The 60,948-nt window shown below is 37.9% G+C and overlaps 4 protein-coding genes and 1 long non-coding RNA gene across 5 annotated transcripts in view; 3 read left to right on the top strand and 2 right to left on the bottom strand.

The window, feature by feature from the left end:
• Positions 1 to 4,938, bottom strand: part of LOC125239128 (gastrula zinc finger protein XlCGF57.1-like) — a 6,500-nt gene extending 1,562 nt beyond the window's left edge. The window contains exons 1-2 of the mRNA XM_048146631.1: positions 4,654 to 4,938; positions 1 to 392 (exon numbers count right to left, since the gene is read on the bottom strand). The exon at positions 1 to 392 is cut by the window's left edge and continues 1,562 nt beyond it. Of these exons, the coding sequence (XP_048002588.1) occupies positions 1 to 392; positions 4,654 to 4,732 (471 nt within the window). The 5' untranslated portion in view covers positions 4,733 to 4,938. The remainder of the gene's footprint in view (positions 393 to 4,653) is intronic.
• Positions 4,939 to 6,398: 1,460 nt separating this feature from the next.
• Positions 6,399 to 27,752, top strand: LOC125239123 (zinc finger protein 431-like). Its single transcript, XM_048146623.1, has 2 exons — positions 6,399 to 6,819; positions 25,988 to 27,752. Exons 1-2 carry the CDS (start codon positions 6,489 to 6,491, stop codon positions 27,613 to 27,615), a joined length of 1,959 nt encoding a protein of 652 aa, XP_048002580.1. The 5' UTR covers positions 6,399 to 6,488; the 3' UTR covers positions 27,616 to 27,752.
• Positions 27,753 to 40,729: 12,977 nt separating this feature from the next.
• On the bottom strand, positions 40,730 to 52,780 carry LOC125239542 (gastrula zinc finger protein XlCGF46.1-like). Its single transcript, XM_048147157.1, has 2 exons — positions 52,538 to 52,780; positions 40,730 to 41,934 (listed from the first exon to the last, which is right to left on the bottom strand). Exons 1-2 carry the CDS (start codon positions 52,614 to 52,616, stop codon positions 40,730 to 40,732), a joined length of 1,284 nt encoding a protein of 427 aa, XP_048003114.1. The 5' UTR covers positions 52,617 to 52,780.
• LOC125239147 lies at positions 43,332 to 49,908 on the top strand. The gene is made up of 3 exons (XR_007178498.1): positions 43,332 to 43,923; positions 49,167 to 49,310; positions 49,394 to 49,908. It is a non-coding gene; the product is annotated as an uncharacterized LOC125239147 (long non-coding RNA).
• Positions 52,781 to 54,551: 1,771 nt separating the features above from the next.
• LOC125239143 lies at positions 54,552 to 59,625 on the top strand. Its single transcript, XM_048146646.1, has 3 exons — positions 54,552 to 55,066; positions 55,286 to 55,431; positions 59,398 to 59,625. The coding sequence occupies exons 1-3, from the start codon at positions 54,739 to 54,741 to the stop codon at positions 59,485 to 59,487; spliced, it is 564 nt and encodes a 187-aa protein (XP_048002603.1). The 5' UTR covers positions 54,552 to 54,738; the 3' UTR covers positions 59,488 to 59,625.
• The last annotated feature ends 1,323 nt before the right edge of the window (positions 59,626 to 60,948 follow it).

Genomic DNA, 60,948 nt, shown 5'->3' on the forward strand with positions numbered 1-60,948 from the left:
TTCGTCAGAGTGAGTAATCAGGTGAGACTTTAAATTGGCTTGTCGTTTACATTTGTAGTCACAGTGGCTACACCTGAAAGGCTTTTCGTCTTTGTGTGTCAACAGGTGCTTCTGTAAATTTGATTTGCTTTTACACTTGTAGTCACATTGACAACACCAGAAAGGTTTATGTTCAGCGGACGCTGCGACACGGTAAGATAGGGCGGCCGGGGCGGCTACGGGGCGGTGCGGGCGCTCCGGCCCCAGCACGAGCTCGTCCTTCACCTCGTGCTCGATGTACAAGTCGGCCAGCATGGCTGCCTCGCTCACGCCGCGCCCGGCCGTGCTGTCCGACCACTCCTCCTTCACGCGCTCCTCTTCATCCAGGAATACAGCTTCTTCTTTAACAATGACTGAAACAATAAATGGGTGTAATCGCAATAGGATCAAGTCGTAGTCAAATACATATATTGCAGTATCAAAGGCGGTAAACAAGTTCATTTATGAATGTGCTAAGAACTTGTTTATACCACTGCGACTGCGCTTACATTTGTTCTGAAATATTTCCCTAAGAATGAAAGTTTACTAAAGTAGGTAGTGGCAACATTGTTGACCGAATATGACATATGATACTGAAGTGAATGTTTTTTAGCTTTGTGTCATGTCATTCTACCTAAATTGCTTGATGCCTAATTTTCTAATTAGCCAAAATTTTAAATAGCCATGGTGTTATAAATCCTTAATAACAAAATGTCTTGCTGTTAAAATGACAAAAACTCATAATGACTTTCATAAAACCACCATTTCCCGAAATGCCTAAAAATTCAAATACCGAATGAGACTTTAGTGGCAATACACCTAAATGGACATCCCGACGCTGGCAACAGAGAAAAAATCTTGCGCTCGCTTCGCTCGCGTTTACTATTTCTGGATACGTAATACTTTTAATAAGTCAATATTTCGCGCTCACTGCTCTCAAAATCTCGATTTCATTTCAACCTAATTTCAAGCTTGCTTTCTTGACCCTCCTCTGATATTAGTATCTATTACCTACTCCATTTTTTTTTGCTATATTATGTACATAATAACCACTATCCACCCCGGGACGTATATGAGGAAAACATTTTCGCGCTTGCTACGCTCGCGATAATTTTTGCTACAAAGCCCAAGGGCGCCGAAACTCAAACGCTCTATCCTAATACGAGTGCACGGGCCGGCAAGCGGTGATGTAGCCAAAACTAAATGGCGATAACTACCGACTACAGATTTCGTTAATGTTACTTTTATAAAACCGAAATGAAATTTAAAGTTAACATATAGACAAAAAAAGCCTCGCAAATTTTGAGATTTCGTACTTTAGGAAAAAAAAATTCCAGACAAAAAATGGTTTTTTTGCACGTTTTTAAAAGACAGAAAAAATATTTTTTGCAACTTAAGCCCCATTTAGATGGTACGAGTTTCTCGCCCGTCTTTTTCGAGAAACTCGTATGACATTATCGTATGCGATAATCGCCTGGCGAGTATCGTACGAAAACGTTTACATGACGTGCGAGACTCACCAGGCGATTATCGCCAGGCGAAATAGTTTAGACGGAGAGTAGAATTTTCGGGAGATATTTCCATAACATTTCTCGACTCGTCTAAACCGGTTCTCGTATGACATTTTTTCTCGGACGTGCGATTATCGCACGAATCGGAGCGAACCGATTTTCATACGAGTTTTGCCTGTCAACTTGCGTGCCTAGTTGCTAATTAACACATATATTCTTTTTTATAATATTGCTTTTTTATAATATTGGGTATAATTTACCTTGGATTTATTTGAATTTAAGATGAATAGTACCCAATAATATTAAAACACTAAAAATGATTTATGAAGGTCTCAATAATATACAATAGGGAAAATAATGATTTCGACCGTAGCGTTACCTAGCTAATAAAATCTTAGTTGCGATACTTGCGATTAGGTTTAGGATATTATTAATATAAATAACATTTTTTTTTAAATTATAGTAAGCATTTTGCCTCATAGATATATGGGGTAAAATGTCAGTAGGTAAACACTTAATAAGCCGAATTTATTTTTGGTTCTAGCGGTTTACTGAGAGGCAGCTATAAATATAAAAACACCATGTTTTACATGATTTCTACTGAATTAATTTCGACTGAGTAGCGTATAAACTCGTATACGATTCTCGCATATGTGTTTTGTTTACACGGAGACATACAAATATCAAAGGCGAGGCGATTATCGCCCCCTCTCGTGCGATATCGTACGCATAGTTTACATGATACGATATTTTTTCTCGTACTTCGATAATCGTACGTTCGAGGCGAGAAACTCGTACCATCTAAATGGGGCTTTAGGGTAACAAAAATGGTAGAAATTTCATCATATGATATGATGAAAATTTGGTCAAACAATTTTCTTAAATGGTATGAATGTATGTGTGTGTGTAAACACTTTATTGTACATAACGAACTTATCCTTATAAGGGATCTCTTCCAGTCAACCTTTGAGCGAATTGAGAGGGAAACTAATTAAAACATGATAGACAAACAAACACTATGTACAGAAAGAAAAAAAAATTGTTCAATTATTACCCCAGCAATAATTAGAACCTGCAGCCTATTATACCAATATATACAAATACATAAATATATATACCTTATATTTATATATACATATACTAGCTTTTACCCGCGGCTTCGCCCGCGTAATAAAAGTATTCATTAAGATTTTCATTTGAATCCTTAGGTTTCTCTGTAGGTATATTTATCTGCGATTATTTCGATTGCACATAATACTTTTGCTTGCAATGATTGTAGAAATATTACACATCGACCACAGCGTAGGTAATTCTATATACGCTGGGGAAACCTTTATAAACATCCCACATAGCCCGTATTTCGACACTATGATCGGTGGGTAAAAAGTACTTTTTTCTAATCTCCCTTACAATTTTTTACATTTTGCTTATACTTATCGCAAACGTAATCTTCAAGCAAGCAAACAACGATCGTCTTAGAGCACATTGATTGTAAGAGACCGCCGACCGATTATCCGTATCCCTCTAACGATACCCATATTATCCGTATCCGTATCCGTATCCCTATCCCTATCGCTATCGCTATCGCTATCGCTATCCCTATCGCTATCCCTATCCCTATCCCTTATCAAGATGTTTAATGATATAACACTTTAAGTTCTCGCGCTTTGTACACATATTTAAAGTCACATACAGGTCGAACGCGATTAATTAACATTATTTTTACCTTTTTTCCCAACGTTTCGGCCAGGTTGCACTGGCCGTGGTCGCGGAAGACTGACGTCCCAGCAAAATGTCACCGGAGATGTAAACAATACAAAACTACCCGATATTAATTTATATAAATGTTCGGGGTAGACAAATAAATATAATCTACCCGCTTTTAGTTAATGTTTATTTCCCACCATGTTTATTTTAAAGGTAAAAATAATGTTAATTAATCGCGTTCGACCTGAGCACCAGAGCACCAGATAAAGCACCAGATAATAGGCTAGTTTCCTACTAGTCAAATCAGCTTCTTTTTAAGAACTGTCTAAACGATTTGCTAATATGGAATTACGAGGGAATTACTATGAAATAGTGAGGAGTGACGTCACGGTCAATTCATTTACTTTATATCTTTCTCTTTGACTTATTAAATATAAATTATGTTTGAACATACTACAGTCCATATATTTCTTCTATTTATGTGGTGCTTTATTTTGTGCACTACATAAAATGTTTTATTAAGTATAGGAAACTAGCCCATTATAAGAAAGACATTAGTAGTAGTTTTTTATAACACAAACTATATTTTATAAATTGGATTGAAATATAACTAAAAAGTAAACAAGTGAACAGTCAACCATGACGTCACTAAATTAATTTGCAAATTAATTCATTTTTAGCAAACTGTAATGATATTTTTAAATAGATACTGTTTAACTAGTAAAGAAACAAATATTTAGCATGAATGTTACTCATATTGTCATATTCCCAAAATGTTCCCAACCACTGCAGGACTGCCCTAGCTTATGACCCCACTGGTCTACGGGATCATCCACATATTACGTCACACCAAATTTCAGGTTTTTGGACCCCTCCCCCCCCTATGTCACGCTTTTTTGTATCCCTTTAACAGGGATTGTCACATTTAGTATGACCCCCCCCTTGCACTGTGACGTAATATATGGATGACGCCTACCTTAAGGATCACCACCTCTTTAATAGCAGTTTAACAGGATTTTGACATTTATTGCATCCCTAATCCACCCATTAATCATGATGTGAACTCCAGTAGGAGCTAATATCTATATCTGGTTGTCATTATTTATTTGGCATCCGTATAAATCAAGTGAAACCCTTCTTTTAGTTCATTTCAGCAAAAATCCAGGTTTAACCCACCTCTCACAAATGGATGGGTGCCCGGGTAGCATTCTCTAGCAAGTCTAGTAGATACTATACTTATTGTTAACCATGTCTGAATTTAAACTACACAACTTATGCTGCCTCTACAGTTCTATTTAGTTTTGTTCTCTGCTTGATGTAATGTGTACCCATTAATATACATATACCTATGTGAATGTCTGAATAAATGAAATGTGCAATAGTAATATCAAAGTATGTAGATGTTGTATGAACGTACTCATTTCCGACTGGTCCGTCTCGGGCTCCAGCTTCACGCGCGCCAGCGACATGCTGCCAGACTCGGCACTCGGCTCCATCTCTCACGGTCCCGCGTCACAACTCGCACTCTCAATATCTCAGCAAGGTTTTCGTGTTATAATCGACACAAAAATAAATGAAAACAAAGATAAGTGTGTAATCAATTTGCCAGAGAAAAGCGACAAATCGACGACGAGACAAAAAGTCACCAAAGGCAAAAACTCCAAAAAGTGTATTTTACAAATTTACACACGGAAGTATAACTAAAGGCCCTAAAGCAATATTACAGTAATTCTAAATCTATGGTGGAAAGCTGCTTAAGCTGCCACTGTCAAGTTTAAAGCTAGGAACATACTACGCGGACGTCCGTCGTAAAACGACCGCGACCGCGACCTATCAGTGTGCACGGAACAAAACATCCAGAGAGCCAGATTTCGATCGGACGTCCGTGCGCTCAAGGCCACGTCCGCGTCCGTCGACCGATAGTTTGCACGGTGTAATTTCATTGCCCAGAAACCCGTCCGCGGTCGATTCACGACGGACGTCCGCGTAGTGTGTTCCTAGCTTTAGTCCGGTCGGAAATCTTGCGTCCATCAAAAAGCACAATAAACGACCGCTCCGGACCCAAAGACCTTTACAGGGGACAGCTCAATCACATTTTTGCCATACTAAATTGAACCTTATCACCGAGAGAGAAAGTTGATCGTATCAGACTAACGAAAACGGTCCACATGAGAGGGCATTGTTTGGGCTAGTGTCCCTCTCGCACGTGTGACCAGTGTTAATGAGGTTACCATAGTAGTAGTATTTTTATCTGTATATTACCTGACTTTAAAACTTCTTATTTTATTTTAGTGTTATATTCAAAGTAGGGTTTCGATATATTTCAAAGAATTGGGAAATAATTATAATGTAATTATTTTGATGCCAATAAATCAAAGATTTGTATTATCAAAAAATATGTTCAAATGGGTATTAGTAGATTTGGTAGTAACTTTGAAAATTGACTGGTATCCCCAATTTATGACAGTGATGACGTCACTGAATAATGTTGACATTGTCAGCAAGTGCGAGAGGGACACCAGCCCAAACAATTACCTCTCATGTGGACACACTTTTTGACCTAACTAAACAATCTAGTTTAATAATTCTAAATCTATGCGAAATGCTCTCTGACAGCTAGGCTTTGCCGTTTCGTTCGTTTTTTTTTTTTTTTATGGACTTGAGGGCGGTGTTGCCCGATCGGAGCGCTCCGATCTCGTTCAGTCGCCCTCACGAAGTAGTTCGCTCTTTTAGGTCTTATGCTCATTTAGTTCAGCCAGACCAGTGACCACTGCGGTCGGAAAGATCAGAACGAATGGGACCGAATAGTGTCAAAATTATACGAATAGTCCACAGATAGTAACATTCCGGGCCGAAAGGTTGTAAGTAACCGAAGTTTAATATGAAAACTTGACTTTTTTTGTTGCTCTGCTAAGTAGCTCTCGCTCTCGGTCGGCGCAGTCACACATTCGTTCTCGATCCAAACCGCGCGCGCTCGCCGATCCTATACTGAACTAAATGAGCAAAGACCGATACTCAGACCACGGAAAGATTCAGTTCATTTCGGTCATTGATGGGATTTTATTCCTAGCAGTTCATAGTTCGTGAACGACACAAGCCTACTGACAGCTGTCTTTTTTTATGTCGAAATTTTATAAATGCTCCAGATACTGTCCAGAATCGTCTGTCAATATAACAATAAGACACTTATTCAGACAAAGGTCCTTCTGCCCACTTCGCTTGAACAAAAATACTAGCAAATAGTGTTTACACATGTTTACGATGGAGTCATCAGCATTACAGGGCACTGAAAGTATTACCGTGAAGGCTGAGCCCGGTGAGGATGCGTGTATGACGGATTTATCAACGATCGCAATGCCTGTGAAAGTGGAGCATTTTCTGGACGATGTGTGCGTCAAGGACGAACCTAGACCCGATGGCGTGTGTATAAACAGTGAGCCATCGAGCTCAGAAGTGAGTGTAAAAGAGGAGTCAGCCAGCGCGCGCGCGGCGGCGGAGCTGTACGCCGGCCACGCGGTGAAGGACGAGCTCGTGCTCGGCCCCGAGCTAGTGGAGCGCCGCCCCGTGCGACACGCATCAGCAGGTATAAATTAATAAATATTATAGGACATTCTTACACATATTGACTGAGTCCCAGTAAGCTCAAGAAGGCTTGTGTTGTGGGTACTCAGACAACGATATAGGGTGATCCGCGTGACTAATTTGTATACAGTTGTGTTTGTCGTCCGCGCGGAACTCCATATCGATCGGGCACTAAAACCAGCCATACAGCTGTGTGCAAAATAATACTTAACATTGATTCTAAATTCGATTCAAACTTGTCGTGAAAAACTGTATTTTTAGGACATTAATTTTATTTACCCCCTGTATAGAATCATTTTAAAAATGATATAGCAAGTATACAATTGCATTCTATTATTATACTTTAATATCTTGTCTTTTAATAGTAATATTTAAGTATGGTTTAAATCTAACTTTGAATCAAAAGTACTTAAGTAAAACAATAAAAGAAATTCCAGATTAATTGATTTTAAATTATTGTGTTCACTTAGTTTACCACCTGTTACCACCTGTCAGAAAAGCGAACAGTAGATCTGTCATATTTCACTCATCAAGCATGGTAAGCGTTCACCTACACAAGCTTAGACTGTATGCTAGGAACATCCTTTAAACAAATAAATAAATATTGGGGACACCTTACACAGATCAACTAAGCCCCAAACTAAGCAAAGCTTGTACTATGGGTGCTAAGCGACAATATTACATATTTAAATAGATAAATACATACAAATAAATGCCCTTATCAGAACCCGAACCCAGGAAAGCGGGTTAGCAGGCAGGGTCACTACCAACTGAGCCAGACCGGTCGTCAGTAGTTTTTTAAACTGCCACTGGTTTCAATTTTGGACCGAGACCATGTGCAGCTCAGACCGGGACATGGGATCAGTAAACATTTATACAGGTTGTTTTATGTTACTGGGTCAATGAGAGCAGAGAGCAGAGAACATAATCATATTATTATATTACATACATAATTGTATTTTGACGACTGGTCTGGCTCAGTCGGTAGTGACCCTGCCTGCTGAGCCGGGGTCCTGGGTTCGAAACCCGGTAAGAGCATTTATTGGTGTGATGAGCACAGATATTTGTTACTGAGTCATGGATGTTTTCTATGTATATAAGTATTTATATGTTATTATATCGCTGTCTGAGTACCCACAACACAAGCCGTCTGGAGCTTACCGTGGGCCTCAGTCAATCTGTGTAAGAATGTCCCATAATACATACATACATACAATCACGCCTGTATCCCATAAAGGGGTAGGCAGAACACATGAAACTGCTAAATCTTCAGTGCCACTCTTGGCAAATAAGGAGTTGAAAGAAAACGAAACTGTGACATTGCTATGACAGGTTGCCAGCCTCTCGCCTACGCCACAATTAAACCATATCTCATAGTCGCCTTCTACAACACCCACAGGATGAAAGGGGGTGGTGAAATTCTTAACCCGTCACCACACAGGCCTGTCCTATAATATTTATATTTATTTACTTGTTATTATGCCAGCTTAAGATATTATAAAAATCTGCAGAATGATTTATGCCAAAGTATGATCTGAGTAAGGTTTTTCTGCCAAATGTTATTTCTATGGCAAAAAAAAAGAATTTTTCAGAATGATGTTAAGACTGTGTAAGGTTGGCCTTAGATTCGATAGAGTAAACGCCATTAAAAGTTAAATTCATTGTGTGGACGAAGTTGCCAGCGCCCTCAAACACCTATTTTTTTACCTATAAGTTTAATATTTTCACAGATATATGAAATGCATTTAATGCTTTGAGAATATTTTGTAGACCATTATATTTTATAAGAATCCTTTTTAGGGTTCCGTAGTCAACTAGGAACCCTTATAGTTTCGCCATGTCTGTCTGTCCGTCCGTCCGTCCGTCCGTCCGTCCGTCCGTCCGTCCGTCCGTCCGCGGATAATCTCAGTAACCGTTAGCACTAGAAAGCTGAAATTTGGTACCAATATGTATATCAATCACGCCAACAAAGTGCAAAAATAAAAAGTGGAAAAAAATGTTTCGTTAGGGCACCCCCCCTACATGTAAAGTGGGGGCTGATATTTTTTTTCATTCCAACCCCAACGTGTGATATATCGTTGGATAGGTATTAAAAAATGAATAAGGGTTTACTAATATCGTTTTTTGATAATATTAATAGTTTCGGAAATAATCGCTCCTAAAGGAAAAAAAAGTGCGTCCCCCCCCCTCTAACTTTTGAACCATATGTTTAAAAAATATGAAAAAAATCACAAAAGTAGAACTTTATGAATACTTTCTAGGAAAATTGTTTTGAACTTGATAGGTTCAGTAGTTTTTGAGAAAATACGGAAAACTACGGAACCCTACACTGAGCGTGGCCCGACACGCTCTTGGCCGGTTTTTTTAAACTAAAATGACAGCTTAGGTAATGAGTGCCGAATGCCGATGTATAAACTTTAAATGTACTTTTCATGTTAATTTGCTAAATAAATATTTAAAATAACTGCCTGTGTGGTGACGGGTTAAGAATTTCACCACCCTCTTTCTTTCCGTGGGTGTCGTAGAAGCCGACTATGGGATATGGGTTAAATTGTGGCGTAGGCGAGAGGCTGGCAACCTGTCACTGCAATGTCACAGTTTCGTTTTCTTTCAACCCCTTATTTGCCAAGAGTGGCACTGAAGCTTTAGTGGTTTCATGTGCTCTGCCTACCTCTTTATGGGATACAGGCGTGATTGTATGTTAAGTTAAAATAACTATATTTTTCATATTAATAGACAGCCGTTTTCCGATTAAACTGTATCTCTTAAATAGTTTCCAATATAATAATTCAGTTGCCAAATAAATAGTTGGTACTTGCGTTGGAATAAACCGTAGCCGTAACAACATATTTATTTTTGACGACCGGTCTGGCCTAGCGCGTAGTGCGTAGCGTATAGCAGGCAGGGTCTATGCCGCGGTCCTGGGTTCGAATCCCGGTAAGGGTATTTATTTGTGTGATGAGCACAGATATTTGTTCCTGAGTCATGGATGTTTTCTATGTATATAAGTATTTGTATATTATATCGTTGTCTGAGTACCCACAACACAAGCCTTCTTAAGAGGGGGTCGTACGAAATCCTCGAAAAGGGCATTCGGCGTTTAACAAATGCTGCTCACATTTCTCAATAAAATGGAATAAAATAAATGTAGTTATTATCTTAAAGAGTGTGTCTACAACTTTTGACTATTCAGAATCTCTAATTATTAAGGGTATAATAAATAAACCCACGCAAAGTTGACCCAAAATGAGAAAAACGTATGTCGCCGTTTAGTAAACTTTGTTAAAAAAATTCAATACTTTAGTTATAACATTACGTGATTCTAAAAGCCAGATAAATGGACTAGAAGTTTTGAGGTTTTTTATATTTTTCCTCTCAAAGGCAACACAGAAATTTTACCTTAAATTTAAACTATCGTAAAATTTCCATACATTCGCCATTGCTGTCAGAATTCTCCTTTCGATTAGACGCCGTGAGCGGCTCATCGGAGGCAGACGTGTCGCCGGTCGCTCCGTGTTGACAATTAAATTTGACAAATATTTTGACAGAAAATAGTGTACGTACACGAAAAACCATACCAGTGTAAAACTGTGCTCAAAATAAATAGGGTAAATCAAATATGTCAGGTGGAGATCCAATCTCATTTAAAGTTTAAAGGTGCATGCATTGTGCATAAAAAATAAATAAAAATATATCACATTATTAAAGAAAATAACGAACACAACCGAATGAGTATAAATTATTTCATTCTAGTTCGGTTAAATTGAAAAAAGTTTCATGTTTTCTTTTACTCATTGGAATACATTTTCATTACGCTGGTATTAACAGTACGTCATTTTAAAAATATATATGACAGCACCTACGTCAAATTTTGTCAACCAAACTTCACAGGTTGTATGTAAACAATTACAATTTAATTTATCCATACATATTTAGATACTTATTAATCGATTCTTACTTAGAATAGAAAAAAGGGAATGCGAGCGGGTATAGGTATAGTGCTTCTGGTTCAAATTTAATTGTATATATAAAACAATGTCTCAATTTCATTAAGGATTTACTCTGTGCATACCGCGAACACGTAACCGTAAGTTGAAAACAATAATAAATTATAAAGTACCTAAATACATCGTTGTTTAGAAAGCGCTTGTTTTGAATGGCACTTCTCCACTCAACTAGACCAAATATTCATGGAATACCAGCTGGTGACCAGCATAAAATGACTATGAACGGCCGTGCAAAAATATCTGATTTTCTATAGGGGGCCATAAGTATATGACGACATGTTCCCGGCAAAAATTGGTGATGCTCCGTGACCGTCAAAAACATCGTCTCTCTTTCTAGCGTCTCGCGAGCGTAGCGTCGGGCCAACTGTATGGAAAAAGCCGCCGCGTCAGCCCGGCTTAGTCATACAGTTGGCCCGACGCTACGATCGCAAGACGGTAGATGTGAGAGGGTCCTTATCCGGATAAATATCTGATCGGGTCGCTTAAAATTTTTTGATTTGATTCCTTATAAAAACCTAAATTACACTCTCATCCGCATAAATATCTATCCATTGTTAAAGCAAATATATATCTTACGGGCTAGAAATCATTAATATGTAATTAATTTGCAATAACAAACCCTACTTAGTTGCCTTACAGCCGTAAGTTGTATGAGGTGATTTGACAGTTCATGAAAACGGTGTAGACTTATTGTCATTGGATATGTCTGTCTCATCTGTTTTTAAATTATGACAAGTAAACTTATTATATTAGTCATACTTGTTATGGAGAATTTTTGGCCAAAAGCTGCACTTTTGGATGGAAGCAAGCCGCTTTGCGTGGTGATAGTAGACATCATAGTAAACGATTTTTTCCGAGGATATCGAAATTTCATCCCTTAGGAAACCGAGCGTAGTGAGGTGTTTTATGAAAATAAAAAAAATTCTATCTTTTTATTGTATCGTCCGATTTTGACAAAACGTATCTCAAATGAAATATATTGCTTTATATAATTAAAAAAAAAATGAAACAAAAATTATTTTAAAAAAGTAAGAAAAAAATTAAAAAAAGTAAATTTACGTCTCGCACTGAATAACTTCAAATAATGACAGACAAAATGTACAATGTCGATATATGAGTTTCTTAAAATCAAAGACAGATAAATTCATAGTTGAAAACTAAAGACCACATCGAAATCGGATTAGCATTTCTTAAGATACAAGTTGCCAAAGTTGGGAAAATTTGCTTTATATGGCCACTTTGAAATTCCTTTGCCAGAAAGTCAGAAATAATATATTTTTCTTACACAGAAAAGTACATAGTGATAGTAGAACTCAAAATAATGTAAAAAATTCCGAGGATATCATAATTTCATCCCTTAGGACGACGAGCGTAGCGAGGTCTGTTACGAAAACCGAAAAAAAAATCTAATTTTTTTGTGCGTCGTCCGCTTTTGACAAAACATATTTCAATTGAAAGGTATTGCTCATATCAACTTAAAAAAAATATTGAAAAAAATTGGGAAAAAAATGTAAAAGTTTAAAAAAATAAAACCGGCCAAAAGCGTGTCTGTCGGGCCACGCTCAGCGTAGGGTTCCGTAGTTTTCCGTATTTTTCTCAAAAACTACTGAACCTATCAAGTTCAAAATAATTTTCCTAGAAAGTCTTTATAAAGTTCTACTTTTGTGATTTTTTTCATATTTTTTAAACATATGGTTCAAAAGTTAGAGGGGAGGGGACGCACTTTTTTTTCCTTTAGGAGCGATTATTTCCGAAAATATTAATATTATCAAAAAACGATCTTACTAAACCCTTATTCATTTTTAAATACCTATCCAACAATATATCACACGTTGGGGTTGGAATGAAAAAAAATATCAGCCCCCACTTTACATGTAGGGGGAGTACCCTAATAAAACATTTTTTTCCATTTTTTATTTTTGCACTTTGTTGGCGTGATTGATATACATATTGGTACCATATTTCAGCTGTCTAGTGCTAACGGTTACTGAGATTATCCGCGGACGGACGGACGGACGGACGGACGGACGGACGGACGGACGGACGGACAGACAGACATGGCGAAACTATAAGGGTTCCTAGTTGACTACGGAACCCTAAAAACTTAAATTTTCGTATCACACTGAATAACTGCAAAAAACGGTAGACACGATGTATAATATCGATATGAATTTTTTAAATTTAAGACAAATAGATTCATGATTATAAACTAAAAACCGAATCGAAATGTCTATTACCAATGCATACTTATAACTGTAAGAAAAATATAATGTTTCTGACTTTCTAGCTAAGGAATTTATAAGCGACCATATAAACAAACTAAGCCAACTTTGACAACTCGTATCTTAAAAACTACTGATCCGATTTCAATTCGGTTTTTAGTTTATAATCATGAATCTATTTGTCTTTAATTTAAAAAATTCATATATCGAGATTATACATCGTGTCTACCGTTTTTTGCAGTTATTCAGTGTGATACGAAAATTGAAGTTTTTTTTAAAAAAATCTTACATTTTTTTCCCAATTTTTTTTTCAATATTTTTTTTAAGTTACATAAAGCAATACCTTTCAATTGAAATATGTTTTGTCAAAATCGGACGACGTACAAAAAAATAGATTTTTTTTTTCGGTTTTCGTAACAGACCTCGCTACGCTCGTCGTCCTAAGGGATGAAATTATGATATCCTCGGAATTTTTTATTTTATTTTGAGTTCTGCTGTCACTATGTAATTTTCTGTGTAAGAAAAATATATTATTTCTGAGTTTCTGGCAAAGGAATTTCAAAGTGGCCATATAAAGCAAATTTTCCCAAATTTGGCAACTTGTATCTTAAAAAATGCTAATCCGATTTCGATGCGGTTTTTAGTTTTCAACTACGAATTTATCTGTCTTTGATTTAAGAAAACTCATATATCGACATTGTAAATTTCGTCTGTCATTCTTTGAAGTTATTCAGTGCGAGACGTAAATTTACTTTTTTTATTTTTTTTCTTACTTTTTATATTTTTTTATTTTTATTTTTTTTTTAAATTACATAAAGCCAAGCAATTACATTACCTTTCATTTGAGACACGTTTTGTCAAAATCGGACGATACAATAAAAAGATAGAATTTTTTTCATTTTCATAAAACACCTCGCTACGCTCGGCTTCCTAAGGAATGAAATTTCGATTTCCTCGGAAAATATCGTTTACTAAGACGTCTACTATCACCATGCAAAGCGGCTTGCTTCCATCTAAAAGTGCAGCTTTTTTTTCATAACTAGTATGACTATATTGCAAGGCTTCTGATACTAGCCTTTATACAAGTTTTTATTCAACGTGCCTTGTTAGTAGGTAGGGTATGCAAAAACCGGTTAACTTAAAAAACCGGTTAATAACCGAGACTTTTCCTTCAAAACCGGTTAACCGGTTATTAACCGGTTTTAAGGATTTTTAGTAAATGGCCGTGCTACGCAATAATTACCATTACCTTTAAGAATTCTGATGTTGATGATATCGTAGCAGGTATTACTTGCACGATGAAGATCATTTTTGTCCAGTTTTTGGAAATTTGGTAAATGCGGAAATTGCTAAAAAAGGATTGTGTGGTTTGAATGTGATTCGTCAGTTTTGCGTTTTCAAGGCATGTCGCAAGGTCTACAGCTCCCAGAGCCCCTAGTAATACAAGCAATTGATGTAAGAAAACCAAGATCTCCATTTTACCTTTCTTTTAAAAAATATAGTTTGAAATATACGGTAGACTCCGGTTACAACGACGCTCAAGGGACCGCTTATATTACGTCGTACTAATCGGATGTCGTACAAAACGAATGTTTCCGGTTCATTTGAACCTAAACTCAAATCACCATATTGCACAGTACAACATAAAGCCAAAAACACATATTCTCATAATAACATAAATTCAGAATAGCCTAACACCGAAATACTCAAGTCCCAAAACACCCTAAAAGACTAAATTCAAAACGAACTTATCTCTTTTATATACTATTATCACGATCGCCTACTGTCATAAAAGCAGAAGGCCCAAACAAGCTATTCCCGTAAGACACGATTCATGTTCTACACGATTTTCAAAATACAATAGTTTCAAAACAAGCTAGTCCCAAAATACCCTAAAATATCTTAATGATGAAAACAATCTAGACGCGACTTTATTGTAAATATAATAAGGTTGTGTCAACCTCAGCTACTGACTGTACTAAGTGTTCTAGAATTAGGAGTACGCTTTAAAAATTTAGAGTGTTTTGATACTAGCATGTTTTAAGACTGTTTCATTTTAGAGAATGGTTTATTTTAGGATTAGTCTATTATGGGATTAGTTTGATCCGCGTTCCAACTCTTATGAAATTTAGGTGATGCGGGAGTAGTACATAATCTAGATAAGTTCGTTTTGTTTTTAGGGTGTTTTGGAACTAAGGTATTTTGGTGTTAGTTTATTTTGAATTTAGGTGTTTACGAGTATGTGTTTTTGACCTTATGTTGTACTGTGCAATAGGGTAATTTGAGTTTAGGTTCAAGTGAACCGGAAACAAACGAATTTCATTTCTTTTAATTAAAAGTAATATCTACATCTCTATTACTAAAACATTTCAATCAATAGGTTTTATTTACAGGGTTATATTATAATCATAGTATTAATATAATAGCTTATTTTATTGTGACTTGTTTAGTTAGAAAAGTCCTTTTTAGTATGCGTGCTACTCATCATTTGTAAGTAAAGCTAGTTTATACGCAATCGAAAAATACAAATTGGGTTCTATTTAGCTTATAAGATTAGACCCGAGGCGAACAAATTGTTAAAATTTTAAAAGCAATACTCCAAAAAGTTACATGGCCACAATGTAATCTTGCTACTTGTTGTAGGCAAGACAGGGGGCCGTGCTCGGGTGGAAGTAGCTTTGTTTCCTTAATTTACTAGTAAAACTAAAAACTTTGTCGCTTGTCGTTGCAACCGGACTTAACGGACGGATTCTGTGTAAAATGTGTCGTAAAAAGCGGCTGGTCGTTAAAATCGGAGTCGTAATAAACGGATGTACTTTCATACTATCACATACGAAAACCAAATAAATACCTGTGCTTATGTCGTTGTAAGAGGTTGGACGTTAGGTCTATATGCGGAGTCGTAATATACTAACCGGACTCTACTGTATTGTATAAAATGTATAATTGAGTAGACTCGGACTAATTTTTAAAATAGAATCATTACAGATAATAATGTCAATGAAAAGTAATGAATAAATCTTTATTATAACAAAACATTAAATAATTACGTATTTTTGAACCTTTTAATGCCTAATTTTCCAAATTTTGAGAAATAAATACAGTTTCGGTTATTAACCGGTTAGTGACTATAAAAACCGGTTTTTAACAGAGGCCAAAAAGTCTCGGTTAACCGGTTTTTCGGTTAACCGGTTAACCGGTTTGCACACCCTAGTAGGTATGTTAGTTTGAGTCAAAACGTAGAAGCTAAATTTGACCCACTTTCCGGTTTCTGATTGAGCTGAAATTTTGCACACATATGTAAATCAAGTGACAATGCAATATTATGGTATCATGGAGCTAATCTGATGATGGAGCAGAAAGGTGATCATAGGAACTCTGTTATGAAACGTCGTATCCCCATTGAGTCAGGGTTTTTTAGAAATGTCTCGGAGAGCAATAGATGATTGTTGAATGAAAGGTAATGTCGGCGATAATAGCTTGTGCCAAAAATGAAATTTTTGCAAAAAAAAAACTTATTATAAATTGGGAGGTGTAATTTTTTTATTATCTCTTAAATAGCATTAAGAAGAAAAACCGATCAAGAGCGCGTCAGTGTAGGGTTCCGTAGTTTCCGACATTTTACATAATGACAATTTAATAAATACCGTAATTTGGGGTGAAAAGGGTTCCGGGGGTATATAATGTTATTATATTTCTAATGTATATAATGTTATTATATTTCTAATGTATATAATGTTACATATTCCTTCTATTTTCCGCAATCAAAGTAGGAAAATAATATATTTACAGTTTCATGTCTGTCAAAGTTGACGTTCAAATTTATTGGATTTTTACTTATTTTAATCGTTCATTATCCTTTTGAATGTGTATACACTTCTAAAGTTTATGTATAACAGAAAATCATAAGACATATTTTCATTTTTATAATGGTTTTCATGAAGAAAGCGATGCAACTGTGTTGGGTAATTTTTACGGGATGAATAAATATCCGCGGCCTGAGGGGTGAATGGGATCAGGAATGGGGGAATCGGGTCGCAAAGGGGGTGAATAGGTTTACGAAGGGGGGGATTAGGGTCGGATGAGGGGTGAATTGGGATGTATGGTATGGTCAATGCTTGTCACATTGTATAAAAGATATATAACTTGTTACCTAAAGTGATATTTTTATGAATGACCTCTCTGTATATGGACGCAATTTATACGTCAATGTATTGCTTCGTAGTTAGACTAGATACAATAAATTAACACTTAGAAATATTAATCACACTTCTGTCAACCTCTACGTTTCTACTTAAGTCCGCAAAAATCACCCATGGTTGCTATAATATAAACGGATTACTTTAAAATAAAAATCATAAGTATGAAACTATACAACTAGGGAAGAAATAAAATTATTTTTAACCGACTTCAAAAAAGGAGGAGGTTCTCAATTCGACTGAATGTTTTTTTTTTTTTTTGTATGTATGTTACTCGATATCTCCGAGAATTGTGGACCGATTTGCAAAATTTTTTTTTTTGATCGTACGGGTATAATCCCGAGATGGTCCCATTGGCACCAAGTCGGGGTCTGATGATGGGATCCTGGAGAAATCGAGGGAAATCTTCAAATGTTATAGGCACATGTAATGTTTTTAGTGTATTTTTCAAAGGTACACTAGTATTTACGCCTGATGGTAATAATTTTATGTGGCTGAGCTGATGATGGAAGGTCAACTCCTCAATGGTTAGGAGTTAAAGGATAATTCTTTCACTAGTGTGCATATATTCGGACTGATACATATAATATCAATAGGAACCACTAAAAATCAACAAATAAATAAACTTTTTACCAAAAAAAAAAACCGCCTTCAAAAATAAGCGCGTTACAAAACACGTAGAAACTAAAAAGCAAAAAATAATAAACCTTTGAATTCAGATTTCTTATCGTATTGCAATATTCTAAACATCCAAATTATAAACAAATCAATTATTTTTGGAGTCGGTACCAGCCTGTGTATGGTTGGGTGGGGCAAACAGGCAATAGCAAGGCGACGAACAGGTCTGGTACCGACTACAAAAATAATTGATTTGTTTATAATTTGGATGTTTAGATTATTGCAATACGATAAGAAATCTGATTTCATAGGTTTATTATTTTTTGCTTTTTAGTTTCTCCGTGTTTTGTAACGCGCTTATTTTTGAAGGCGGTTTTTTTTTTTGTTAAAAAGTTTATTTTATTGAATAATTTTTGATTTGTTCTTTTTCAAGTTCATATAAATAATAAATTTTAAATTCGCTCAAAGGTTGGATGAGATCCCTTATAGGGATAAGATCGCCTTTGTACGTCATAACTATACTGTATTTTTATGTCCTAACTTGTCTTATGTACAATAAAGTGTCCACATACATACATACATATATTTAAATAGATATCATACACGAAAGAAAAAAACGACAAGGCCCACGGTGGCTGAGCCGGAAATCGAACCCGGGCCTTCAGCTTACGCAGCTAACGTTATTACCACTAGGCCACCAGGCCAGGTTAAAAAAACCGGCCAAATGAGAATCTATTTTCGCACAATTGTAAAACTAAATTATTTTTACTAGTTACCTCCAAAATACCAATTAAAATTGGGCTACATAGTACATCGTTTTCTGAAGATTTTGGGTTCATGGGGTCGGAACGGGTATAAACTAACGTAATTTATAGTGAATATGGCCAACACCGACTTTTGAACGTCGATAGCAGTTTTTTTATATGTGCCATGCTATATCATAATAATAATATAATAATAAAATCTTTTATTTCGGACAAACAAGGTATCCATAGAAAGTTAGTAAACATGCCTAATCTTAATCTAGTGTTAGTATTTACAATATATCTAAACTTATGCGTACTAATTTATAATATTAACATTCCTATATTTCATATACCGCTACACTTTTAATCTGCTTGGTCCAGTAGTGCAAGATCGGACAGTCGAACCTATCAGCGATTTCTCTTAAAATGCTGTTGGGACTACATCTCACACGACTTAGCAAAGACACTATGTTTTTTCTTATTATTTCCTGAAAACTATCCGTGCGAGCTGCCACAAACATACCCGATGCAGAGCATCTTCTAGGCAGTCCCATCAGCATTCTAAAAGCATTGTTGTACTGCACCCGCAGGGCATTGTAGGCTCGTTTCGTGTACTTGATCCACAGGCTGCTCGTGTACAAGGATTGACAGTAGGATTTAAATAGTGTAATTTTTACATCACTTGAGAACGAGCAAACCTGCGAGTAATCATGTTACTCCGAACCGCCAACGCCCTGCGTTCCCTTTCAATGTCCAGGTCATCCTTGAGGTCGCTCGTGAGGACGTGCCCCAGGTATTTTACTTTATCCACGACTTTTAATGGGCTAGAGTTCAACAGAATTGGTGGTACATAGTAAGGCTTAATGTTACCCGCTCTAAAAACTAACACCTCACTCTTTTTCGTATTGTACTCCAGACCATGTATCAAAGCATAGGTTTCGCAGTGAACAAGCAGCTTCTCCAGCGCACTGACAGACGGTGCGAGCAGCACCATGTCATCGGCATAACTTAGGCTGTTGACACAAGTACCACCCACATAACACCCAGCATGCATGCTGCTCAGCCCGTCTATCAGCTTGTTAATATATAGGTTGAAGAGCTTCGGTGAAGTTATACCGCCCTGTCTGACTCCACATTCAAGCCTATACTCGCTGGACAGACTGCCCGCCCATCTGACCTGGTTTATCTGATTGTTGTACCAGTGCCTAAACAGCTCCACACACTCCGACGGTATACCTGTCTCACTTAACTTTTGCCAAAGCAGATTATAATTAACTCGATCAAATGCCTTGGACAAATCGAGGAAACAGGCATAGACCGGTGTTTTCCTATCTGTGTAATACCTGACCGTGCGCTTTAGACAAAAAATTGCACTATCCGTGGACAGCCCCGCTCTAAAACCGAATTGTCCGTCATGTAAGTTCAAATATTTGTCAAGCACATTGTCAAGCACACGGTCAAGTATCTTAGCTGTAGTGGTGGCGAGTGATATAGGCCGATAGTTTGCCTTATCAGATAAGTCACCCGTTTTATTTTTAACCACTGGTACAACAATTGTCCTCATGAGCTCCGTAGGAAGGTAGGAGTGACTCATACACAAATTCAGTAACACTGACAACACTCGAGGCAGGTGTACTCCAGCATACTTAAAGTGCTCTATGCTAAGGCCATCGTGACCAGGCGACTTACCTCTCTGCATACTGTTTATGACTGATTCAATTTGTTTTGCAGTAAAGTGGATAGTACGCCCGGCCCCAACGGCCCCCTCATTCGCGTTTAATTGAGAGACAGATGTTCTATCTAACAGCGATTTGACATTGAAGTGTTCTTTAAATATGCTAGCGATCCCCGCACAGTCCGACACACCCTCCACGCTCACCGGCAAGCCCGGCCTCACGTTCATTTTCTTTGTCTCTTTCCAAAAATCTTTGAACTTTTTATTTCGATGGGAGGTAGCCAGTTTGTCCATTAAGATCTGTTCCTGCCTGCTCTGACACCACTTGAGTCTAGATTTAAACACTTTCTTAGTGTGATGCATCAGGTCAAATACCTTACCCTGACGTGGCTTGCCAGCTAACTCCCACATTCTGAATTGAAGCCGGGCCTCTCGGTGAGACTCAGCTACATATTGGTTCCATCCTGCCAGACAGCGGCCGTTGGCTTGTTTACCACATTTAGCTGTCGCCTTTGCAGCGTCGGACAAGATGTTAATTACCTTAGTGTAAAGGTCATCGATAACTTTAAAGTGCTTACAGTTACTACACATCTCATTAAAACATTCCCTAAGCGAGTCAGGAAAGTCTATGCCCTTCAAATTACCATTACAAATTTTATTATATTCATCAATTTGATCTGACTGCCTCTCACCCCAAATTACACCATTACTTAAATTTTTTTTACAAATATTCAGTACATGTCCCACTAAGTTAATATTACATTCAATAAGCATAGGGAAATGATCAGACCAATAGACATCATACATAACCTTAACGTCGCGTATAGTATTCCACGCACATTCCGTTACAATGCAATGGTCTAACCATCTCCTACACCCATGTATATCACTAACGTATGTATACGTATCAGAATTCACGCCCAATTTATTAATGTCAGCACATATCCATTTTTGCTCAGAGCAAAACTCCATCATCTCACTATAGAACGGCTCATGAACGTGAGCATTGAAGTCTCCTAGTATGAACACAGCTTGTACGTCATTATTATCTGCAATAGTCGACGAAAGCGCACCTAAACATTCTGTATACATTGGCATATTGTCATTTGAGTCCGTAGGCATATAGACACAGCCCACTAGAAAGGATATGTCACCGCTTAACACTTTCACGAATGTTATCCTATCACTGTTACACTCAACTATAGTTACCGCATTGAACGCACTTTTCCGCCACATAATACCTACGCCGCCGTGAGGACGCCCTTTCAATAATCCAGCAGACACGTCGACCGCCGACTTGCCTGTCCAGCCAAAGTCCTTATCTATCGTACTAAGGAACGGTAGGTCAAAGGGAAGAAGCCATGTTTCTTGCAAAGCCACGATATCTGCACATTTACATAAAGCCCTTATACCGTCTATAGACCTTTTCGCAGACCTACAATTAAAAGTTATCATTTTGCATGTATCTGTCATATTTCCGTGTTATGAGTTTCACTCGACTTTGGTTCCGTGCCTCTGAACATAACAAAACGTCTAAAAGTAATACCACTGGGCCACAGGTTATCATTTAGGTATTCTCCCAATTTTGATTTACTAACAAAGATTTTATATGAGAAATAACCCTTATCACGCTTCATAGCCATCCTGTGTAACGTTACACGATCTTGTATTTTTTCAAATATATATTCTGATATGTCTTTTTCCGTCACTGATTGGTCTACGTTCGAGATAAACATCGGGACTTTTACATCTGCCGCTTTAAACTTCGCATTTAATGATGTTTTAGCACACCCAGTTTTACCAATGAACTGATTTCGGTGACGTCTATACTGGACAAGTTTCCATTCCTCGTCAATCTCCTTATCCTTCCATTCACCTTTTTCCGGTATACATTTAGCATAAGACATTTTTACATTTGTATCCATTTGTTTACATTTATCCATAGTTGACTCATCCGAATTCACAGTTTGCTTACTCGTTCCAGCGCCCGTATCGACAACCGGTTCTGGTATCACCATTCGCTCCTGCGGCTCACACGGCGATTCGCACCTATGTGGGAGTGAGATAGGTATACGCGGCTCATGTATCTGAGCAGGTGCGCGCATCGGGTCAGCTGTCTCGGGCGGGTTAACGAACTCAATATCAGCATTCGCAGATAAGGAGTTGTTTGTATTTAAAGTTGAATTTTTAACGGTCGAATCATACATTGTCATGCCCATTGGGCCACTATCTAATAGAAATGCACCTCTTCTACGGTTAACGTTTAAGCATGATTCATGATGACTAACACAGGATTCCATAGTACGTTCCTTATTTTTACAGCTCTCTTTTAACGTCTGATGGAGTTGATTTTGTGTCACATATGTATCCTTAATTTCTCGTAACTGACACTGCAAATTGACAATGTCTTTCAGCAGCCGTGTGACATCTATATTTTCAAAGTTGACCGGAGGTAATTTATGTAATTCCTTAGCTACAAATATGGGTAGATCGTCTGTTTTTGTATTTTTGATGCACTGAATAATGTCTTCTATGTTCCGTTCTTGCTTGTCTTTCCTTCTTGTTACATATTTTCCGTTTCCTTTCAAACAGTCATACAATAACTTCTTCGCCTGGTCCACATCCTCAGATGAAAATCCCGTTGCACATATTCTTACTAAACTGATATCATCCATAACATTAATTTTATTTTGCACGAACGCTAACACCTCGTTAATTACAATATTGCACGATGCACATTTCACGATATTCGACATCTTCGCAGCGCAAGGTCACCCTCACACACGCACACACCGTTCAGCGCTTGCGCGACGACTGTCATAACGCTTAACCAACCTCTATAGTTAGATGGTGCTCTGACGCGGTGAATAAGTAAGTATGGTCGTGGGCAGTGCGGATAACGTGTCAAAATAAAAGCATAGTTTGTTGCTATTTTTCATGTTTAAATAAACTTCTAAACTAACGAAGTGGGTATTAAAGTAAAAGGTTCACAGTGAATATTAGCTTGCCAGAAATGTGTTTATCTATACCATTGTATTGAATTTTGTATCATAAAGTCAAACTAGGTATTTACTACTAATGATTTACTCTGTGGGGTGTCTTTGATCACTTGCATGGGGTAACATTGACCATAATGACACATAGTTGATTATTGTCTGATTATGTCACGGTACTTGTTGAGTTGAGGCTGATAATTGGATCTCTTCTTATGATAAATATTGAAACAATTGCAAATAAAGTTGGTTTTTTTAAGATGGTAATTTTTATTCTTGATCAAAGTAACCTCAAAATAGCGTTAAAGAGTTGTAATATTTGACTTTGCGAACCATTTTTTTATCTTTTCTTGAGATAAAATACTTTTGTAAGGAATTACATTCGATTATCATTAAAAAAAATATAGTGTATCAAAGTAACCCCAATGTCAGTTTAAGTTTGATCACATCTTTTTTTTTCTGCGTACATTATTTTATTTATTTATTTATTCTTTATTGCACATAAAACACTAAGTACAAATGGTGGACATAATGCCTTAAGGCCTTCTCTGCCAGTCAACCACTGGGTTAAAAAGAAACATTTGATACGTGCAGGCATCGTGACAGAAAACAATAATCCTGATATCACTTATTTTGTTACCTTTTTAGATTTTTAGCAGGAAAAGACTTAAAAAGTTGATGGTCCCATTTTTTTTCTTTCTTAGTTACGTTACGTTGACCAACTTTGGAATTTATAGTTCTCTTACTCCTACATTTAATGGGTAAAAATACCCATTAAATGTAGAAACTAGAGAAGTTTAAATTCCCAAATCGGTCAATGTAACCCCAGTTTACGGAAGACACCGTCAACCTATTCTAATAATTATCTTTTTATTTGAAAGAAAATTCGTTACGATACTAAAATATGCAATCTAAGATAAAAATGCTTTCATATAGTTAGAAACTTAGTTCAGATTTTTTTTGTACAACTTTTAAAAATTGTTCTACATATCAAGTTCAAAATAATTTTCCTAGAAAGTCTTATTGAAATTCTGCTTTTGAGATTTTTTCATATTTGAGAAAACAGCCCTTATGGCCTGAAATACGGCATACGGCAGTGATATTGACATTGACATATGCTTTTTCGTATTTTGATGGTATTTTGACTGCACTGTATTTTTTGCCATGCTAATTTGAACCTTATCTTTGAGCGATGTTTTTTAATTTTCAGTTACATCACAGATGTTTATGACATGACATCTAGGTATTTAGCCATTTAAAAGAAACTACAAGGGGCTTTACAGACGTGGCGACTGCAACTGGTACAGGACCTAAGCCATAATTTAAAATTATATTGTGATTTTTATATGTATTTGTGTTTTATTTAATACTAAGTATGATTCAACATTTTCAACTCAAGGAACTGAAATTAAGAGAAGAGACTCGGAAATTGGGTAAGATCAAGAGTCTGATGCAGATGGCGATGGCGGTATCGGTATTGGATAAGATATGCGATACTAGCTCTGTACTCTATTCATTAGGTTTAATTTTATACACATGCTTTATTTTTGTATTAAAATAAATGATAAAAAACCTAACGACCAAAAAGAATAAAGAAAATATCTGATAGTCTTTAATACAACCCGTATATACGTAATGCGCAGCACAGGCAGGCAATTATGGTCGCGCGATAAGTGATAAAATAGCAGGCCGTCCCTATCGCACTATTTCTAAGTGCGATAGGGACGGCCTAATATTTTATCGTCTATCGCGCGACCATGCTTCCGTACAGGCCTCTGAAGACCTGCAGGGCAATCATGGTCGCGCGATAAATGATAAAACATCGTGCCGTCCCTATCGCACTTACAAATAGTGCGATAGGGACAGCCTGATGTTTTATCATTTATCACGCGACCATAATTGTCTGCCTGGAGGTATCGGCCTTCACACGCGTCTTTGATTAATGTTTTGCAGAGATAGGCAGGCTGACGATTTTTTATCTAAATGTAGAAAAGTAACGCAAAATGAAGTGCAAAGTAATTTGAAATACACCTAGGTAAACAATCAACTGGGTAAGGAACGTTATCTACATATTTAGGTAAGTAAATTAAATTCACATGAGACATGAACAGAGAAGGAAAGCTAGATGACGCGTATTCTTTCTCTGTCTTCTTGTATGCTACCCTTTTTAGAGTTTTAATTTCTCGAAGGAGGTCAGTAGTTGACTACAAACTCAAAATAACACTCTTGAAAAAAATTAAGGGTCACTGACCTTTCACAGTAAATTGAGGTAGTGTGAGTGAAGGGTGTTTGTGTGTGTAATGGGGTAATTTGACAGATTCTGAAAATTCTCCCTGCTCTACCCCCTCTTAAGCTTACCGTGGGACTCAGTCAATTTGTGTAAGAATGTCTTATAATTTTTTTATTTTTATTTTAACATTAAAATACTATCTAATGTTGAGATGTCTTGCTGCCCCATTTTAGTTGCCAAACTATTATTTTTAATACCCTTCTCTATTTTTTTGAACCGCCGAAATTTGGATATTTAGTCGACCGGTTAAATACGTGCCTATATGTTTTACCGAACGTGTAGAGTTGTGAAGTTGGGGTTTGTAGAGTTAGAAAGAAGGCTCTACGTGACATCTGATAACTCTTTGTGAGGCCAGCCTTATGGCATTGTCTTGGCAATATTTTACATGGAAATGTAAAATAAACCAATTATTGTTGCAGGACAAACTCCACAGAAGCAATCAAGTGGCGGACCCGAAACCTACAGATGTGCTCACTGTAAATATACGACGGTTCAGAAACTACGCTTAATTAGGCATTTGAGTAAACACACCAGTGAGAGGCCGCACAGGTGTGACCAGTGCAACTATACTTGCAACTCCAAGTATTATATGACAACTCATATCAGACGTCATACCGGGGAAAAGCCCTTTAAATGTGACCTGTGTAACTTCGCTAGCTGCTCTAAAAGTAATTTGCACGCTCATTTAATGACACACACTGGTGACAAGCCATATAAATGCAACCGGTGCAACTACACTTGCAACTTAAAAATAAGTTTAGTAGCTCATGTATCGAAACACACGGGTATTAAGGCGTACAAATGTAAAGTGTGTAGTTTTGCTACAGCCCACAAGCGTTCTATTGGCAGACATACAATGACGCACAATGAGCCAAGCAGGCGTGACAAGGGTAGTGATGAAAGAACACACATTGGTGAAAAACGATATGAATGTGACCATTGTAACTATACTTGTAAATCAAAGTGTAATTTGAAAGCTCATATCGGACGTCATACCGGGGAAAAGCCATTTAAATGTGACCTGTGTAACTACGCTACCAGCTGTAAAGGTAATTTGGGCACTCATCTAATAACACACACTGATGACAAGCCATATAAATGTGACCAGTGTAACTATACTTGCAAATCAAAGTATAATATCAAAGTTCATATCGGACGTCATACCGGGGAAAAGCCATTTAAATGTGACCTGTGTGACTTCGCTACCTGGTATAAAGCTAGTTTAAAGCCTCATCTGAGGACACACACTGGTGAGAAGAGATTACGCATTGGTGAAAAGCGATACAGATGTGACCAGTGTAGCTATACTTGCAAGGACAAGTATAGTATGAAAGTTCACATCAGACGTCATACTGGGGAAAAGCCCTTTAAATGTGACCAGTGTGACTACGCTAGCTGTTTTAACAGTGGTTTGCGAGCTCATCAGAGGATACACACTGGTGAAAAGCCATATAAATGCAACCGGTGCAACTACGCTTGCACCCAAAGACATAATTTACAAGCTCATGTATCGAAACACTCTAGTATTAAGGAGTACAAATGTGAAGTGTGTAGTTTTGCTACTGCCCACGAGCGTTCTATTAGAAGACATAAAACTATGCACAATGAGACAAACAGGCGTGACCAGGGTAGCGATGAAAGAACACACATTGGTGAGAAGCGATATGAATGTGACCAGTGTAGCTATACTTGCAAGGACAAGTATAGTATGAAACGTCATATCAGACGTCATTCTGGGGAAAAGCCCTTTAAGTGTGACCTGTGTAACTACGCTACCAGCTATAAAACTGTATTAACAGGTCACCTGAGGACACACACTGGTGACAAGCCCTATAAATGTAACCAGTGCAACTACGCTTGCTACCAAAAAAGGGCTTTACAAGCTCATGTATCGAAACACACTGGTATAAAGCCTTTTCAATGTAATCTGTGTAGTTTTGCTACTGCCCACGAGCGTTCTCTTGGAAGACATATAATGAAGCATAATGAGACAAAAAGGTGTGACCAGACCAGGGTACGTAGCCAAATGCACAAACGCTTACGATAACATCGCTATCGAAGCTAGCGCCATCATATTTAAAAAAGTGACGTAATAAGTGTTGTGTGCAATCCTGCTTTTGACAAAAGTAACATAGTGGGTAGCTCCGATCTCGCCGCGGTGACGTCGCCCGCGCCGCCGACCCCCTGCGCCCGTCCTCAGCAGCCGCGCGCACCGAGCAAGCGCCCGCAGTATGCGTCGCCGAGAGACATGTAAAGGCGGGGTCGCTACTCTTGAGAAAGGTTCTCGAAATTGAACCGAAACATGTCGAACGCTATATCGACTTAATACGTGAGTAACCCGCTTAAAATATTTTTAAATATGTATGAGTCTCACGGGAGTTTTATAGTTAAAACTAGCGCCATCACTCTTCCATTAGGCGCGACAGAGCCAAACTGGAGCATTCCACGGGCTGTCCCATACATACGCATTATAAATATAAATATTGGGGACACCTTACACGTGCCTATTCAATTGTACTCGTAAATACAACATTGTGTATATCGCATTGGTAGAGGTTGTATACCTTTTTCAGTATTTAGGGGTATTAATACTGGCTGGTTACTGGGTGATTATTTTTTTCCGATACGAGTTTGACGTTGTTTGTCAGTTTATCAGGCTATCCTAGCCCTAGCTGCATTTGTCTGTCCACCGTGTTTAAGTTAAGTAAGTTATTTGAATACTTAGTGGGCCTAAAACATCTGGGGAATACAACTTTTTAGTTGAATGTGGTAAATTACGCATGATATATTGGATTATTTGGAATTTCTGTTAACATTTTAATATTAGTTAGTCAAATATATATATTCATTTTAGTAGAAAAATATATTTCAGTCATGAAAATTAAGAATAATCTTTAATTTCATAGATTATTTTTTATATACCCGCTCATTTGGGTAGATACGGGTAAATACCGGGTGGATTGGGTAGATATGGGTATTTTCCCGGTATTTACCCGTCAGCGCCCATCTCTAGATTTTTCTGTTAGTGGCAGTTATTCTGAATATTATGTACATTCAACCAATTAGAATCCTAGGCCACTCTAGAACCCTGTCGTATTGACACCGTGCTTTATTTGCTATATAGCAGTCAGTTGTGAAAGGGTTCTACAGTGGCCTAGGATTCAGATTGGTTGACTGTACTTATGTGGTCGAAAAGTTGGTACAGTTGATTATTATATTTTATTACTTCACTTTGTATTTTTATTTACTTTACCTAATGCGATTACAAAATAAAAATTCCTATTAAGTTGGTTACGTTAAATTGCATACACAGGTATGTATCAATAGGAGTTAGAATTTTCGTAAATCGTACAACCTAATTTGTGTTTACGAATACTTAGTAGATAGGTTATGCATCTATTTCATGAGTACTCATGCATAATTGATATACTCATGGTGATTTTTGTGAAACAAAATTCAGAGAAAAATAAAGCAAGAAATTCAACTAAGTACCTAACAACATTCTAACTTCTAAGCAGTTCTCAGAAAAAGACAATAGGTCAGTCATAAAACAGCACTGCACTGCAACTGCGTGGAAGCAAAACGTAACAAGTAGCTTTGAATAGTTACGATAATTAGTACGTTCGTGCACATACAATAAAGTCGCAACTTCTTTGACAAAAGAATGTAGTTCACAGTAAATCATACACTTAACCCAAGAGATCTTGTTTACCATCCCTTATCTATTTGAAGTTTGCGACCGGCTTTTTTTCAAACCGGACTCGGTGTAAAATTGCAATCGGAGCCATTCCGTACTGGTTCGTGATGTGCTTTGGCTTTGTGTGATTTTATATATTTCCTATTGCCCCAATGGATGCATCGTGATGATTGATAAAACGAGGAGCCTAAACAGATGAGACAGCAGATTTAATTTTATCCACGTACTTATACGAAAGTAACTTGGCACAGCCCTGAGCGTCCGGCATTGAGTGGCACGTCGTTTGCTCGACTAGCGAGTTCTGTCGGTTTCTGGGGTACTGTTCCAAATTTTGCCTGGTTGCGAAAGTGTTAGGGAAAACTTCTTACTTTTTAGGGTTCCTAGATGACTACGGAACCCTAGTTTATAGTTTCGCCATGTCTGTCTGTCCGTCCGTCCGTCCGTCCGCGGATAATCTCAGTAACCGTTAGCACTAGAAAGCTGAAATTTGGTACTAATATGTATATCAATCACGCCAACAAAGTGCAAAAATAAAAAATGGAAAAAAATGTTTTATTTGGGTACCCCCCCTACATGTAAAGTGGGGGCTGATTTTTTTTTCATTCCAATCCCAACGTGTATATATCGTTGGATAGGTATTTAAAAATGAATAAGGGTTTACTAAGATCGTTTTTTAAGAATATTAATATTTTCGGAAATAATCGCTCTTAAAGGAAAAAAAAGTGCGTCCCCCCCCCCTCTAACTTTTGAACCATATGTTTAAAAAATATGAAAAAAATCACGAAAGTAGAACTTTATAAAGACTTTCTAGGAAAATTGTTTTGAACTTCATAGGTTTAGTAGTTATTGAGAAAAATACGGAAAACTAAGGAACCCTACACTGAGCGTGGCCCGACACGCTCTTGGCCGGTTTTTCAATGAGTAATTGTAATATAACATAATAAATAATTTTTAAGAAAAAAAACCGTCGCCTTTCGGGTTCTGGTGAAAGCTACTTGCGAATGTTGGATTATGTAGAAATGTGTAAGTATTTTTTAAAATTGCTTTTAATGCTTTAATTATTAGATGGCAACACAAATGAATATACGTATAACGTTAAGGTTTGAGGAGTTTCCTCAATTCCTCATGAATCCGATTATATTATAAGAAATCGAAGCTTGAGAAAACTTTGACTTGAAAACTCAATATGCTTAACAAACATAACTAAATAAATGTCACTGTTCTGAACTTACATGCATGCTTTTCTTACAAAAATACCAAAGTCACTATGAGTGTGCCGTTCAGGTTTGAGGAGTTTGGTTCTATCATCAGCAGTTCCACTGCACCAAATGTCACTGTTCTGGACGTAAGTGTATGCTGTTCTTATAAAAATACCAAAGTCACTATAAGCGTGCCGTTCAGATTTGAGGAGTTCGGTTCTGGCCATCGTCAGCAGTTCCACTGTACCAAATGTCACTGTTCTAGACGTAAGGGCATGCTGTTCTTATAAAAATGGCAAAGTCACTATAAGCGTGCCGTTCAGATTTGAGAAGTTTGGTTCTGGCCATCATCAGCAGTTCCACTGCACCAAATGTCACTGTTCTGGACGAAAGTGCATGCTGTTCTTATAAAAATACCAAAGTCACTATAAGCGTGCCGTTCAGATTTGAGGAGTTCGGTTCTGACCATCATCAGAAATTCCACTTGTCACCAACCTATCTCTAAGATATATGCCCGGCTGTTGACATAATACCTAGGGTTCGGGAAAGAATAAAGAAACACCAGTATTTTATACAAAATTCTTTATTATGTACACCATAAATAAAACCTAACTCAGTAACTTGGTAGAGCAAGATTTGGTTCGTTAAACTGATGTTATTTACATCAAGTTCAGTTCGATCATAAAACCTAGGAAAAACACAGATCCTATGTGTAACACCATCCATAGATCAAACTAATTTTAAGATAAACCTAATATATAGATTAAACCACCACCAAACAAATTGTTGTAAACAAAAATTATTACTCATTAAAAGTGTGACTCTTAATGCTATAACTAGAACTGAAACTAAAACTGGATCTGGCAAATGTTGCAATCATGAGATTCATGAGATAGGCTTTCAAGTATTCATTTTATGGTTATTAACTTTTGAATAGAAAGGTTTTAAATTAAGATTTTAACTGTAAAAAGAATTTTTTCATTTTGTGACGAAGTTAAATACCTGGGAATCATTCTAGACTACAATCTCTCAGCCAAGGGTCATTGCAATTATGTAAAAGGAAGATGCGAACGGTCCTTAAACATATTACGATGCTTGGCTGGTGTATGGTGGGGTAGCCATCTCTTTTATTTGAAACTCATTTACAACCTTTGAGTAATTATGTTAACTAGAGAGGGCACCTCAACTTGATTTTGTGTAACAACACTTAGAGCTGATCGGCACAAACGCGCTGAGTCTGTGCCTAACGGATGTGGTAGATTGACGTATCGCAATGAAAAATGTTTCGTCTAAATAATGCCGTCATGTGTAGTGAGGTACTGTACAAACTGCTCAGGAAAATCTAACTAAAGCCAAGGAGTGACTTTTCATACGTAGGTTTACTGCATTTTTGTTTAAACACGCTTACTTTTTAAAAAATGTATCAATATAAACTCATGCCGAAGCGCCATGTTGCGGCGGCCATGTTTCGTTGAAACCAAAGAGTAAAAAATGCAACAAAAGCAGACGTGACAATATCGCAAGTTAGTTCAAGTTTCCTATCATACATTAATAGTTATTTGTTATACAAGGGGGCAAAGTTGTATTTTAACGCCGAGTGTGGAAGGAAAAACGAGCAAGTGAAAGGATGCTATAGTTGAACCACGAGCGAAGCGAGTGGTTCGAGAATAGAATCCTGAACTTGCGAGTTTTTTAACACACGAGAAGTAAAATACATTTGCACCCGAGTGTAACACAAAACTTTTCCCCTCATTATAGCGAGGAAACTACAACGCAAAAAATGCGTTTATCACTGCTTCCAGTAGTTCTACAGGTGGTAAATCATCTTTATTACTAGATTCACCTACTTTTACCAATTTTAAAGCAGTTAATTTGACTTTATTCAAGGTCAAATTACTTTACCCACTAGTGGATAAAATGCGTTTTTACCCGCTGGTATTAAAGGACAAAACACGTGTTTCCGAGCTAGTGAGGGGAAAATTATATTATATATTTATCGATGCAAAAAAGGTTATTTAATTATTATTGTCAGAATTGCACAGTTTTCCGACATGTCGGTCTATAACAAATTCTCAATACGTGTGTCGAATTTCATGTGAGTATGTAAATGTAAGTGCAGTACCTAACCTATCTGAATGAATTTGGGTAGGTAGACGGTCAAGCAAATTATGAGTATAAAAACGCGCGAAATTCAAATTTTGTATGGGACGATAAACCCGCGCCCATACATACATGGATGTAGATAAAGTTATGTATGCGACTATACATAATTAGGCATTAAAACATTCATGTTATCTTATTAACACAACAAAAACAACACTCATGTTTTAATGCCTACCATTATGCAACAGTCACATAAATAACTAATATCCAGTTGCGGCTACGTGTACGTATGCTCAGTCCGTATGCAGCTTTCTATGTGGGCATTTAAAAAAATTGGGATTGAGTTGTTAAGAAAAAGTTAAATCGCTGTTAGTTTTGCAACGATAATTAAGCATGGAATTTCAATAAAAACATCGTTTTTGTTTTAATTATGTAAATTATACTACTTAAGCTTTAATCTAAATTCAGAACATGAAAAAAGTTTAGTTTTAAATACAGATTTCAAGCTTGATTGTCGTTACAAAACTAACAGCGATTTATGTTTTTTGTTAACAACTCACGCTAATTGAGAGTCATAAATTAAAAAAATGCACATGTAAACCCATGTCACTTCTATACTACGACTTCTAATCTATGCACTCTATGCAGGGCTCAACATCGCGACCGAAACGTCGTAAGCGCCGAGTAAAATCGTAGCGCTTGCGACGTTACGGAAGCAGGCCATTGGTTCACACCCTGCCCCCTCGCCCCGCCTTCAGCTTACAGGCTGTGACACGTTCGTTGTTTGCTATAGCTCCTCTATACGAAGTAATAATTACTCAATGTTTACAACGCGGTCATTAGGAGCGTTATGGATTAGGCTAGGCGGACGTCCGTCGTAACGTAAATCGACCGCGACCGATCAGTGTGCACGGAACAAAACATCCAGCAAGCCAGTTTTCGATCGGACGTCCATGCGCTCAAGGCCACGTCCACGTCCGTCGACCGATAGTTTGCACGGTTATGTGTATTTCCATTGTCCAGATTCCCGTCCGCGGTCGATTTACGACGGACGTCCGCGTAGTATGTTCCTAGCTTTATGGTTCATTTCTTTTAACGCCGGGTGTAGAAGATGCGTTTAAGATATTTAATGTCATACAGAATGAAGCTAGGAACATACTACGCGGACGTCCGTCGTAAATCGACCGCGACCGCGACCGATCAGTGTGCACGGAACAAAACATCCAGCGAGCCAGATTTCGATCGGACGTCCGTGCGCTCAAGGCCACGTCCGCGTCCGTCGACCGATAGTTTGCACGGTTATGTGTATTTCCATTGTCCAGATTCCCGTCCGCGGTCGATTTACGACGGACGTCCGCGTAGTATGTTCCTAGCTTTATGGTTCATTTCTTTTAACACCGGGTGTAGAAGATGCGTTTAAGATATTTAATGTCATACAGAATAAGGCTTCCCACAGACAGTCTTAAAAATTCATAATCTTAAAAAAAACTTGTATGCAATCTGACAGTTCAAACTGACACTGACAGATTTGAACTGTCAGATTGCATACAAGTTTTTTTTAAGATTATGAATTTTTAAGACTGTCTGTGGGAAGCCTAAGTCTCTAAGGACTATTCTTGGAGCTTTGCGAACGAGTCCTGCTAACGCCATGCAAGTGGAATGTGTTGACCCTCCTATACATTTAAGACGACAATTTCTTTCTGACCGGTTCATTTTTAAGACTTTGCAATTTTCACCTCATCCTCTGATCACAAAAATATCGGCTCTAAATGATTATATGCAGTCTTCTTCATATTGGCGTAACAGATCTCCCCCTTGTATAATCAATAGTTATCTTCGATTTCTATCCCTGTCTTATCCTATTGTCAGATATATTTCCCTTCCTATATACCAGAAAGACTGACTCTAACTATTTCCCCACAAGTCAGTCTAGACCTCGGTATCAAAAAGGATAAAATTAGTGCAAAGCCGATGTTTAACAGTTTAGTGGGTGAATATTGGCCTGAATGGCATCACATATATGTATACTGATGCATCGAAATCTTTCACAGACAGCTGTGTTGGGGTGGGTGTTTTTCATCGTCAGTATAAATAAATAAATAAAAAAAAAACATTTATTTCGGACCACAAAATCCATACAAGGTTAATACTTACACCTAATACTACCACTATGTTAGTTTCCTTAGTACCTAATTACAACATATTTGATATATACTATTTTTCAAAATTGGCTAGGGAGAGGTGCAGGTTCGACCAGTGTTGCATATAGCGACTATCAAGCCGGCCCGCTGTCGCACCCAGGATACCGTTGCTGCTGCCAAACACTCTGCTACGCGTTGCTGCGGCACGCTTTTTAGGGTTCCGTATCAAAAAGGTACAACAGGAACCCTTATGGTGCGACTCTGTCCGTCTGTCACATTCCTAAATATCTCGAGAACTACTAATGCTATCAACTTGAAATTTGGAATAGTTATGAACATTGTAAACCTCTACAAATAGAAAGTATATTTTTTTTAAATATATTAATTTTAATTGTAGAAAATGGCCAAAATGAAAGGGGGGCAAACTGTAAATTTCAAGTTACTAGGTCAAGTGGGGTATCGTTGGAAAGAGCTGAAATTGAACGTAAATAAGCTATTTTTTATAATTTTTTTGTTGTGGAAAAAAAAGAATTTTGAAGGAAAATGTAAAAAAAAATACCGTTCCCCCCCTTATCTCCGAAGTTTACCAACGAAAAATTATGAAAATTTTAGTAAACATTGGTTTTATGCTAAATATTACAGGAAAAATATAATCGTGTTTGTATTTTGAATACTTTTTTTTTAATTCACAAAAAACTTTTCAGATTTTTACTTTCAATTTACCCACCCTTGCGGATGTATATCGTACTTCAAATTAATACGAGATGTTACGTAAACCATCTTCTGTCCAATAAAGTAAAAACTGTTTAAATCGGTTAACATTATAAAGAATTATCCCTGAAAAACCAGGTCGCGCAAATTAGTTAGCAAATTGACCGGGAGATGGCGCTATACACAATAATGCTCATTAGTGCCTATACTTTTGTCTTCTAGTCAAGTCATTAGAGTTATATGAAAATATGAGATTATTTTTACTATATAGGTAGTTTGAAAGAAAGTTTGTACGGAACCCTCGGTGGGCGAGTCCGACTCGCACTTGGCCGGTTTTTTTAATGTGGCATAGAAACCGTCTACTTGAGCGTCCGCAAACATACCCGACGCGCTACAGAAGCGTCGCAGCCGCAACAGCACTCTGAAGGCGTTGTTATACTGGACCCGTAGAGCACTGATCGAGCTTTGCGAACAGTTAGCCCATAGGCTGCAAGTATACAGAGAAGTATGTACAATAGGCTCTAAAAAGAGTTATTTTCACCTGCGCTATGCATCCTCTGAACCTATGTGCTATCATATTGAAAAATGAAAATGAAAAATGAAAATGAAATATTTATTTTTCAAGTAGGCATATTACAATGCGCATATGAACGTCAAATAAAGCTACGCCGGCTCTAACCCTACGCCTCAGCCTCGAGAAGATTTCAGTCCCCCCTCAGTTGGGAGGGGGGTATCCACTATGGGACCGGCAAGAAACTCGGCGGGCAACTTCTTTTCAAAACATTACATCTTATAATTAACATGCATTAAATAACAAGATACAATTTAACATGCAAAAGTATTCATCAAAGAATATGAACAGACTAAGGTACTCTATGGAAATTAATTTCAATAAATTATATTATTGCTTAATAATACGTCGTTCTTCTTCATCGTCGTCGTTCGTCGTTATTCGCCCTTATCGCCAGCGCCCTACGCTCCCTATCTATGTCTGCGTCATCAGTGTCATCACGCAGATTTTCATTTACAATATGGCCAAGATACTGGACACAAGTCACTCTTTTAAGGGGTGTCCCATTCAGATACAATGGTGGTACAAAAGATGGACATTTTGACCCTGATTTAAAAACCATAAGTTCACTCTTGAGAGCATTATATCTGAGGCCATGATTACAAGCATATCTCTCACATACTTTAAGCAACATTTCAAGTCCACAAGGCGAGGGACTGAGCAACACCATGTCGTCCGCATAACTAATATTATTCATACAGACACCACTTATATGACAGCCGACATGCATGCTGCTCAGTTCCTCGATGAGCGCGTTGACGTACAGGTTAAAGAGCTTCGGAGATAATCTCCCGCCCTGTCTCACTCCGCACTCCAACCTGTACTCCTCCGACACTTCCTTGCCCCATCGGACGACATTAACTTGAGACAAGTACCAACTCCTAAGTATATGCAGGATGTCCTTCGGGACCGCGGACGTTTCTAACTTGGCCCACAGTAGATTGTAATTAACAAATTCGAACGCTTTGGAGAGGTCCAGGAAACATGCATACACAGGCGTCTTCCTATTGGTATAACATTGTCCAGAAAATCAAACTTCCTCCAGAGTCATCTGTATTTACTGGGAAATTATACGGTATTTTTAAAGCTGTAGAGTATGTTTGGATGTTCAATTTAAATAAATGCGTAATATTTTCTGATTCTAAAAGTTGTCTTCAAATTTTGTTAAAATCCCCTTTCAAAATGGCTACCAATTACCCTTTGTTATATGGTCGAGTTCAATGCGCGCAGCGATGTAGACGCGTTGATGAGTAATAATTAAAATAAATTGCGAATTTAGCGCGGCTCGAGTCGCGTTGGCGATTTGACACGATGGATCTCTCCAAACCGAGTCAACCCATCGTGAACGAGTTCCTCGCCTTTCTGCAACTAAAAAACAAGCTGTTGCGGGAAGGAAAGATGGATGCGGCTGCTGCTATGCAGATAAGTTCTCGTGCGTCGAGTTTTACCATCGAGGACATCTGCCAAGCGAAGCAAGTGCTGTGCCAGTCCCTGGGGATCGTCGGCACATATGTACCTCACCGGAGAGGTGATGAAACCGGAGAGAAGACCCTTCAAGATATTAAGAAGATCCTGAAGGAGAATGAAGACCGGATTCCGGAGTTTTTAGCGACGGATACCATCCTGACGTCGCGTGAGCCGGATCAAGTCGACGTTCGCTGCTTGGAAAAGGAAATCGTGGCCCTTAAATCAAGTTTAGCGGAAGTTAAAATTAAATTTGAAGCTAGCCTAACAACAATAGCCGAATTACGCAACGAAATCGCTGCTTTGCGGAATGCCCCAATTCGGACGGCTGATTCAAATATTAATATGGACATCAATCGGCCTGACACTAGTGTTCGGTCGGTCAGTTTGCGCAATGCTGACACGGTAAAAAGTGCAGCACGTGTCGCCGCTCCGCGCGCGCCCCCCCTGCGCGCGCGACCGCCCCCGGTAAACTCGACACTACGTCAGCGTGCTTATGCTGATGTTGTGGGTCAGCCTCGAACAGCTGACCGGGTCAAGGCACCTACTAAGGTGTGTGATGAACGGGCCCCACTCAAGAAGTCCTCCTGCGCCAGTGTGGATAAGGAGGGATTCACACTAGTGGAAAGAAAAACAAGACACGCAGGGCGCCTCGAAAGACTCTGTGTGGCACTGCAGAGCCGGTTAATTCTGGTCTACGGGTCGCAACACCGAGTAGGGCGCTCTATGTGTCTCGCCTGCACTACTCCGCCGTGGCAGACGAGGTGGTGGACTACGTTCGCCGGAAGACTGGCTACACGCTGAGGGTGCAACAGCTGCAGTCGCGTCACTACGTGCACTTCAGCTCGTTCGTTGTGCGCGTGCCGCGGCCGCTGCAGGACACCATCGCGAGCGCAGACTTCTGGCCGAAAGGTGTGGTTTTTCGGCGGTTCCGGGGCAATTTGCCGAATCCTACACCGGGGCAAACGACGCAACGGAGCCACGCAGTTACGTCATCGCCCAAATCAATTGTTTAGTTTTAAACTTTATTGTTTTTTTTTTCATGTTCTTACAAACTGTTTTTTTCTTTTATGTTATCTAAGTTTCGTGACGCATTGGTTTTACTGTAATGTCATGTAAACATGTTTTTACTAATAAATAAATAAATAAATAAATAAATATGATATTCGAGACCTATTATTAAAGTGTGAAAAGAAAGAGCTTACTGTGAATTTTGTGTGGGTGCCTAGTCATTGCGGGATTCCCGGCAATGAAAAAGCTGATCGTTTGGCCGTGGATGCTGTTAATTCTGGTGATATGTTTCCGTATAAGAATTATGTTCATGATATTTTATCGCTCCCCAAAAGATATCTCAGGACAGCCTGGGAGTTCTTTTGGTTTTGGAGTAGCCTAGAATCTGGAAACTATTACTTAAAGATACAGAGTGACATTCCTATAAAGCCATGGTTCTACAGCTATAACTTTACCAGACGAGAAATATCCTGTTTAACACGAATGCGACTGGGTCATACTTCTGCTCCTTCAGACCTTGCTAGATTCCAATTCATTGACAATCCTAAATGTGACTGCGGTGCTGAGGAGGGTGATATTAACCATATATTCCTTTCCTGTCCTTTATATGACCGTACTGTTTTCATGGAAACATTACAATCAAGACATATTCCTTTTCCAACCGACATCCCTTCCTTACTCCTTAATCCGGATTTAAAGGTCCGGATATATAATTTTAGCAGGTTTCATTGTTCATAATAATATCAAAGTATAGTCTAATATTTGTTATTTATATACCTACCTGTGCTGACCACGTTTTTCCAAATTCCGTACATCCCTTTCCGCGTTTACAATTTCCTACCCTTTTTACTCGACGTTGGCTATGGGCAACACCGCCCTCAAGTCCATTAAAAAAAAACCACGTAGTGATTCTAATAAAACACCGTGAATATTCGCAACAGACTGATTTATTTGACAAGTAACGGTACTCAATAAGTTTTATACATTGGGAGCATAGATGGCGCTAGCAGTAACGAATCAACGATAATTAACATTTTGATATACATACCAATAGATTCAATACTCTTTTCTCAAACATGGTATGAAATATTGATGTTATGTGCCTTATAATTGGCAGCGAAGTATGACGTTGCAGGTGCGGCTAGGACGATTGATAGATAATGGAATTTCATACAAACCTTGCAGGCCAAGGCCGGCAAAGTCTTCTTTTTTAATTTCCAAACACAGATAATTGTGACATAACATCCAGGTATTTAGCCAATTATTGGGTTGGTAAGAAAGTAATGAGCGAATCATAACCAATATTGTAATTTTTATTTAATTTATTATTTTAATCATTTATCAAAAATATAACGGCCTTCGTTATCTACTACTTGTCTCCATCATTCTGGTAAAGAATGAATAGCATCGGCGAAGAAGTTCTTAGGTTTAGATTCAAAAAACTCAGCTATGTACTGTCGTAGATGGGCTTGATCATCGAACTTTTTTTCATTCAAGGTATTGCTTAGCGATCTGAACAATGCGTAATCCGTAGGTGCCAAGTCTGGAGAGTACGGTGGATGAGGTATCACTTTCCAACCTAGCTCCAATAGCTTTAGCCGAGTCACTTTTGCAATGTGTGGGCGAGCATTGTCGTGTAAGAAAAAAACTTTAGCATGCTGTGGACGATTCTGACAGATTTTTTGGTTTAAATTTTTTTCCTTATATTAGCTCGGCGACAGCTAGTGAATGACTGACGAGAAACTGTGCGACTCGCCCTTTATATACTTTCGACCATAGAAGATTCTAGAACTCTCTCAAAAATTTTATGTGGAATTCAATCGATCGCTCATTACTTTCTTACCAACCCAATAAAAAAAAACTATAAGGGGCTTTATAGACGTGCCGACTGCAACTGGTACGGGCCTTAGACAATATTTGATTTTGGGGTGCGTTTTCATACAAAAAAAAAAAATTTCGTTTTTTTTTTAATTTTTTGTTTTTTTTTATAGGCGTATACGGGAAATTAAAGGGGAACGAAAATTCGATTATTTTTGCGCTACGACGCACCGTTTAGGAGATACAGCCATCCAAAGTTACTATTTTCAGTAGACTATTTATTTCATACCATCATGTTTGAGAACAGCACTATACATACCTCGGCGGGAAATGGGGTTGCCCCATTTGTCCCGGCCTCTGTAGTAATGTACTATTGTACCAACCATCATTGTTTAGGTAGGTAAAAAAAAATGATGGTACTGACGGTTTCAATATTATTTTACTCGTTAACTGTTTTTCTTGGCTTGAACGCATAATTTACTCATGGACTCTTTCTGCGTATCGAACATCGCGTGCGTGTGGAGAGCGCCTAATTGACCTTTGGATATTATTTGATAGAGTATTTTCGCATCACTAAGAAATTCATCATTCGGAGACAACTTCAAAATGGCGGTTTGTTTACATTGTTTGGAAGTTCTATTGACGGCCACTTTACACTCGAATGGTCTGTCGTCAGAGTGAGTAATCAGGTGAGTCTGCAATTGAGATTTTCGTCTAAACATGTAGTCATATTGACTAGACTTTGAACGTTTTTCAGAGTGAGTAAGCAAGTGAGACTGTAATACTGATTTTATTCTACACTTGTAGTCACAGAGGCTGCAACTAAATGGCTTCACGTTATTGTGAGCCATAAGTTGAGCATGTAACTCAGACTGATGTCTACAATTGTAGTCACGTTCATTACACTCGAAAGGTTTTTCGTCAGAGTCAGAGTGAGTGATCAAGTGAGACTTTAAATTGCTTTTTTGTCTACACTTGTAGTCACAGTGACTACACTCGAAAGGTTTTTCGTCAGAGTGAGTAGTTAGGTGAGACTGTAGTTGTGATTTTCGACTACACTTGTAGTCACAGTGGCTACACCTGAAAGGCTTTTCGTCTGTGTGTATCAACAGGTGCTTCTGTAAATTTCCTTTGTTTCTACACTTGTAGTCACAATGGCTACAACTAAATGGCTTCTCCCCTGTGTGTGTCAGCAGGTGCTTCCGTAAACACGTTTTACTTCGACACTTGTATTCACATTGACCACACTCGAAAGGTTTTTCGTCAGAGTGAATAATCAGATGAGACTGTAATTGTGATTTTCGTCTACACTTGTAGTCACAGTGGCTACACCTGAAAGGCTTTTCGTCTTTGTGTGTCAACAGATGCTTCTGTAAATTTGATTTGCTTTTACACTTGTAGTTACATTGACAACACCAGAAAGGTTTATGTTCAGCGGACGCTGCGACACGGTAAGATAGGGCGGCCGGGGCGACTACGGGGCGGTGCGGGCGCTCCGGCCCCAGCACGAGCTCGTCCTTCACCTCGTGCTCGATGTACAAGTCGGCCAGCATGGCTGCCTCGCTCACGCCGAGCCCGGCCGTGCTGTCCGACCACTCCTCCTTCACGCGCTCCTCTTCATCCAGGAAAACAGCTTCTTCCTTCACAGGGGCTGAAACAATAAGTGAGTGTAATCGTAATATGATCAAGTATCAAATGGCGGTAAACACCAAAGTTCATTTATGAATGTGCCAAGAACTTGTTTATACCACTGCGTTTACATTTGTTCAGAAATATTTCCCTAAGAATGAAAGTTTACTTAAGTAGTGACAACATTGTTGACCGAATATGACATACTAGCTGTTGCCCGCGGCTTCGCTCGCGTTAGAAATAGACAAAAAAATGCCTATGTCACGCTCCATCCCTTCAACTATCTCCACTTAAAAAAACCGGCCAAGTGCGGGTCGGACTCGCCCACCGAGGGTTCCGTACAAACTTTCTTTCAAACTACCTAGTAAAAATAATCTCATATTTTCATATAACTCTAATGACTTGACTAGAAGACAAAAGTATAGGCACAAATGAGTATTATAGTGTATAGCGCCATCTCCCGGTCAATTTGCTAACTAATTTGCGCGACCTGGTTTTTCAGGGATAATTCTTTATAATGTTAACCGATTTAAACAGTTTTTACTTTATTGGACAGAAGATGGTTTACGTAACATCTCGTATTAATTTTAAGTACGATATACATCCGCAAGGGTGGGTAAATTGAAAGTAAAAATCTGAAAAGTTTTTTGTGACTAAAAAAAAAAGTATTCAAAATACAAACACGATTATATTTTTCCTGTAATATATAGCATAAAACCAATGTTTACTAAAATTTTCATAATTTTTCGTTGGTAAACTTCGGAGATAAGGGGGGGGAACGGTATTTTTTTTACATTTTCCTTCAAAATTCTTTTTTTTTCCACAACAAAAAAATTATAAAAAATAGTTTATTTACGTTCAATTTGAGCTCTTTCCAACGATACCCCACTTGACCTAGTAACTTGAAATTTACAGTTTGCCCCCCTTTCATTTTGGCCATTTTCTACAATTAAAATAAATATATTTAAAAAAATTATACTTTTTATTTGTAGAGGTTTACAATGTTCAAAACTATTCCAAATTTCAAGTTGATAGCATTAGTAGTTCTCGAGATATTTAGGAATGTGACAGACGGACAGACAGACGGACAGAGTCGCACCATAAGGGTTCCTGTAACCTGTTGTACCTTTTTGGTACGGAACCCTAAAATCACGTCAATTCGTCGCTCGGTTTTGCCGTGAAAGACAGACAAAGAAACAGACACACACACTTTCCCATTTATGATTTATAATAAAAAAATAAAATAAAAATAATAATAAAATAATAATAATAATATTAGTATGGCTGATATTGAAGTGAATATTTTTTAGCTTTGGTGTCATTCCACCTAAATTGCTTGATGCCTAATTCGCCAACATTTTAAAAAGCCATGGTGTTATAAATCGTTAACAACAAAAATGTCTCGCTTAAAAGGACAATAAATCATAAAACCACAATTTCCCGAAATGCCTAAAAATTCAAATACCGAATGAGACTTAATTGGGAATACACCTAAATGGGCGTCCCCACGCTGACAACAGAGAAAAAATTTTGCGCTCGCTTCCTTCCTCGCATCATCACTGCGGGCTCTCATCATTAAGTCAGCAGATTGTACCGTATTATGCATTTCCAACCCATTAAGAGTGGCCTGTTTAGCCCACATATCAGCTTCCTCATTGCCAGCAATGCCACAGTGTCCCGGGATCCAGGCAAGGACAATCTGTAAACCTATTTCGTGACATTTATAGAGCAATTGTTTTATTTTTAGGATATATGGGGAAACTAATTTCATTTTCGGGTGGTTGCCTACTACTGCCTGCAGACACCCAGACAGCTTTTAGCATCTGAGAAGATTATGGCCTTGGGGATTTTGTGCGATTCAGCATATGCCACGGCTTCCATAAGAGCAAAGGATTCGCCAGTGAAGACAGAAGCCTGAGGTGGACATTTATATGGATACGATACCTAGGGATCCATACCGCGGCTCCCACATAGCTTCCAGGTCCCAATTTTGAGGCATCGGTAAAAATGGGTAAGAAGTGGACCAATGGAACATGCGTAACGAGATCGAAATCATGGGCATAAATGAAACTTCGAACGAAAATCTGACTCACATAGTGCTAGTCACTGCTAGTAAAATCGGGGCAACTCTACATGAAAACGATATTGACGCTATATATCGTGCGGGACCCTCGCGTGCGTCGACGTCTGGCAGCAGTGAAGCAAGCGAGAACAAGCAGCCCCGGCCCGTGATACTTCGTTTAACACGAAAAAGTTCTCGGGACTCATTCATTCGCTTAGCTAAATTAAGGCGTAACTTGTCCACGTCCGACCTAGAAGTATCAGGTCCACCTAGGAAAATCTTCTTTAACGAGCATCTCACAAAAAAGAACCGCCAGTTATTTCGTGAGGCCCGCCTGCGAGCTAAACAAAAGGATGTAGGGGAGGATTCAAAGTCAGTGCTGCTAAAATTTGGAATGACTTACCTCCACCTCTTCGTCTTAACATGTCCCAAACATCGTTCAAAGACAAACTGAAACCCATGTTGCTTAAAAGGCAAAATGACTAAAAAATACTACCTACCAATATAATTCCATATTCAGTGTATCTAAGTATTTATTTAATTTCTTGTTAAAAATATCTTTTTTTAAGGATTTGTAAGTAATTAGTATGTAATTGAAAACTTAAATTTTGCATTCTTGTTTTTTTTTATTTTATGTAAGTACTTCGTAGTCGTCTTGTGTCACCGCCTCAAACCGGGCAGGCTGAAAATCAGCGCTGAAACCACGCCGGAAGGTGAGGCTCCAGCACATAGCTGAGACTGTCCACTTGTCACGTATACCTAGATTGTAAGTAAAATTTCCTTGTATTGTATAGGTTATAACTTTAAGATATTTCATAAGGTACAGATTGTAACGACCATGTTGTGACAATAAATCATTTATCTATCTATCTATCTATCATCTATCTATCTAAACATTATGATTTTAAATTCTGCTGGATCAAAAATGGCACAATTTTCGTCAGAGAAAAGGAAGGTGTTCATGCTTCTGCAATCAAGTGCCAAACAGACCTGGATGCTCGTATTGGTCTGCCCCCGCTGGCAGAGCCTTCAGCCAACCCTTCCGGAAACTGCACAAATTATCTATAAAATATTGTTTAGATATAGATATATTTATATATATCTACACACGCACTCATTCCACATCATTATATCTACACATATACACAAATACACCTCATATGTATACGCATACTTTAATCCCCTGGAACTTTTGTTGGCGATAATGATGCCTGGCGGACGAGTTCATTTCTTCTCTCAAGAGTACCTCACGTTTTGTTTATTGAGTGACATTGACAACTGCATTGTGCTTTATTTAATTAATTTCGGTATTCACATTCAACGATGATTTAGGGTCACATTTAGATAATTCATTTACCATTAAATGTCACTCATTCAACAGTATTGAATCATGTTCCCAGGTACTAACAAATGGTCATTTTAAATTACTTTGTTTTAACATAAGAAGTATTCAACATAACTTTAATGATTTTGCTGTCGCACTTAAACGTTTTAATACGATTTTTGACATGATTATTTTAACGGAGTGCTGGCTTCAGGATAACTCGATTGTTGGTCAACTTCCAGGTTACAATTCATTCCATACTACTAATCATTTGAATAATAGCTGTGGTGTAACCATTTATGTAAGTAACTCTCTGTGCGCCGTTGTTGAGGAACCAACTGTGTCGGGGGCTGACTTCTTACTAGTCCGGGTTCAGAACATCTCTGTTCTAGGAATATATCGCTCGCCGTCTTTAACTGATTTTGAGGCATTCAATCGTTCCCTGGATTCAGCATTAAAGAGCGTAAGTAACAGCTCCTCCATAATTGTTGCAGGAGATATAAATATTGATTTGCTCTCTGAGAGTCAGAGTTCCATAACAGGTGACTACCTTGCCCTGATGGCCTCTCATGGTTTGCTACCTGCGATAACGGCGCCTACAAGAGGAAGAGCGTGCCTGGATCACATCTTCATAAAAACCGATCACAGTGCTGCGGGTATGGTATGCAAAAGTGCGATAACTGATCACGACTTAACTATAGTGAATGTATCTCGTGCCATCACTGGTTGCGGTCGCGACCGTAACGCTTGCCGGACCAACATCCAAGAAATATCAGCTGAGCTACGTGATACTGACTGGGAGCCTGTAACAAGCTGCGAAGATGTTAACACTGCTGTTTCAGCCTTCAATAATATTATTTCTAGCGCAGTAGACAAACACACTAGCATAGTCAAACTTAGCCGCAGAAGGTTCAACCTAAAGCCGTGGATGACGCCTGGCTTAATAAGATGTATGAGACATCGTGATAGCCTCCACTTACAGGTAAGAAGAAATCCCGATAACGAAATTCTGAAAGCTAAATATATTCGTTACAGGAATTTTTACGGACAATTACTACGTAATATTAAAAATCAATATGACAACGCAGACCTTACCCGCAATAGCAACAACCCGAAAAAGCTCTGGAAATCAATAAAGAGAATTTGTGAATATCCAAATAGCAACTCCGATGCCGGTGAACTAACAAAAATTTCCACAACTACTCAGGAATCTCTGAATTTTTGTAATAGCCATTTTGCATCTATAGGCGAAAATTTAGCTGGTCAAATCATGAAGAGGCTCAATACTACTCAACAGAGTCTCGCGTCTTCTTGTTTACAAGGCAGAGTCCCCACTACATCTTTCTTTCTTGCCCCAACGGATCCTCATGAAGTAAGTTGTTTTATAAAAAACTTAAAAAACGAGAGTGCGCCTGGGCCAGACGGATACAGGCCTGCTCTAATAAAAGGTATCAGGGAATTCATTTGTGTACCGCTCGCACATATTTTCAATTTAAGTCTGCGTTCAGGATTGTTCCCCGAGGCGTGGAAGAGGTCCGTGGTGTCACCAATATTTAAATCTGGTCAGAAAAATAATCCCGACCACTACCGTCCGATATCCCTTCTTTGCATTTTTTCCAAATTATTAGAAAAAGTTGTAAACAAACGCCTTACAAGTTTCTTAGAAAAATATAAACTTTTATCTGACAGACAGTTTGGTTTTAGAAAGGGTAGATCCACTGAGAATGCCGTCGTACTACTGTCAGACCTAATCGCTAAACAGCTTGATCGGGGAAAACACTGTATCGGAGTTTTTCTTGATCTGGCAAAAGCCTTCGATACTGTCTCAGCGCCGATTCTTCTCAAAAAACTTGAATACACTGGCATAAGAGGTTCGGCGCTGGGATGGTTCGAAAGCTATCTCACAAATCGTGCGCAGCATGTCAGAGTCGGCGATACCGTAAGTAGCGATTTGCCTATCAAATTCGGTGTCCCACAGGGCAGCATCCTGGGGCCAACGCTCTTTCTTATATATATGAATGACATTCTATCAATCCAGATGCAGAACACTGAGATGATATGTTACGCTGATGACACTGTGGTCCTCTTCAGTGGTCGGTCGTGGCCTGAGGTAAAGTCGTTGGCAGAGACTGGCATGTCGCGTGTAGCTGACTGGTTAGATAGAAATTTACTTACTCTGAATACTAAAAAAACTAAATTTTTAACTTTTCATAAAACCCTTTCATCTGCGCCTCACTCTTGTAATACTTTGGCTTTGTCTTCCAGTTTCGGTTCACGCGACTCCATTGACCGTGTGGAAACGGTCACGTATCTCGGAGTGGCAATTGACCAAAAACTGTCCTTTAGATCACACATTAAAATATTGTCAGGCAGGGTTAGAAAAATTATTTATATCATGAAACTTCTAAGAGGCGGAGGGTCCCAAGTTGTATTAAAATTAGTATATTTTGCACTCTGCCAATCTATTATTCAGTACTGTATTGCAGCCTGGGTGGCGCCGCCAAAAGCGTAATGATAGAATTAGAACGGGCGCAGCGAGCCGTACTGAAGGTAATGTTGAGGAAACCTTTTCGTTATCCCACCGACGAGTTGTACAGAGAAACATCAGTTCTTAGAGTTCGTCAACTTTTCATAGTAAAAGCTGTTACAGAATCTCATAGAATTGCTGTATCTTCTGTTGACCACATCAGGCGACGTCTGAAGCGTATTAATCACCTTACTATTTCTTGTCCTAGAGCCCATACTGCGTTCGCCAAACGCTTTCCATTCTTTCTACACCCTACAGTCTACAACAGGGTCTCCAAGATATGTAACTTTGATGACTTCTCTTGTTCTATCTTAAAATCAAAAACTAAAAAATGGCTTTTTTCTCAGTCCTACGATCAAACAGAAGAAATAATTCATACTTAGTTGCGTATACTCACACACACACACACACACACACACACACACGCACACTCATTAAATGTCACTTCCACATATGCATGTCTGCCCTGTTTACTTAGTTTAAATAGCTTTTTTTTTATTGTCTCTGTGCATGCACTTTTCTAGAATTTAATGTAATTTGTATTACCTTTGTAAAAATATTTTTCAAAAACAAAACGGCCAACATATTCCGTTTAGACAAAGTCCCACAGTTAAATCTATTTTTTCGGTTCCCGAGATACAGGCTGCGCCTAGTTTGGGGCCGACGGATATAACCTTAATGGCAAAAATGTAATTATGTTAAGTTCTGCTTGGAAATGTACCTATATAGATATTTTTTGGCAAATAAACGATTTATGATTATTTATGATTAAGTCTTGCCATTTATTTAATTCTTTATTAAATTGATATTTCCAGCAGGGTCATTTTTGTCAATATTAAAGTGTAGATTTTTTTTTTATTTTTTATTATAGGTCGTTCTTACACAGATTGCTTGTGCTCAACAAGGCTTGTGTTGTGGGTACTCAGACAACGATATATATAATATATATCAATCAATCAATCAATCAATCAAAATATTTATTCGTAATAAACTTAAAACTACACAATATGCAAAAACACAGTATTACTAAAACTACAAACGTACAAAATACTTATATACATAGAAAACATCCATGACAGGAACAAATATCTGTGCTCATCACACAAATAAATGCCCTTACCGGGATTCGAACCCGGGACCGCGGCGTAGCAGGCAGGGTCACTACCGACTGCGCCAGACCGGTCGTTAAAATTATGCTAGGGGAATGTATTAAACTATTAAAATCACTTTCAAATAGGGGGTTGATATTTGTTTTGTTTAGTGGGAAAGGAAGGTTCAAAAGTTTTCTGTAACTAATAATAATTCTGGGTGGTATTTTATGTGTCCAATATGCATTTACAGATGCCTCATCGGATAGGGCCTGTAATCTTGGAGTGAGCGGGTGATCTGCTAAGGAACAAGCCTTAATCACATACCGGTCAGACAAAAGTTGCCTACGAATGAAGAGGGGCGGATCCACACACTCAACCTGTAAAGCATTCTTAGGTGAGGAACGCATGGCTCCAATAATGATTCGCAGACATTTGGCTTGGATACCGTCCAATTTACTGAGTGCTTGTTTGTTGCAGGGTTCGAGAATAAATGAGGCATAATCAATTTGGCTACGGATCAGTGCATCATCAATGTTCTCCGCGCTCTTTCTGGAGTCTGGTGGGGTGCACACCTACTCCATTTGTTTTGCTTTATTATGTACAGAATAACCACTATCCACCCCGGGACGTATATAAGGGAAAACATGTTCGCGCTTGCTACGCTCGCGATAATTTGTGCTACAAAAACCCAAGAGCGCCGAAACTCAAACTCGCTCTACCCTAATACGAGTGCACGGGCCGGCAAGCGGTGATGTAGCCGAACCTAAATGGCTATAACTACCGACTACAGATTTCGTTAATGATAGTTTTATAAAACCGAAATGAAATTTGTAAAACACTCCTGCACTCAGACTGGTATACGTAAACGAAATCACGTTAAATAAAACAATCTTGAATATTCACTGTTGTATTATTCACAATAATACAACATAAAACATTCCTTTTCAATCGTCCGTTAACTTTACTAACTGTCACCCGACTGGATTCGTTCCTAACCGGCTGACCGTCCTTCTTTTCCTACCCTCTAAATTCATACCATCCGCTGTCAACTTCAAAGACCATCTACCTTCACTTAAAATAATTGTAGGTGGGTTAGCCTAGTCGGAAGATAATGTTACATTTGTCAAATTAAATTCGTTTAATAGTTAACATAAAGACATATATACATACATAAATATAAATATATAAAATATCACAATGAAATCAAATAATGATTACTCAACCAGTACGCAAGTCATTGGATAGCCATAACTTATGCAAATTCCTCTTGAGTGATGCTACAATCAGTAGCTAATAGATAACGGCAATTTGTTCCATAATTGTAGTTGTTTGTCATATTGGTCATGGAAAGAATGTAATTTGAGGCCATGAAAAGCAGACTGACAGGGCCGATGTTTAATTTTAACAAAGGTCCTTTAAAAATGGTCATGAAAAGTCAGGGATTTCTTTATGGGTTTAGTAGTGGACATGGTCACCCTGGATTACAGAGGTAAGGTCTGAGCGATTAAACTTTATGAATTTTAGCTATGTTTTAGCTTGGTTTTATTTTTATTTTTTATACATATATACTACGTCGGTGGCAAACAAGTATACGATCCGCCTGATGGAAAGCGGTCACCGTAACCTATGGACGCCTGCAACTCAAACAGTGTCACATGCGCGTTGCCACCCATTAGAAACTTGTACATTCCCTTTTGCTGTGTACTGTGCAAAAAGGAGTGTACAAGTTCCAAGTAGGGTTTGGGTTGCCGATGACTCAAAGCACAATAGACGGAACAAGTTAGTTCCGTAAGTCCTCCCATCATCAGCACACCGCACCCTCGTTGAGCTCTGGCAGCCTTACTCACCGTTGTTTTGAAAATGGAGAGTTTTGAACTAACGGTAATGTGAAAATTGTGAAATTTCGTCATTATGATATGTGGGCATGTTGAAATTTCACCATATTAATAATTCGGTGATTTGAGATAAAAAATTGGCATTCTGGGATTCAGGTAATTTGAAACATTGGCGTTTTAGTAACTGGGTAAAATGAAATTAGGGTCTAATGAAACCAACTCGCTTTTTATCTGCCAGTCTGCCACATCAGTCAAACAAAAAACATCAATACTGATACTAAGCAGATTTTTCAATAAACTTCAAAAAAATTTTGGACAAAAGTAATAGCAATATGGAAAGTTTTCTGTACTTATATTATAAGTATATCTTATATCATGCACGAAATAAAGCACCAGATAATAGGCTAGTTTCCTACTAGTCAAATCAGCTTCTTTTTAAGAACTGTCAAAATGATTTGCTAATATGGAAGTACTATGAAATTGTGCAGAGTGATGACACGGTCAATTCATTTACTTTATATCTCTTTGACTTATTAAATAGAAATTATGTTTCAACATACTACAGTCCCTATATTTCTTCTAATTATGTGGTGCTTTATTTTGTGCACTGCATAAAATGTTTTATTAAGTAATATTAACTAGCCCATTATAAGAAAAACATTAGTAGTAGGTTTTTATAACACAAACTATATTTTATAAATTGGATTGAAATATAACTAAAAAGTAAACAAGTGAACAGTCAACCATGACGTTACTAAATTAATTTGCAAATTAATTCCTTAATAGCAAACCGTAATGATATTTTTAATTAAAAAGATACTGTTTGACTAGTAAAGAAGCAAATATTTATCATGAATTGTTATATATACATATTGGTATCTTGAACATTTTCACATCACATTGAGGAATGTCATATTCCCCAAATGTTGCGAACCACTGCAGGACTGCCTTACCTTATAACCCCATTGGTCTACCTGAAGGATCACCACCTCCTTTAATAAGTTTAACAGGATTTTGACATATATTTCATCCCTAATCAGGAAACTTCAACTTAACCAGGAAACCTGCATACATGACACAAGCTGCCTGTAGTTCTTAATCTCATATTTTTACTTACCACCTGGGTCACGTTCCCTTGCAGATTGCACATAAAAATATTATCTTTGCCTTTTTATGAGCCATCGTAGTCAAATATGTAGTTTGGTATGTAATCTGATATAAAAATCGATGTTCATTTCATCAAATTATTTTATTGTTTGTCACTGTCAGTTTAGTACACTTAGCTACCGCAGACCGCAATATGGCGCTGGTTGGCAAGCTTAATGCACGGCCAAGCGGTGTCCGACCCTTTAAAACGGTACGATATTGTTGACTTACCCAGATAACCAAACATTGTAAATAATTCGTTCAGTAGTAGTTATAGTTTTTAAAAAAGCATGTAATATCTTTCTTTTTTGTGTGTAATATGTTGTTTTAATAATTTTGTTCATGTTACCTGTCGTGATTGTTTTTCACCGAATGGTTTAACCGGAAGATCAGCGCTGGAAGTCGCCAGCAATATGCTGAGGTTAAACCATTTCGTGGCACCTTCTCGTTTTTATGTGTTCCTATTTGTAATATTCTATTTTCATTAATCATAATGTTTGTGTGTTTACGAATAAAATTTATTCTATTCTATTCTATTCTATTCTATTCTAATATTAATATACATATACCTATATGAATGTCTGACTAAATGAAATGTGTAATAGTAATATCAAAGTATGTAGATCTTGTATGAACTTACTCATATCCGACTGGTCCGTCTCGGGCTCCAGCTTCACGAGCGCTGGCGACATGCTGCCAGACTCAGCACTTGCCTCCATCTCTCACGGTCCTGCGTCACAACTCGCACTCTCAATATGTAAAATTTTCGTAATGAAAACAAGTATAATTTGCCAAGAAAAGCGACAAGTGGACGACGAGACGTGGACGCACAGATTTAGAATCAACACAAACTACTAAGAAGATATTACGTATAAAATCAAGGTCTTTGCGTGGACGAGACAAATAAGAAAAAAATATATTTAGTCTGTGGAAAGCTGCCACTGTCAAATTTAGTCCGTTCGGAAACCTTGTTGCGTTAAGCTAGGAACACACTACGCGGACGTCCGTCGTAAATCGACCGCGGATGGGAATTTGGACAATGGCAAAGACCTTTACAGGGGACAGCTCAATCACATTTTTTGCCATACGAAATTAAACCTTATTACTGAAACAGAAAGTCGATCGTATCAGACTAGCGAAAACGGTCCACATGAGAGGGCATTGTTTGGGCTGGTGTCCCTCTCGCACGTGTTGCCAGTGTTAATGAGGTTCCCATATTAGTAGTATTTTTATCTGTATATTACCTGACTTTATAACTTCTTATTTTATTTTAATGTTATATTCAAACTAGGGTTTTGATATATTTCAAAAAATTTGAAAATAATTATAATGTAATTATTTTGATGCCAGTAAATCAAAGATTTGTATAATTAAAAAATACTTTCAATTGGGTGTTAGTAGATTTGGTAGTAACTTTGAAAATTGACTGGTATCCCCAATTTATGACAGTGATGACGTCACTGAATAATGTTGACATTGTCAGCAAGTGCGAGAGGGACACCAGCCCAAACAATTACCTCTCATGTGGACACACTTTTTGACCTAACTAAACCATAGATTTAGAATTATTAAACTAGATTGTTTAGTTAGGTCAAAAAGTGTGTCCACAATCCACATGAGAGGTCATTGTTTGGGCTGGTGTCCCTCTCGCACTTACTGACAATGTCAACATTATTCAGTGACGTCATCACTGTCATAAATTGGGGATACCAGTCAATTTTCAAAGTTACTACTAAATCTACTAACACCCAATTGAAAGCATTTTTTAATTATACAAATCTTTGATTTACTGGCATCAAAATAATTACATTATAATTATTTTCAGATTTTTTGAAATATATCGAAACCCTAGTTTGAATATAACATTAAAATAAAATAAGAAGTTATAAAGTCAAGTAATATACAGATAAAAATACTACTAATATGGGAACCTCATTAACACTGGCAACACGTGCGAGAGGGACACCAGCCCAAACAATGCCCTCTCATGAGGACCGTTTTCGCTAGTCTGATACGATCGACTTTCTGTTTCAGTAATAAGGTTTAATTTCGTATGGCAAAAAATGTGATTGAGCTATCCCCTGTAAAGGTCTTTGAACTAAACAATCTAGTTTAATAATTCTAAATATATGGACAATGGAAATAAACATAAAGCTAGGAACATACTACGCGGACGTCCGTCGTAAAACGACCGCGACCGCGACCGAACAGTGTGCACGGAACAAAACATCCGGCGAGCCAGATTTCGATCGGACGTCCATGCGCTCAAGGCCACGTCCACGTCCGTCGACCGATAGTTTGCACGGTTATGTGTAATTTCATTGTCCAGATTCCCGTCCGCGGTCGATTCACGACGGACGTCCACGTAGTGTGTTCCTAGCTTTAACCGTGCAAACTATCGGTCGACGGACGTGGTCGTGACCTTGAGCGCATGGACGTCCGATCGAAATCTGGCTCGATGGATGTTTTGTTCCGTGCACACTGATCGGTCGCGGTCGCGGTCGATTTACGACGGACGTCCGCGTAGTATGTTCCTAGCTTACATCTCGACGAAATCTCGATTATATATGGGTTTTTGAACGAACGCCATACGCCAGCATCACAGCTTGCATACACGGTGCATCACATTTCACGTAGTGCTCTTGACAGCGGCCTTTCTTTAAGTCGAAATTATATAAATAGCCCAGGGGCCCAGAGAACTACCTATATAAATCTGTGTAATAGCCATGAATCGTCTGTCAATATATGTTTTACAGATATAAAACGATAAAACACTTATTCAGACAAGGGTCCTTCGGCCCACTTCGCTTGAACAAAAATACTAGCAAATAGTGTTTACACATGTTTACGATGGAGTCGTCAGCATTACAGGGCACTGAAAGTATTACTGTGAAGACTGAGCCCGGTGAGGATGCGTGTATGACGAATTTATCAACGATCGCAGTGTCTGTGAAAGTGGAGCATTTGCTGGACGATGTGCGCGTCAAGGACGAACCTAGATCCGATGGTGTGTGTATAAACAGTGAGCCATCGAGCTCAGAAGTGAGTGTAAAGAGGAGTCAGCCAGCGCGCGCGGCGGCGGAGCTGTACGCCGGCCACGCGGTGAAGGACGAGCTCGTGCTCGGCCCCGAGCTAGTGGAGCGCCGCCCCGTGCGACACACGACAACGGGTTAGTTGTGGGCTCTTTTAGAGAAAGATTTCACACATAAAACTTTACTCAATCTATTTCTGTTTGGATATATTCAGTTATAAACCGAATAACAACCTTAGACCACCAACAATATAAATAAATGCTACCTAAATGTTCATATCATACTATAATTTAAGTAATTAAACTTTAAGCAATCATATGAAGACATGGTTTTTGTTCAAGTCTAATTTTTTTCAGTATCAAATGGGGCGATCAAAGAGCAGCAGTCGTGTGAGATTGTCCCCAGGGGACCCTTCCTAAGGGACTGCAGTGTGCGGTGGAATCGTCTTGACATGGAGAAGCTTTCACCCACATTCGGAGTACAGACCGGGACAACGAGCCAGGTATATAATAAGATCTATCATGCAAATGTTTTATCTTGAGTCATAGATTCAAGTTTATGGTGTAGGTTGTCAATATCAATAAGCTAAGTCTATGTAGACTCTTATGTTAGACAATACAATACAATACAAATCCACTTTATTGCACAACCTCAGAAATGTACATAGGAACACACACATTACAATAGATTTTATTACAGAGGTAAACAACAGGCGGCCTTATCGCTAAAGAGTGATCTCTTCCAGGCAACCTTTGGGTAGTGGAAAAATGGTATTCATAACTTTAACTAATTAGGAGGTGCAAAAAAACTAAATTAAAAGTAATTAATTGTAAAATAAAACTATGGAAACGGATTAAATCGCGTATAATGAATTTAAAATACATCCCGACGTTTCGAACTCTTTACAGCGTTCGTGGTCAACGGGTGACTGAGGAAAAATTAAAATGTGCAAAAGCTACCCACTTACAAGAAATATTAACGAACCATGACCACAAATAATATAGATTTCTAAGGCTGGGTCACGCACTATTAATAAAGCTAGTTATACAATATTCAAAAAATTAACTACTTTGGCTATCTGGAGTTTTGTTTTACTGGTAATGTATCTGGGACGTAAGACTAGAGGGAATGGGCCGGCCAGCCACCTCTTACCTGAATAGACGGTCTACACTGACAGCACGCCTCACAGGGCATGAATAGTTCTGCACGAGAGCACATATTTATTGTTGTGAATCGTGAATGATTTACTCTTTTTTTTAATTAATCTTTATTCAAAAGAAAATGCGGGAAATTACGTGCCACAGAAGAAAAAAAAATATGTGCGTATCTGTTTTGAATAGCTGACAGAGGGCCGCCATTGTAGAAAAATAGAAAGATACCTGTTCTACGACCGGTCTGGCTCAGTCGGTAGTGACCCTACCTGCTAAGTCATGGTCCTGGGTTTGAATCCCAGTAAGGGCATTTATTTGTGTGATGAGCACAGATATTTTTTCCTGAGTCATGGATGGTTTCTATGTCAGTTCCGCAGTTTGGTGAAGTTATTGTAAGAGTTAAGTGTGTTTTGTCTTACTTAGCAATAAATTAAATATATATATATATATCTAAGTATGTATTTATCTATTTAAGTATGTATATCGTCGCTTAGCACCCATAGTACAAGCTTTGCTTAGTTTGGGGCTATGTCAATCTGTGTAAGGTGTCCCTAATATTATTTTATTTATTTATGGCTCGGAGGAAATATAGACTGGAGTAGCCTTTCAGTTACTTACCCCTCTGCCAAAAAACTTGAACAAATGTTCATAAAGTCACGTAAATACAATTTCACAATCGATTCATGCTCATTCACAGAATCGCCACGACACATATCACTGGTAATTAAAAATGCCCGCGTGTGCTGTGAACACTTGTAATAAGCGCTCAAATACCTCAAGTTTGCAAAAAGATGGCATAATATTCCATTTGTAAGTAATTTTAATATTGTTATATTACTGTTTTATTATCTAAATGATAATATTTTTGTCATACGTCATCGAATATCGATTTATGTGATCGAATGCAATCGATTTGAAATTTGTTGGTGGGTAGAAATTACGTCACGAACACTCCCCACGAGACTTCGTTTTTTTGCTGTTTAAGAAGTTACCTAATGTGGTTTACAATAGGGTCGATATTTATGTATCAATTTATTCATAAAAAGACGCACTCCCCACGAGACTTCATTTATATATTTTGTAAGAATTAACCTAATTTCAATTAGAATAGAGCATATAATAATATTGACATCGTAATGAGACATTGATCATCATAATGAGCATGTGTTATTTTTTTATCATAATGTGCGTGTGTATTGACAATAATATTTTTTGCATTTGTGAGTACTCCTTTACATGTGTTATTTCCTCACCTCCCGCGAATCTTGGCAGAATTATTTGTACGTAGACGCAACATGAAGGCTACTCCAGTCTATATTTCCTCCGAGATTTATGGTTTTCATTTGGATGTAAATAAGACTGGTATATTGCTAAGAGTTCTAGACACCTGCCATAACATTGTAATACAATGTTATCGAGACAGGTAGTGACACTAGTGACTCGCCAGCTTGCCTGCGCCAGCTCGCTAACCGGAAATAACTTTTAATGTAATAAAAACAAATAGAAAAATAAAACCTTCCTTTCCCTCAAATGTATTTTAGAGACTGATGTTTCAAGTTGATGAATGTTTCAAGGAGAGTTAGTGAACTATTATGGCTGATAATAAATAAGCTAGAAATCGTTATACATAAAATAATGATCATACCTAATGTCTGCTGTTAGTTGGTATGACATTTGATTAATTATTATTTAGATTTGTATGTACAAAAAGTATATGGCATCTACTAAGTGTGACACTAATTATTAGAGCAAACGAGGTATGACAAAAAATAATATGAATTCCCATATGTACGAGTATGCGTAGGGTTGTAAATAGAAAAAAAAACAAATGTTTTTTTTTTCAGAATTGTAAAAAAAAACATGAAAAAAAACCGAGCACCATGGTTTTTTTTTTTCAGATGAACAAATAAATCGATAATACCGGTTTTTCGTGAGTTGTAACGTGTTTCAATAACAATAACGTACATTTTAATTCGATTAACATTCAGTATACAAATGTTTATTGGGGAATCCCCGATGCTGCGTGTAGCGTGGAGAGGCGGTGGTGTTACCAACAGTAAATAGTGATAACTACCAACTACAGAATTCGTAAATGTTACTTTTATAAGACCAGAAATTAAAGTTATTTGATTAAATTCGTTTAATAGTTTACATTAAATCTAAAAAACCGTATAAAAGTATTAACTGCTTTGAAAATTTAGAGATTTCGTACTTTAGAAAAAAAACACACTCCAGAAAAAAAACTGTTTTTTTTTTCACGGTTTTTTTTTCATGTTTTTTTTTCAAGCCAGAAAAAAACCGTTTTTTTACAACCCTGTGTATGCGCACTGATGATGATGCCATAAGTTATGCGCATAGAAGATATAAAAAAAAAATATATGCGACCCGATATGGACCCGTCGCTAGGAGGTGCATATAAATGTGATTAGTGTAACTATGTCGCCTAAGGAGGTACAAGTAGTACTATTTCCATGTTTCTAAACATGAGTCACACGTCCACACTCGATGACATCTGTTTATAAACTGAATGTTTCGTCTTGCTCTTTACCTAGAGTGGGCAGCACAGTAACATGTTTATGCAACTATATTCATCACCGTTGTAAAGCCTGACAAGATTTTATATGACCCTGAAAGAGTGTCGCTATAAACAGCTTTCATATGGCAATAATGTGCCGACGTCATATGTAATGGGGACACCGTGTACTGGTTACCCGTTAATATTTGTAGAAAATTAAAACAGGGTTGTAGAGAATCAAATTGTAATAAACAAGGTTTTAAGACTCGCTACTTCTTTTGGCACAGACTGAAATTCATAATATCTTGTGTCTTAATCGAAGTCTTCGATGTTTATATTCTTTTTGCGTGGGACCTTGTTTTGTACTATTGGCAATTATGGAACGGCGTCCTTATTTCTATAAATATTTTTCACGGCAGAGCTACAGATAGCTACAGAAACCAATTAATCAATACAGGAGAACCGAACTATAAATTGTCAGTACCGGACATGTCTACAACCGATTTTAGAACATTATGTGCCTCTGCCTCAGTCAATCTGTGTAAGAATGTCCTATAATATTAATATTATTTTGGGCAAAATTGCGATGAAACCGTTAGAAAATTTAAAAGTGCCAGTTAAAGAAATTAGTTCAGCTGAAAATCCGAAACGTGGCGAGGGTCAAATAAAAACTTGTCAGACTATACATGAACATTTTAACAGAGATGATAAAACATCGTGAAACACTGTTTATAGATGGTTATACCCGGCTTTAAATTGAATTATTATATTAATTTAGTTAAATAGAGCATTTTGGTTGCAGGACGAACTCCACAGAAGATACCAAGCGGCGGACCCGAAACCTACAGATGTGCTCACTGTAAATATACGACGGTTCAGAAACTACGCTTAATTAGGCATTTGAGTAAACACACCAGTGAGAGGCCGCACAGGTGTGACCAGTGCAACTATACTTGCAGCTTCAAGAGTCGTTTGAAAATTCATTATAGGACACACACCGGGGAAAAGCCATTTAAATGCAATGAGTGCAATTACGCTTGCAGCTTCAAATATAAATTGGAAGAGCATGTAAGAACACACACGGGTGAAAAGCCATATAAATGCAACCAGTGCAACTACGCTAGCAACTACAAAAAAGTTTTAAAAGTTCATGTAAGGGCACACACTGAGGAAAAGCCATATAAATGCAACCAGTGCAACTACGCTAGCAACTACAAACAAGATTTAAAAGCTCATGTAAGGGCACACACTGGCGAAAAGCCATATAAATGCAAGCAGTGTAACTATGCGAGTAGCCACAGACATAGTTTGCTATGTCATGTACGGACACACACTAGGGAAAAGCCATATAAATGCAACCAGTGCAACTACGCTAGCAGCCAAAAAAGTTCATTGCAAATTCATGTAAGGACACACACCGGTGAAAAGCCATATAAATGTGATCACTGTGACTACGCTGGTAGCCGCAAATGTTCATTGGACGTTCATGTAAGGACACACACTGGGGAAAAGCCATATAAATGTGATCAGTGTGCCTTCGTTAGCAGTTACCATCATGCTTTGCAATATCATGTAAGGATACACACTGGAGAAAAACCATATAAATGCAGCCAGTGTAACTACACTAGTAGCCGAAAACACGCTTTGCAAAGACATGTAAGGACACACAGGTGAAAAGCCATATAAATCTGATCAGTGTGACTACGCTAGCAGCTGCAAACATACTTGGCAAGATCATGTAAGGACACACACTGGGGAAAAGCCATATAAATGCAATTACGCTAGCAGGCGTAAACAAAATTTGCAATATAAAGTATTAAGGACACACCCTGGAGAAAAGCTATATGGGTGTGTAATGATTTGTATAACTTTTTTTGGTATAGTAATATTTGATATAACAAGATTTGGTATACATTTAAAGAATATAATCACTAATTAGACATAATCAACATAAGTTATAACAGAATATCTACTGTTATTTTGTATGATCATTATTTCGTATAACACACACCGTTATATGGTATAATTCTCTGTTGATATACGACTAGTGTAATATAACTAGCAAACAATATAAACAATGTTTTAACATCTAACGCATTACTTTCATTCTTTTTTGAAGGGATTACAGTTCTAATTCTAACCTAACCTACTTTTCTGATAGCAGTAGACTATATGTTTAACACTGTTTAATCACAGTTCTAACCAAACCTACTTTTCTGATAGCAGTAGATATGTTTAACACAGTTCTAACCTAACCTACTTTTTTGATAGCAGTAGATATGTTTAACACAGTTTAATCACAGTTCTAACCTAACCTACTTTTCTGATAGCAGTAGATATGTTTAACACTGTT

This window comes from Leguminivora glycinivorella, chromosome 25 (genome assembly GCF_023078275.1).
Source record: "Leguminivora glycinivorella isolate SPB_JAAS2020 chromosome 25, LegGlyc_1.1, whole genome shotgun sequence".
Taxonomy (NCBI): domain Eukaryota; kingdom Metazoa; phylum Arthropoda; class Insecta; order Lepidoptera; family Tortricidae; genus Leguminivora; species Leguminivora glycinivorella.

Coding starts and splice junctions, on each gene's coding strand:
- LOC125239542 (XM_048147157.1), bottom strand. CDS start 52,616: ATGGAGGCAAGTGCTGAGTCTGGCAGCATGTCGCCAGCGCTCGTGAAG. Junction 41,935..52,537: donor GACGGACCAGTCGGATATGA/GTAAGTTCATAC, acceptor TTATTGTTTCAG/CCCCTGTGAAGGAAGAAGCT.
- LOC125239123 (XM_048146623.1), top strand. CDS start 6,489: ATGTTTACGATGGAGTCATCAGCATTACAGGGCACTGAAAGTATTACC. Junction 6,820..25,987: donor CGTGCGACACGCATCAGCAG/GTATAAATTAAT, acceptor TTATTGTTGCAG/GACAAACTCCACAGAAGCAA.
- LOC125239143 (XM_048146646.1), top strand. CDS start 54,739: ATGTTTACGATGGAGTCGTCAGCATTACAGGGCACTGAAAGTATTACT. Junction 55,067..55,285: donor CGTGCGACACACGACAACGG/GTTAGTTGTGGG, acceptor AATTTTTTTCAG/TATCAAATGGGGCGATCAAA. Junction 55,432..59,397: donor AGACCGGGACAACGAGCCAG/GTATATAATAAG, acceptor TTTTGGTTGCAG/GACGAACTCCACAGAAGATA.